The sequence below is a fragment of the Vicia villosa genome, linkage group LG6 (genome assembly GCF_029867415.1).
Source record: "Vicia villosa cultivar HV-30 ecotype Madison, WI linkage group LG6, Vvil1.0, whole genome shotgun sequence".
NCBI classification, from domain to species: Eukaryota; Viridiplantae; Streptophyta; class Magnoliopsida; order Fabales; family Fabaceae; genus Vicia; species Vicia villosa.
This window is the reverse complement of record NC_081185.1, coordinates 141,725,931-141,798,019: the sequence shown is the minus strand read 5'-3', so window position 1 is coordinate 141,798,019 and position 72,089 is coordinate 141,725,931. Positions and strand designations below refer to the sequence as shown.

General features: G+C 32.4%; 6 protein-coding genes across 7 annotated transcripts in view; 2 read left to right on the top strand and 4 right to left on the bottom strand.

Moving 5' to 3' along the window:
- LOC131612583 (uncharacterized) overlaps window positions 1-242 on the top strand; it is a 3,658-nt gene extending 3,416 nt beyond the window's left edge. Inside the window, exon 8 of the mRNA XM_058884350.1 lies at window positions 1-242. This exon is cut by the window's left edge and continues 794 nt beyond it. The gene's annotated coding sequence lies outside the window, so the exon portion shown is untranslated.
- A 10,203-nt stretch (window positions 243-10,445) lies between these two features.
- LOC131612582 (small ribosomal subunit protein uS12y) lies at window positions 10,446-11,790 on the bottom strand. Its single transcript, XM_058884349.1, has 4 exons — window positions 11,662-11,790; window positions 11,050-11,205; window positions 10,824-10,950; window positions 10,446-10,732 (listed from the first exon to the last, which is right to left on the bottom strand). Exons 1-4 carry the CDS (start codon window positions 11,664-11,666, stop codon window positions 10,592-10,594), a joined length of 429 nt encoding a protein of 142 aa, XP_058740332.1. The 5' UTR covers window positions 11,667-11,790; the 3' UTR covers window positions 10,446-10,591.
- A 4,424-nt stretch (window positions 11,791-16,214) lies between these two features.
- LOC131610276 (RNA polymerase I-specific transcription initiation factor rrn3-like) lies at window positions 16,215-22,649 on the bottom strand. Its single transcript, XM_058882177.1, has 15 exons — window positions 22,428-22,649; window positions 22,223-22,306; window positions 21,948-22,019; window positions 21,747-21,842; window positions 21,407-21,646; window positions 21,212-21,322; window positions 21,007-21,123; window positions 18,770-18,895; window positions 18,585-18,653; window positions 18,371-18,477; window positions 17,849-17,932; window positions 17,659-17,749; window positions 17,275-17,394; window positions 16,935-17,119; window positions 16,215-16,826 (listed from the first exon to the last, which is right to left on the bottom strand). The coding sequence occupies exons 1-15, from the start codon at window positions 22,488-22,490 to the stop codon at window positions 16,559-16,561; spliced, it is 1,833 nt and encodes a 610-aa protein (XP_058738160.1). The 5' UTR covers window positions 22,491-22,649; the 3' UTR covers window positions 16,215-16,558.
- A 9,776-nt stretch (window positions 22,650-32,425) lies between these two features.
- On the bottom strand, window positions 32,426-36,262 carry LOC131610275 (interactor of constitutive active ROPs 2, chloroplastic-like). Its single transcript, XM_058882176.1, has 4 exons — window positions 36,006-36,262; window positions 35,425-35,466; window positions 34,754-34,937; window positions 32,426-34,313 (listed from the first exon to the last, which is right to left on the bottom strand). The coding sequence occupies exons 2-4, from the start codon at window positions 35,442-35,444 to the stop codon at window positions 32,697-32,699; spliced, it is 1,821 nt and encodes a 606-aa protein (XP_058738159.1). The 5' UTR covers window positions 35,445-35,466; window positions 36,006-36,262; the 3' UTR covers window positions 32,426-32,696.
- Window positions 36,263-56,335: 20,073 nt separating this feature from the next.
- Window positions 56,336-59,581, top strand: LOC131610274 (uncharacterized). The gene is made up of 6 exons (XM_058882175.1): window positions 56,336-56,889; window positions 57,482-57,670; window positions 57,785-58,024; window positions 58,313-58,530; window positions 58,662-58,916; window positions 59,018-59,581. Exons 1-6 carry the CDS (start codon window positions 56,493-56,495, stop codon window positions 59,261-59,263), a joined length of 1,545 nt encoding a protein of 514 aa, XP_058738158.1. The 5' UTR covers window positions 56,336-56,492; the 3' UTR covers window positions 59,264-59,581.
- A 2,120-nt stretch (window positions 59,582-61,701) lies between these two features.
- On the bottom strand, window positions 61,702-65,153 carry LOC131610273 (protein IQ-DOMAIN 2-like). Of its 2 annotated transcripts, none has more exons than XM_058882173.1 (6): window positions 64,998-65,153; window positions 64,362-64,449; window positions 63,968-64,270; window positions 63,544-63,765; window positions 63,307-63,426; window positions 61,702-62,624 (listed from the first exon to the last, which is right to left on the bottom strand). In XM_058882173.1, exons 2-6 carry the CDS (start codon window positions 64,419-64,421, stop codon window positions 61,926-61,928), a joined length of 1,404 nt encoding a protein of 467 aa, XP_058738156.1. In that variant the 5' UTR covers window positions 64,422-64,449; window positions 64,998-65,153; the 3' UTR covers window positions 61,702-61,925. The 2 variants fall into 2 exon arrangements, with proteins under 2 accessions (XP_058738156.1, XP_058738157.1); XM_058882174.1 differs by having other exon boundaries at window positions 64,362-64,437; window positions 64,998-65,151.
- Window positions 65,154-72,089: the final 6,936 nt, after the last annotated feature.

Below are 72,089 nucleotides of genomic sequence, written 5' to 3'. Positions count from 1 at the left end.
GGGCTAAAAGTGAAACCGTAGAAGTAGTGATCTTGATGTACTGTGTCAGATTACGAAGACCAAGTCTTTAAGTACTTGTTCTACCGTTTATTTCTATTTGACAGCATCTCTTTTTTCAAGGGTTCATTGTCATGAATCCTTTTTTAGACTAAATATTTTGAACGAGAAAGGTGTCTTGTATCTTCTTTCATTTTCTTACCATTTGAGAATTTAAATGCATGATATGGTATTTATTTTCTTTAGCATTTTGTTTAATCTTTGTTATGCAGCTTATTTATCTTTTAATGGAGCCTTGATTTTGGCTTTACATTAAGTGTTCATAGTTTGATCTTGTGTTTGATTGGTACAAATATATGTTGGCTTTTATCACAACTTTTGACATTTATTTTCATGTTTTCCAACAAAAATATCTAAATAATCAACTTTTCTTACTATTTTCCAAAATATTCATGTTTCAAACAAAAAAATTCATGTGTATAGCTTAAGCCAATTGGATTGGTTCTCCCATTTAATACTTTAGAAGGCAAGACTGTCGTGTTGGCGCCTCTAATAAATCACCTCTTTATTCTTTAAAGGGGACGCCAATTCATTTGACATTTTTCTTGTTTGTTTTTTTTAGTTGGTAATAAACAAAAATTGAATCCTTTTTATAAGAGACAATTCATTTTTTAAGTTCATTGAATAATCAATGTATCTAGTCTATAAATAAGTTAAATACATTGATTATTCAATGAACCTAAAAAGTGACTTGTCTCTTATAAAAAGGAACGGAGGTAGTATCATTTTATATAAATAGAGATTGATTAATTAAAATCTTACGACTTTTTATATAACATTTGTTAATCTAATATAAGTTTTACACACGATTGTGCAATATAAGTAAAGCCATTAAAGATATGGACGACGTATCCGTGGAAGAAACGCTCAAACCAATTAAAAAGTGACGTGATAGGAAGATAGGGTAAGTGTGTCTCTCACCCCACCGACCTAAGTCTCTTTCAAATATATCAAAATATAAAAGAAAGTTTATTTTTAGTGTAACCTATTCTTATATCCACTATACATACTAGTTTTTTTCTCACATCCATTATAGTAGTTAAAAACTATGGAAATCATTATATTATATGTATTACATATTCTTAACTATAATTGGTATAATTGGAATAGCAACATAATATTTTAAACATAGAGAGTTACATCTATTTGAAGTAGTTGTTTAAAACAAACAAAAATATTATCAATTATGAAAATAATCGGATGATCCTACGTAAACATAAAAAGTAAAAAATGTTTCGCGTAATTTTCAATAAGAACTTTGCAGTTTATAATATTGGCAAAAAAAATATATCACCTCCCGACTACATTTATTAAAGGAGTCATTAATGGTAGATAATATGATTTAATAATGGAGAGGCCACTATCGAACTAAAAAAATGTTAACCAGCGTTTTTGAGATAGTGATTAAGAGATTAGGAAGATAAGTTATTATAGATTAAAAAGATTTTTTTTTTTTAAAATTATGTATATTTAATTTATTAAAAACATAAATAATTAATTTTAAAAATATATATTATATATATTTAATATATTAAATATAAAATATTTTCTTTATTTATAATTTTTAAGCTCCCGGATTTTGGTTAGCATGACGCATAAAAAAAAAACTCATGACAATAAGGTATAAATTATGCTTGATGGTAAATAGAAGTATGGACTTGTTTGAGGGAAAAAAAAAAAGTAAATGTTAGTGTCCATGTACAATTGTTGAAACTAGAGTCATACCTAAAGCTAATAAATAAGTAACATCTATCTAAACATTACTCAGATTATGTTGTGAAACACTTTTTGAAGACAATATATATATATATATATATATATATATATATATATATATATATATATATATATATATATATATATATATATATATATATATATATATATATATATATATATATATATATATAGTTGTATTTAAGATTTGTTTGTTTTTGTTATGAATTACTATAATATTTAGTTACAATTGAAATTGTCACATTTAGTTGTTCACGACTAAAATTAACTTTTGATCTTAAAATTTGTTTATTGTTATAAAAAATAGACAATAATTGAGAATTTTCTTCTGAAAAGCTCGAATGACCAAGAAGATTGAAAATGAGACAAAGACATTTTTTGTATGTAAATGATGTTTCTAATAATTTTAACTAAAATGATCTTTTCTTCAATGACAAGATTAGCAATCCTAGTAATTCTCAACCTATTATCATTGTATCACCCTTCAAATCGATCCAAATTTCTCAACAACATAATGTCAATTTTCAATTTGATGAGTAGTTTGGCAATATAAAGTTTTGAAACTACTGAAAAATTATGGTGTTAATTGTTAAAAAAACATCATTGTCATTTACTTCTGATCGATCAATAAAATCACTACTCATATATTCATTTTCTTCGGCTTCAACGTAAAAGTAGAACAATTAAAATTTTGGTTATTGTGGTGATAATATTAAAAGCTTATTGAAATTTGTAATTGATATATAATTAGTTGCCTAGAATAAGTTGCATGATATAATCATTTATTATATCCACGGTCTCGAGAGTTGATTCTAAAATAACTCTACTTTGCCGAAAACAAGAATATGTTAAGTTATAAAGTAGATCCGGACAAGTGCTGGTAACAATAGCTTCAAGTGGGTCACTAAAATGTGTCTTATTAACAACCCTTGAGGAATAATAATATCAACATATCCATCATTTGATTCTAACATACTTTCATCACCAATCACCAAAATCCATTCTAAAAATTTTATAATATTTTCTAATGTGGGTGATATTGAGTCATTTGGTAACTGCGTATTTTTTTTTGGTCAGAGTAACGATTTTACAAAAATCTCAAATATATGACATATTTATTGTTGCATGCATAACATCAGATCTAGTTTCTCTTAGTATAATTGATAGAATTTTCCTTAAATCACCACCAAAGATAATTACCTTTCTTTCAAATATTTGATTACAAATAAATTTATCATCACTCATAATACTCTCAATATTTTTCAAGAGCTTCAAATAAAATTTATGTGACATTAATGTGTCATCCCATATGATAATAAACTTGCAATTTCGTTTGAAGCCGCAGTTAAAACAATTTAAGGTGTAATGCGGCTGAATATGTGTTCACATACAAAAATTCCAGTGCCACCGCAACCATATGAAAAATAACCATCTCTTTATTTCTAATAGCTTACATAATTTGTATAGAATTTTTCTTTACCCATCTCCCTATGGGGTCACCCCAGCGAAATCCCCCAATTACCCCTGCTTCAGAGATGCATCTCCGAAGTTAATTTTTTTTTTGAATTTTCATACTTTTCGGAAATGAATCTCCGAAAACACCAAAAAAGTGGTGTTTTCGGAGATGCATTTCCGAAGTCAAAAAAAATTCAAAACCGTGAATATTTCGGAAGTTCATTTCCGAAAATATTCCTGCATATACAATTTTCCCTCCTTCACTATTTCATCATTTTTTCTCCAAAACTTCTCCAAACCCTCTCCAACACTCAATCAATCTCCATCCATTTTTCGTCTCAAAATCAAGTTTCAAACCGTTGATCACGTTAAAGGGAGCATAGAAAGCTACAATTTGAGGTAAACATCTCCCATTTCATCCCCTATTTCACTACATTGATTGATGAATTTTCTGCTGAAACCTGCGATGGTTCGGAAGTTCATTTCCGAAATATATTACCTAACAAATTTCGGAAATGAACTTCCGAAATATGCCCTGGCAGTTAAAAAAAACAGTTTTGGCCAATTTTGCTAATTTTTGCATATGTTAGGTATGGTGCATCCGGACAACATTGTGCAAGACGATGACGCAGTATTTCCGGAAGTTGTCAACGTTAAAAACGATTCGGTTATCGACGATCGAGCTATGATCAATGCGGTTGATGTTCGGCAACAATTTACCAATGATCGGAGCTTCGATAGTCGCGAGCATTTGATTGATTGGGTTCGGAACGAAGCTAGTAAAGTTGGATTTGGAATTGTAATTTTAAGGTCCGACAATGGAAATAGTAGGCGGAAAGCTTTCGTTGTTTTGAATTGCGAACGGGGTGAGAGTTATGCACAATCAAACCGGGTGCTAAAACACGAAGACACGGGATCGAGAAAGTGCGGGTGTCCGTTTAAGTTGCGGGCGACTCGGAGGGTTGATGATTTGTGGCGTCTAACCGTGATTTGTGGAATTCATAATCATGCCTTGGATTCCAAGTTACACGAACATCCAATGGCGAATCGTTTGTCCCGCGAAGAGAAGAATGTGATTTCGGATTTAACGATAGTCAAAGTGGCGCCTCGCAACATACTTGCCGATTTGAAGCGTAAAAAACCGGATAGCGTTTCAAATATCAAGCAAGTTTACAATGAACGACACAATCTCAAAGTTTTGAAAATGGGCCCTCGGTCGGAAACGCAACAACTTTTGAAACTATTAGGCGATAACAAATATGTGTCAAGCTTCCGAACGTCCGAGGACAAAGTTACGGTGCGTGATATTTTTTTGACTCATCCCGAAAGTATCAAATTGTTCAACACATTTCCAACCGTTCTTGTCATGGATTCGACGTACAAGACAAACAAGTATAGGCTTCCTCTTCTAGAGATCGTCGGTGTCACCTCGACGGACAAGACTTATTCGATCGGGTTTGCTTTTTTGGAGTGTGAAAAAGAAGAAAACTCTACATGGGCTTTGGGAATATGCAAGTCTTTGTTGGTTGATCAAAATTTTATGCCTAAAGTCATTGTGACCGACCGGGACAATGCTTTGATGAATGCGGTTGATACCGTCTTCCCGACATCGACCGCGTTACTTTGTCGGTATCACATAACTTGCAACGTGAGAAGTAAGTTGAAACCCGCGGTTGGGACAAAAGATAGGCCGGATGAAAACGGTAAAGTTATCAAAGTCGGTGTTGTGGTTGAGAGGATAATGGCGGCATGGAGGGAAATTTTAGATGCATACTCCGAATCCACCATTCTTGACAAAGTAAGAGAAAAAGTCGTGTGCGCTTGGACAAATCGAGTTAGACATCTTGGTTGCACCACGACTAACCGAGTTGAATCCGCACATGCGGTCTTCAAGAGGTGGTTGGGTGATAGCAAGGGAGATTTGTGTCGGGGATGGGACACCGTGAACCAAATGCTTGAAAATCAACACAATGAAATTCAAACATCGTTCGGTCGGAGCAAGACGGTTATGGAACACCGGTATAAGGGCCAAATTTTATTCTCCCAATTGATTTACAACATATCCCAAACGGGTTTGAATTTTTTGTTTCATGAAGCGAAGCGGTCGGAGACCACGGGGCCGGATAGTTCTTTATGTGGGTGTACCATTAGAAATACATACGGCCTTCCATGTGCTTGTATACTTTCAAAAAAGAAGAAGTTGAATTCACCAGTACGCATGGATGAGGTAGCCGACCATTGGAAGAAACTTCGTTTTGATGATTTTGACCCGCCGAAAGAAAATGACTCCAAAATCACCATCTCTGACGAGTTGGAAGTGATAATGGAGAAGTTTGCTAAAGCGGATGACAACACGAAAAATGCACATAAAAGAACAATTGCGAAAAATTGCATTCCCGGAGACCACCGATTTGAAACTGCCATCTCAACCGGTTAAAACGAAAGGTGCACCGAAAAATCCAAAGTTACACAAGAAGACACATCAACAAAACGATTTGAACATGTTGATGCATCATTCCCAGATTCACCGACACCGAATTCCAAGTGTAGTGGTAACAAAGGAGCCCGTATTTCGAAGCCACCTCGCACACCGCCGATAAAAAAATCACCGATTGTCTACATTGATGAGATGCCACTTTTTATGCACAAATATATCGATAACATCGTTGATGTTGGAGGCGAAGGCAATTGTGGATATCGGGCCGTTGCGGGTTTGCTTGGTAAAGGGGAAAATAATCACACTTTAGTCCGACGGGAACTCATTACGGAGTTGACTTCGTATCGGGACATATACGGCCGACTATATGAAAATCAAGAAAAGTTTGCGAAAATCCATGATGCACTTGTTCCATCACTTACCGGTATCGCTCCGGTTTCGAAGTGGATGTCATTCCCCGAGATGGGTCATCTAATAGCAAGTGCATATGATATGGTGTGTGTCGATTTGACGAGATTTGGACTAAGTGAGACTTTCTTTCCACTTCATAGTCGACCGCCGTTGGACGCGTCGAGCCGCATCATATGCATCGGGTATCAACGATCGCGGCACTTCGTCCAAGTGTTTTTGAAACCGGGGTGTCCTATACCGGCTACTTCTTGTCAATGGACGGCACATCGTTCAAATGAGGCGGAGACTTGGCCGGATCCGTTCGTTTCGAGAATGGCGGAGTTTGAAGAAATGATGAGCCAAGAGCGCGAGCAAAATAGAGAGCGGCCGAACAACGTACCTATTTTGGACTTAGGATCCACCGATTGGTTCGGTGAATTTTAGTTTGTTCCGGATCGTTTTTTGTTTGTAATGACCATTTTTGTATGTATTGTTGTTTACCATGTAAAATCGGACCGATTCAATACATATATAATATAAGTATGTTTTATGTCATCATTGTCTAATTTCTGTCTATTTTGATTCCTTTTGCAATTTATACACAAAACACTAAGCAATCAATAAAATGCAAAATTTATGTCTGTTTCTACATAATTCGGAAATGAACTTCCGAAATATACTAGTCTGCCTCCAATTTTCGGAAGTTCATTTCCGAAACATCCACTGAGTGCAAGATAAGGTTTGTTGGGCCATTATTACTCCAATAAGTCTATAAATACAACACACTCTTCTTCATCCTCTTCACACCTAGAAACACAAATGACACAAACCTACCCCCACCTAGCATTCGTCTACTTCACCACCGGCTACCCGATGTCGTTCCAATTTCGCTTCTCGTGCGACACGCCGTTTGCGGAGTTGATAACGTCGCTCCACACGCTATTGCAATATCCCGAAAATCGAAAGGTTGTCAAGCTCGAGTACCGCTCGCCATCGCTTAACGACGAGGGATGCATTGAATTCACACCTTTTGAGATCAAGAACGACGAAGATTTAGCGGTTTTGTGGACAACGTTCGACCGATTTTCTTCGAAGGGTCTGATCGAGTTGGACGCGAAACTTCAAAGATCGGGGGCCGATGTTATCAAAATGTTGACTCATCCTCACCTACCTGTGTTTAACAATATGTAACTTTAATCTTATGTAATGTGATCGATGTAATCTTCATCCGATTAAATAAAGCGAATCGTTCTTGTTTGTTATTTTTCTTCTGTCCAGACCTTATTTCAGAAGTTCATTTCCGAATTCCTCCAAGGGGGGTGAATTCGGAGATGAACTTCCGAATTCACCAATTTTCTGAAAATTAACCTTATTTCGGAGATGCATCTCCGAAGTCAATATTTTTCATTAAAATATTCAACTTTTCGGAGATTCATTTCCGAAAACACCTTTTTTTCCAATAAAAGTACGTTTTCGGAAATAAATTTCCGAAACAAGGGGTATTTTCGTAAATTTGTCAGAGGTGGCCAAGAAGGATGGGAGGTGGCTAAAGAAATTTTCTTTGTATAACCCTTAATTTGCTCATCTGCATAAATATGAGTACAAATATATAATATATATTTTTTTATCAATAGGAAAAGAAGGAAATAACGGAAAATTAAGCTATTGAAAATTGAATTCTCATAGAGTATGCTAAACAAATATTAACTAAAAGAGAGAGATAAATAGAAAACACTCTCAATTCTTAAACAAGTGAGATTACCAATTTAGCAAGTCAATCAGCACAAACATTTCCTTTGCATAAAGAGTGAACAAGGGCAATTTGTCATTCTTTATGAATAAGATATTGGAATACATCTTATTAAAACCACCAAAATTTTACTTGGTAAAGTGTAAAAGTGTAGCTATTTGGCTAACATTATTCAGGAGAGAGCAGTTGTTCTTTTTGAAGGATTCTTCATTACGTGATTTCCAAATCATCCAATAACAAATTATCCGGGCTACAGACAGAGTTATATCTACCTGATAATAATTGAACTCATAACTTGTCAGAATTGTGAAGATGTTCCTAAACTTGTTTATCCAACATGATAACGTTAACAAGTCTAACTCTCTTGATGCCAATACCCCTTCTAGTAGAGGTTAAGTTATGGTATCCCATTTAACCTAGTGACTAGATTTGCCTCCCCATAAGAATTGTCTTATAGTACAATAATCAATCTTACTATAAATGCCTTATAAAAGCTACAAATTATACATGGTATAAATAGGCATAGAACTAAGCACAAACTTAGCAAGAGTCGCCTTTCCAGGCCTACTAAGAAGTCTATCTTTCCATTCGGCTAAACAAGAATTAATTTTATCAATGATAAAGAAGAAATTTGCATTTGTGACCCTACCATAAATTAATCATACCTTCAAATTTGATTATCTTTATTCGAGATAAAGTCTTAGAGGAAATAAATTTAGATTTATGGACATTAATCTTCATACCAGAGGTTTTGCAAAAAGTTTGAAGTACCTCATTAACTACCCTAGCCTTTATTATTGTATATAGTTATTTTTTTTATTATACCCTCTTTTATTTTTTTCTTTCAAAATAAATTCAATCATACACTCTCTCTTTGAAATATATATTTTGAGCAATCCGATCATATGTCTTTCAATCATATATCAATTTATTGTCAAAAAAATCAAAGACATATTTTTTTAGATACGACGTTGCCTTAAACGCCGGTTAACTTTGTTCTATTTTTTTTGCCATCGCTTTTCAATTTCCATAGTAATAATTGTTGAACCTCTTCATCTGGGAGGGAAAAATCTTAGAATTATGTATGAAAACTATGTCAATTGTTGGAATTTCATAGTGCATTTTAAGTCAACATTAAACTTGTCCAAAATAGATGTTGTTGAAATTAGTAATTGCATGAAAAGAAAACCGAATATATAATTTACATTGCCTATTTGACAAATTTTTTTGTTCATAAAGAATTACATCCAATAAGTATTTTGGTGAATTTTTTTCAAACATATTCAAGCCGATTCATTGAAGCTGAAAACAACATAGTAATAATAAATTTGCACAAGAACAAACCAAAACCTCAACTATATGCCTCTTTAATTGCCTTAATAAACTCAATGTCATCTTGAAGAAAACCCATTGGAAATCATGCTTCTTTGAAACTTGTATGTTTAAATGCTTCTTGATGTCATCATAACTTAAGGATCCTTTCTTCATAGTCAATAATATTCTGAAATAATACAACTCTTCAACGGTTTGAGGCACCCATGAGTTCATCATTTCATGTTGACGTGTGATTCATACTTCATTAACAAATTTGGGTTTTGAAAGACAACATGACCATAGTTTGGTCACAAGAATAGTACTTGAAACTAAAGTTGTCAATATGGGCTACCCGGCCCTAAATGGGTCGGCCCTAGCGAGCTCTGGGCTTTTTAGGGCTGCGCCAAAAAGACCCTATATAATATGAGCTCGAGATTTACTACTCGAGCCTGGCCCTAGATGGGCTTCGGGCTACCCGGCCCTAAATGGGCTTTTTTATTTAAAAAAATTAAAATAAAAACTCTATAATATTTATTATAAATAAAATTAAAAATTATGTTATTTCAAACATAATACATTTTTAAGTACTATATTATCTCTTATAAATACTATAATGTGTTTCTAAATACAATATATGTCTAAATTGTATAAAATAATACTTGAATGTTTATTATAAGAGAAAAACTAATATAATATGATGAAAAAATATTGATTATATTAATGTATAATATTTAAAAGAGAAAGATTGAATGAAATAGAAATAAAATTTAGTGAAGTGAGAAAAATCAATATACTATTTTTGAGTAAGATAATATAAATATTAATATATTTTTTTTTAATTTATAATTATGCAGGCATGATGGGCTACCCACGGCCCATATGGGCTAGCCCATTTTCACAGCTCTACTTGAAACACTTATCATCATTAACAAATTTGGGCTTTGAGAGACAACATGACCATAGTTTGGTCAACAAGAATAGTACTTGAAACACTTATCATCTTTCATGCATGGGGACCCAACTCTTAACCAAATCATACAATTTAAGTTCTATTAAAAGATTGGGAACCTCAATTATCTTGTCTATTGTATTTAGAACACTTGCAATATTTCACACTTGCAACCTTTCAGGCCATTGATGATTGTCACCATTAACTAAAAGTTAATATTTGAATGGTTAATATCACCCAACAGAAATGCAGAACTACGTTCAATTGCTCAAATAGATCAGGCTGCTGTAGCAAGATTCACAAGCACAGCTAAAAAAAGTACTAGGAGAGTGAAAAGAGAGGAAATATAAAATATATTATCATTTGAATCAACTTAAATTCAAAAGGATTACTATTAAGAATACAAAATTGTTGATAGAATTCAATTAGCTTCAAGTTGCAAAATTCATAACAAGTTTCTTTGTAGAAATAAATAAAAAAGAGAGGAGATCCATCCCCAAATTTAAGACCTAGGCTTTTCCTTCTTCTCCTTGAATAGGGCAAGGAGAGAGACACCGGAAACCTTCACAACCTTGAATCTAACTCCAGGAATATCTCCAACAGCATGACCTTTACGTCCAAATCCAGCTATCAAAACTTCATCCTACAACCATCATAAACAAACAATATCATCAATAGATTTCAACCTACAAGAGAATTCGACACGACGAAAACAGCAAATAATGGTCACTAACATTTTCTTCGATGTAATTTAAGCAACCGTCGTTTGGCACAAATGCAGCTATCTTCTTCCCATTTTTGATGAGTTGAACTCTGGCACATTTTCTAATGGCAGAGTTAGGCTGCTTAGCCTCAATACCTCTGTACATAAAGTATCATACAAATTCATATCATCAGATAATGTCCAATTAAAATTATATAAACTTAGATCGTAGAACAAAAATGTTAAACAAATTTTACATCTTTTCAAGAACAATTCCTTTGGCATGGGATGAACCAGCAAAAGGCTTCTTCCATTCATTCCCAAGATGAGACTTTTTGAATTGCTTGTCTGCCCATCTTTGCTTAATACGGAGTTTCCTCAGCTTGCGGGCAGCTCCCATTCCTCTTGTCTTCCTGCAGGAATACAAATCAACAATAAATCTCTATCTCTAAGATTCTTAAGTGGATTTAAAATAAACTGCAATTGTTTTGCTTAAAGGAGTAGCAAAGATCAAATTATACAATGCCCGAAAAGAACTAAATAGTATCATATTCATCTCAAATACAAACTATGGTACACTAATCTTGTAGCTGATAACAATCAAATTGCAATAAAAAATACCGAATAAGTTAAAACATGATTTATATAAAGTGCCCACGCCACAACAAAGATCAATAGGATGCAGCAACAAATTGTATAAGAGCGTCACAAATTAATTACCCTAATCAACAACTTCATGTTTCTGTCCAAAATATACTAACAAGAATTTGAATTTGGAATCAAACATGATAAATGGAAGAACGTAACAACATAAAGTCGAATAAATCTGCATGAAGATAATGATTTTAAAGAATGTAATGTTGAATTACCCCATGGTGATCGAGAATTAGGAACGCTAGGTTGAGATTGGAGAAGCTCGGGGGAGGAGTATGGAGTAGCCGCGGTGTAAATTATAAACCCTAATATTATTGAAGGAGTTTTGGGGTAGAGCAATAACGATTAAGTAAACAAAAGCCGTTTAACTTGGGCTTGGGCTTGGGCTTATTTGAGTTTTACAACAAAGAGGAACCTACTATTTACACCGGTTGGTGGTGTCCAAATAAAAAAACTCAAACACATATAGGAAAGTGGGAAATGGTGATTTTGATTTATTAAATATTAGTTCAAACACATATGTTTTGAGTTAAAAGTGATATTTTTAGGGTTAAATTTATTTTTGGTCCTATAAAATTATCAAATTATGTTTTATGTCCCTATTAAAAAATGACATGTTTTAGTTCTTACAATTATATGCACGTAGTTTTAGTCTCTACCATCTACCATTAAATCAATGTGTGTTTTTGAACGATTATTTTTCATATATATTTAGAACGTTATAAAAAATTCCTCGAAAAAATGATCTCATAGTTTGATTTATAAGTCAAGATTTTTACTACTTTTGAAATTTAAAAGATTCATATTTAATTCATTTTATTTTAAAAAATTCTAAAATTTGATAAATAAACTTTTTATAGTGTTTTAAACATGTGTGGAAAAAAAGTATTCAAAAATTTTAAAGTTTAAGTATAATAAAATAATTTTCAAAATTTTAGAAAATAACATGGACTAAAGCTGCATGTGTACAAAATTTTACATGGACCAAAACATGTCATTTTATTTATAGAAACTAAAAATAAAATTTGAAATATTTATATGGATTAAAAATATATTTAACCTTATTTTTTATGTTTAGAAATGGACTAAATTGTTTTATATTTTGAGTTAAAAGTAAATATATTTTATGATTTGATGTCATGCTAATGTATGTATTTTATGTTTAGAAATAGATTAATATATTTTATGTTTTGAATTGAAAGTAAATATATCGAATGATTTGATATCTTGAAAATGTATGGTATATTATATTATATGGTTTAATGATGACAAACCATGTTTTTGGAATTGTGGTGGGAATCAATGTTTGCTAGAAACTCTCTTTTGGAGCTTCTCTTTTTTACGGTAATGTGCGGTGGTGATGGAAAAAAAAGCTAATCCAACCTTTTGGAGCTTCTCTTTTTCAAGATAAAATATTCTCCAAACGTATGGTGGCGGTGAAAAAAAGCTAATCCAAACACACGTAAAGCAAATTAAAAACCAAATTACTTATTAAGTTAAATAGAGTGTCAATTATAATCTACCGCAAATCGGACTTTTTTCGCTGGAACCCGGCTACAAATGCAAATTATTCTTTCAAATTGTTAAGAGTGACATATGAGGCTGTGAAACAGTGACAAGATTGGATCACGTTAAAGATCAGTCATGGGTTCATGATGAAGAAGAACACAAGAGGCGCAGGAATAGTTGAAGGGATAAAGTTCAACTGAATTGTGTTATAATAATGTGTATTCTTCATTGCTCAATCAGTAGGTTACAAGTGGTATATATACTTACCTACAAGCTAATGATGTGGCACGTATGTACACGTCTATGCTACAATACAAGGAAAATAATACTCTACATCTAAAGTACAAATGTACTCTATACTAACAGTCCCCCTTAAGTTGGACTTTGAAGACTGCAAAGACCCAACTTGACCAGTGTTCTTTGAAGATTCGGGGAATGCAGTGGTTTTGTTAGCATGTCTGCAAGCTGAAATGAGTAGAGATAGGAAACAAGTGGATGAGTTTGGACTGAAGCCTCTCGCGAACTACATAACAGTCCAATTCAATGTGCTTGCTGCGTTCATGGAACGTAGGATTATGTGCCAAATATATTGATGATTTACTATCACAAAAATAGAAGCAGGTTGGGTAAATTCAACATTGAGGTCACGAAACAAATATTGCAGCCACTGAATTTCACATGTAATAGAAGCCAGAGCTCTATACTCAGCTTCAGTAGAGGATCGATAAGCAGTATGTTGTTTCTTTGACTTCCAACATAAGAGAGAAGAGCCTAATATTACACAATAATCAGTAATGGATTTCCTTGTGTCAGGGCATCTGGCCCAATCTGAGTCAGCAAACCCTAAGAGCTTCAAGTTGTTGGATATAGAGAAAAGGATACCAGTGGTAGGAACAGACTTTAAGTATCTTAGAACTCGAATGGCAGCTTGAAAATATGGTTGTCTTGGTTGAGACATAAATTGACTCAAATGTTGAACAACATAGGAGATGTCAGGCCTTGAATTTGTCAAATAAATGAGTCTACCAATTAATCGTCGATATGAGGAAGGATCTTCCAACAGAGTCCCTTCAGTAACAGAAAGTCTACCACCACATAATTCCAATTAAAATAGAAATTAAATTTTAAATAAATTTCAAATTTTCTTTCTCTTAATTGATTGTTCATAACAATATAGAATTATGTTTGTTTCTATGCAAGAATTTTTCGTCCGAAGAATGTTTTTTAGTTTGGGTTGTATTAAACTCTAGACTAGGATGTTGTTAAATATTAATCCATAATCATTATATTCTAAGTTGTTAAGTGAATATTATTAATAGCTTTAACAAATAACTAACTATTGGGGAGCATATCAAGTGAGAGTATTTTATAATGAGAGATGAGAGGAATGAATATCAACCATTGAATTTATCAAGAGAGATAAATTAATAACCACATAAATGCATTAACATTCTCTCTCTTGATAAATCCAATGGTTGATATTCATTTCTCTCATTTCTCATTATAAATTGCTCATATATATATATATATATATATATATATATATATATATATATATATATATATATATATATATATATATATATATATATATATATATATATATATATATATATATATATATATATATATATATATATATATATATATATATATATATATATATATATATATATATATATATTTGATATTTTAAATTAATATTTTTTAAATAAAATATAGAAATAAAATAAAAGTTATAAGATTGGAATTTATACGATGTTAATTTTATTTGTATAATTATTTGTAGAAATATTTTGCTCACTTGAGAATATAAATTATCAATTAAAACTGTTAGATTAAAATAAAATATGATACTAAGATGTAGAGCAAATCTTTAAACCTACTCTTAAAGACAATATAATCTATCTCATATATAATCGAATTGACTCATGAATCAAACGAGTCGTACTATGTATAGTTCAAGTTCAGCTCATTTAGCTAACGAACTTAGTTTTTAGCTCATACTAGTTCAACGATTTAATTTTCGAATCGAGTTTCGAACTATTTTCTAGTTAGTTTGGTTCATTGTCAGCCCTACTCATATCATATACCTTTTCTATTTTAACTTTAGCCAGGGCCAGAGCTACAGCCCAGCGAGCACGGGCATGCGCCCGGACTCAACCCCTCCTTTTATTGTATACTCTCCACTTAATAGTCGATTTTTAGATAACATCAGGGATAAAATTAGTAATTTTTAGAAAAAACTAAGGGCAAAATTAATAAAAACAGGGTGTGAAATTTTTGGACAAAATCAAGGACAACATTTTTAGACAAAATCAAGGGCAAAATTAATAAAAACAGAGTGTAAAATTAGTAAAAACCAAGGTATAAAATTTTTGCCTAGACTCCTTAAAATTTCTTGCTCCGCCACATGAGTCTTACATGACACCTTTGTGTAGCATTGTATGATCCAATAATCGAAGGGGGTAGACAAATGTAACAAATTTAAAACATCGTCGAAAGTTATTGTCATATCACCATTTGAAAGATGGAAGTTACTTGTCTCCCCATGCAATCTATATGTAAATGCTGACAAGAGACCTATATTGATGTTTGGATAGTTCATTTGAGCAAAAAATCTCCGACTATAAGCACATACTACTCTCTGAAATCAATCAATCATGAGCAAATTATTTCAAACTATAGGCATCATGGTTTAACCACTTAAGTTTATCACACAATTGGGAAGAAAAAAAAAAGCATTTATAGGCACCATTTAACAAAGTTTTGTCCTGCATTAACATCATATGTATTTTTTATTCTTTTTTTGGTAATAACATCATATGTATTTCTCAAATAAGTTGAGGACTTTTAACTATGAGAAAAGGACACATTAAAGGTGTATCTTATATTTGTGTGAATTCATATTTGGCAGAAATAGATATTGATTCATTTATCCTGTGCAACACAAACAAAGATAATTAATGTGTCTTATAGTTAGATGAATTCATATTTGGCAGAAATAGAGAAGATATTGATCTACTTATCTTGTGCAACACAGATAATTAATGTGTCTTATAATCAGGTGAATTCATATTTGGCAGAAATAGAGAAGATATTGATTCATTTATCATGTGCAACACAAAGATAATTAATGTTTAAATTTCACTATAAAATCATGTCTGTGAATGGTTGTGATCGTTTAGCCATATAAATCTTTTAACACTAATAATGCACAATAAATTCATTTAATATTAACTCAAACAAAAATATAGTATTAGATTAAAAAATCAACAATTATCCATTGATATTATGATATGAATTTTATAAAGTATACACTTATAAATATATATTTATACGCACACTTTTTTAACTCAAACTGACAATGTACTATATTACAAGATATTAATGTATAGTTGCAAAAGACTAGAGAAAAATAAATGCTAAGCATCAAAATTTCCAATGTATCAATAGAGTGTTCTCAGTTTCAGATTTTAAGACATCATTGTGTTGGTAGGCTGGCCTAAAACATTGCAAAATTGACAGGCTTTAACGACAAGCTTTAACGATTACGTAATACGAATATGCACGCATCACAAAGAAGGCAGACTGGCAGATAAACTAAATTTCGACAACATTCATGTGACCCCGCTCCATCTGTTCCTTAAACCCATATTTGAATGATTTGGGTGTGATGGACATTTTGTTCAAGTCGGGATCAAAATCAAGACCCGCTCCGACACTGTCTACCATATCATCATCAATCATATCATTTGCATTTCTGTCAACAAAATCGTCGTCTGATGCTTCACTTCCAGAATCACTCTCTTCCTCATCGCCATATGTAGTTTTGACTCTTGACCAGCGGACATAATGTGGTCTTAGGTAGCTGGAGATTGTCATCAAAGACAGTTGGAATGGAGAACAAAAAGCAAAGTTAGAAAACAATAATATATTGACAGAAAATGTCCGGGTCAAATCAAGACAAGTTACACACCTTTCACTCTTCTTCAACAAGCATGGATCAAATGGGAAGAACATGTCGAGTCTATCCATCCCACCAAAAGCTATGGAAAGATCAGACTCGAGCAAATCTTCAAAAATAAATAACTCTGCTGACATGAAAAGCCGAGCAGCCTTTGCTTGTTTAAGAAATTCCTCTACTACGCTAGGCAAACACACCTGTCAGAAAAATTTATATCAGGCCCAAGGTTTTGTTTTCAGACAAGCTACACAAGGTTATAAGAGAAGTTACAACATGCACTCTCCATCAAGCAAAATCACTGGTCTCATTATTTATCCATAAAACCATGACAGCTTTCTAAATTGTTCCTTACCTTCAAGGGATTCAGTTTTTGTTTCCAAAGTTGTAACATTGGCATTGTGATAAGCTGCATTCTAAGCCTAGGAATGCCCATCAATGATTTCATGCGAAAGCACAAAATGTACATGATAGCCTGCTCACACCAAAACAAATAAAATTAACAAAATTAACACTCAGGGTCCACCAATAAACACTGGCTTCAAAACAAGAAAAAAGAGTATAAGTTAACGGAAATGTTCACCAGGTCAAATAAAGCTAATAGACAGACAAACCAATTTATTATTTTCATGACAGATTCATTTTATAATCAGCCAAAATAAAATACAAGGTGGCAGGGTGATGGCAGAATCAAAAGCGCAATAAAAACCATCATATCCTAAAAGGTCAATGGACGAACCTGGCACCCAGAATAAAACACTTGATGAGCTTCCGGGTTCATATCTGAATCAGGTAACTTCTTGCAATACGCAAAACACGAATTTACCAAACTGAAAAATCAACAAAAGATTGTCAGATTTATCTTTATCAATTTCTTAATAGAAGTCAATTTTATAATTAAGAGAAGTAGGCACAATGTGTTTCCAAACCTTTTTATGATGTCAACAACCAATGCAGATGAAAGAAACTTTGCACGGGATAAATAGCTAGCAAGATAAGCAACAGCACTCATCCTGAAACATATGAAGACAATTACAAATGTGGCGAGTTATATTTGAATAATATACAATGTTATCTGCATGGCGTGAGATTTTCCATAGTAGTTCAGCTTTGTTAACATCCAAAGGCATTTTAAGAAAAGGACAAGGAGGGCCAACTTAATGGTGGAAATAACTTGTGGCTGCAAAGTTGTCATTTTGACACAGCAGCCACACCTTCCCATATTGCAAAATGATTAAAAATTATTAATGTTGGTCTATCATGCTAGTAGTAACTTCATATAGCAAGGGCAAGTGGTTCATCATAGCTACTGAAATTACAGTGTCAGGTTAACAACTTGATCAAATTAAAGGAATTATATTAAAGCAGTAAAATCAGTTGTGCTAAATTCATGCAGAATGCATTAGTGTGATATTGGCCTTGTAGATAAAATTGAGGCAAACCACTAATACCTAGTAATAGGGGGATTAAGCTGTGATTCAAACATATCTCTGAGAACTACTGCAAATTTCACACCACATTGCTCAGGATCCAATGCACATGCATAGAACATCACAAACTGCAGCATCAAAACAAAGTCAGTGACTATGCATTACATAGAAATAGTACCCACAAGAAATATAGTACATGCATGTTAGATACTGTAAAAAGATAACAAAAGTGTACCTGGGTAAATTTTGACTTATATGTATTCAGCACAGTTCTCTTAAATGACGCCAATAAGATATCAAATACCTAACCAAAGAATTTAATTAACATTTTCAAAATCATTCCATCCATTGTTTGAAGATTAAATAAACATGAAAGCATGATGTTGCACACAAGAGTTGGTAGTATATTGGCAGGAGTACCTCAGTCAATCGGCCACTATTTTGACAGGATTCAAGATGCAAAAAAGTCATCACAATTAGGCTATCTATTTTCTCCACAACCTTGTTGCCTTGCAAATTGTTCCTATTTAATAGCTCTGAAGCACACTGAAAAAATGAAGACCAAAAGACAAGTTATAACATTAATAATAAGAATCACACAATGACCAGCTACACAGGAAAATCTAAAATAGAAAATATCATTTCATTATATAAATAAGGATTAATAATAAGGATTAAGCTTATATAGATATACAGCGTGTATCACAGAAACACACATAATTCGAAAAAATTTGAAATACTAGCCAAAAGATGATGCGCACACTCTGTAGTCAATTAAATGCTATCAACAATCAATTCTTGAAGGGAGTTTTCCTTTTAGGATCATACTCCTCTAGTGTACAGGGTTCATTTTAGACTAATAAACATAGCTTAAGTTTTGTGCTTCTGTCAATTCCAGAATCCAGGTGCTCCTTTTACAAAAGAAAATCCAAATGATTATCTAATACACCAGTTGGAAAAAGATGTGTCATACCTCTCAGTATCACATTGATTAAGAGAGGCTAAGTATCTATTAGCATCACATTGATTAAAAGAGTTTTAGTACCATAACATTTGACAACTCAAGTCCTTGCAATTAAAACATGAGCAGGACATATTAAGAGTGGTCAACTAAGTACTAATCAAGTCCTTGCAATTAGAACACGTGTATAAGCATTTTTATACCTGGACTCAACTGATGAAGTTTTGCCACTTTACAAAGCCGCTCAACCTGAACCACGGCCTGACAAAGCCTAGCCTCAGCTAGGCTTGTTAGCCTGAAATAGGCAAATACCAGAATAAGGCCCTCTGTAATTTAATCGGGCAAAAGATGGCTTGACACTTGACAGCCTTGAAACATATATTCTCTGAAAATAAAACTACCAATATAGCAACCTGTATGGTCTGGCCTATACATTTCAACCAAAGTATGGTCTCATCAGACTTTTATCTTAATAAAGAAATGCTTATATGTTAAGTGAAAAAGAAAAGAGGTGTGACCGAGTGGATCCATCAATAGTGATCTCGGTCATCAAAATGTAAGACAGATCATTGGAATAAAATTGACAGGAAGTCAAAGTTCATTCTCTGCTACAGAAGTATATTAGAGAAACTTATAAGAGAGAACAAAAGTATAATACGTTATATGTGACAAATTATTATGCTATAGCCTTATATCAGCATAGCTGATCAAAGTCAATCATCACATTCCATCCACCGTAGAAGCCAATAGGTATGGGCATCTACTTCAACATACATTACAGTCAGCTGATTCCAATAGCTAAATTTCCTATTCAGAAAATTTTCAAATCTAAATGAACCATATTCCGATTTCCCTACCAAAACTAAAGATTTGCAAGAGATATATGAGATCATGGTCCGCAAATTTGTCCAACCGACAGAAGTTGGTATAGTAATTGCGAATAACAAAGAATCAAGCCTTACCCCACTAAGTGGGGTCAGCTACTTGGATCAATTGACACTATAAAGTTCTATCATATATCATGTTTCTATCCAACTCATGAATCATGTTTCTATCCAACTCCTGAATCTCCAAATCTCCCTTAATATTACCTCCTGCAGATTTTCTAGGTTGACCTCCTCCTCTAGTGATTTGGTTACCCTCCATTTGATCTCCTCTCCCTACTTCAGATATATACAGGTTTTCTCTCTACGTGCCCCACAAACCACCTAAACCGAGAAGTGGCAAATAGCGCGGCTATTAGGAATTGCTAATTAGAGTTAGCAGTTTATACAAGTTAGTCACAAATAGGGATTGATTTGTCTCCCCTTAGGTAAATTTCCCACACTCTCAAATTCATCTTCTTTGGTTGAATTTCCACACTCAGCCATCCATAACCCCACCTTTCCTTCCTTGGGAATTTTTCTTGTCACTCGTCTTCAAATGGATGTTGGAAGATTATGGGACGATAGGGCCATTTTAATGACCTCGAGCATTGACATTTAACACTATCATGAAACTATGCACCAGAGAAGGAACAAGCGTCAAAATAACTTCACAACACACGCAATATGTATAAAAGAAACACAAATCAAAGAAGTTATATATGAAGCCAAGCATAGGAAGGAGTGTAGTTTTGTCATCTTTTTTATCTTGAAAATAACACCTTATCATAAGAGTCCAACATGTACTTTAAATAGATTATATTGGACCATACCATACTGCTGTAATATTTTTCATCATCATCTGCAAGTTCAGCAATATCTTCAAATAACTCCATTTCAAATATGCATTTAGCATCCTCATGCATCTTGCCGTCCCATCCAATTTCCACCTGCATCCAAGACAAATAAATTAAAATTTAATGGCCAAAGGTCCCAGCGTTGTTTTGACTGAAATATTATAGGGCTTATCAAACTTACATCCAACTCTATCAACTTATCCACAAGTGCAGGTAGCATTGTACTACCAACAATTTCTCCAATTGCACCACTCTCAAGCTTTAACATATTTTCAACATACATGACTATCTCCTACAAGCAACATTAGAGTCAAAAAAATTTGAGGGAAAAAATTACTGTTCCAAGAAGTTGCATCAACCCTTTCACTGAACTCACATGCTCTGTCACATCGTAGCGTTTCGGTATATTCTGGACAACTATTGATGTTAACCGCATGGGAGCAAGGGGCACCAGATCAGATATTTGTTTCAGAGCAGCATGAACCCGAGACAGAACCTTATTCTTCCTGTCAACTCCATTTTCATCTTTCAGAAAATCAATGACATGATTAGGAGCAGTAAAATGTCTCACAAGCCTCTCCAAACACCAATCAGTAAACATTCCCTTCGAAGCAGCCTGCAACAAAGATTACAAATCAATCAAACTTTATTAAATTTTCAAATAGCCTTGTCTACAACTGCAAAGATATCGAGTCAATACAGAATAAAATATTCACCAATGATACGATGAAATCCATCAGAGCATCCATGATATCAGCTGCATCATAATTCTTATATGAAGTAGCCAAATTCCACAAGCTCGTTCTCTCAAGCTGAACAAAACATCTTGTCAGATCAACCATATCAAAAAGTTATCTATCTACCAACAACAATCATTGCAAAGTTTCAAGTTTCAAACACTAAATAACACAACTTACAGCAAAAATAAGAGCTCCATGATGGATAGAGTCTATGTAGGACACTGTTCCAGCAAGCGCTTTCAAAATTGCCTGTAATCATATCATACATATAAATAATGTATGGTAGAATTGTATCAAATTTAACTTAGACTTAATAAAGTTTTTATCTAGTGGCTCAAATTCACTCTTTTAAAGATGAAGGACTCGCGCCCCTCTGCACAGTTACCAACTGAGTTGACTTAACGGAACAATTTAAGTTTTTATTAAGTATGAACTTGAATTAAAGAATCTACCACAAGTTGAGCAGCTTCATCAGAATTAAGATTCCTTTTTGGTTGCAAATATCCAACAATCTCTTCATAATTCTCTCTACCACCCTAAATCACAAAAAACAGGGGATAAATAGATTAATAATAAAGCTTAATTTTTTTTTAATGATTGTCACTGGTTATGAAATTGAACAAAAAATTGTGGTTGGAAGTCACTAAAATGGTTTACCGTGACTTCAAGAAGGGCGTCTCTAACGTATAATATTAACTGCCAATCACTTGGTGGAAGCATCGGTACCGTGCTTCCGTAGAAAGAAGAAAGCTCAAAGATGGAACAGTGGCCAAATACGGTGGTGAGAATCGGACACAGGCAATGGTTTTCGATCGGAAACAAGGATTGGCTATGGAGGCGCGAGAGTGGCCGAGCAGAGAGTGTTGTTGTGGAATTAGGGTTCTAGTATTTATTTATAGCTTACCGTGATTAATATTATCTTATTAATTAAAGTTATTAAGTTACTTAATAATATTTGAAATCAAAATTATTTTATTAATCTTAATAACTAAAGTTGTTAAGTCACTTAATAATATTTGGAGTCAAAATTATCTTAACAAATTTATTTAAATAATTAATTTAAATAAAATAAGATCAATCATGGATCACCCAATCTTCCACTATTATCAACTCCCTTTATCTTTTTATTAATTAAAATTGTTAAGTATTTCACTCACTCATTAAAATAACTTAAATTAATTTCGTTAAATTTAATAAACATTTTAGAAAGAGAAATAGGAATATGCACCGACAATGTAAAATATTTTTACACTATCAACCAATCACAATCATGTATCCAATTAAAACACAATTTTAATTTTAAAAAACTAATATGACTGTAATGTTTTTTATTGGATGTATGTGTAAAGTTTGTTTCTACTGTCAGTGCACTACCTTTAAACTCTTTTAGAAATTTATTAAAACTAAGAATAGAAACATTTACACATTTCAACCATTTTTATAATAATTTAATCACATATAGTATGTGTTTTTATTTGATGTGTTTCGTTTTTAACCTGATTGCATATAAATATAATTAATGCTGTAACACAATTGTGCGTGGAAATGTTAAAATGTTGCTGTTTTTAATTTTAATAGCCCTATACCCTTTCATCAAATTTAACAATATATATTTTGGGTTTCATTGATAAAGGACTTACAAGATCAATTGATGTATACAAAATTTAATTATTATTCTAAAATTTATTCTTACACCATCAATTGGTTAGATAATATTTTTTTTAAATAATTCTAAATTTATAATTTATCACTTAATTTTTAATTCTTGGTTATTATTTGTTTTACTTCTATTTCAATTTCATAACTCTACTTTTTTTTTCAGTATTAGTTTGACATTATTTATAAGTTTTTTATTTTATTTATTTATTTTATATAGTTTTTATTTTAATTAATTAAATAATATTATAAAATATCAAACACAACTCATTTATATTTTAAATTACATAATTAGTATAAAACTATTCATATCAATATATTTTAAATTATTATAATTATCAATAGTATTTAAATAATACATAACCGTGCATCGCACGGGTGTACGTCTAGTTATTTATTTATTTTTTGTTAAGTTTAGTTTAAACAATGATCAATTAAATTAGCTCAACTGATATTTGTAGGAAGAAACATCACATGCAGTAGTGCTGCAGATCATTAACTTTCTTTGACTTTTAATTATAGTTGATTTTGGATTTTTTATTTATTAGTTTTTTACTTATCTAACTCAGTAAAAAAGGAAATCATCGTCATGAAATGAAAATCCTGAATAATGAAAAAGAAATCACCTGTGTGTAAAATAAAACCTATAGTAATGAGAAAGTCAATCATGATAACTACAAAAACAAATGGAAATCACTTAGTTAGAGAACATAAAAACAAATTGATATATTTTATAATATCGTGACTTTAATAGTATTATACATATTTTAATTTATTTATTTCTTGCATATTTATGTAATTTTGTTGTATAGGATTGACTTATTGGAGACTACAAAATATGTTGTATTTTTTTTTGTTATGTAATATGTTGCATATTAGATGAGGAGATTTATGCATATGCTGAGATGCAATGAAAACCGTGTTTAAGCTGCAACTATGTGCAATTAAGGTATCATTTTAAGAAAATGTTGTCAATATTGAGCATCGACATAACACTTATTTTTATTCGAGATTGCATAGTTTCAAGACAATGTATACAACACATTGTGAAGGAGTTGGAAAGAGTTAAAAGAGTCGATGCTAACAAAGTTGCATGTGGATGCTTCATTAAAACAACACATAGGTTATCTTATGCATGGGAACTAGCAAATTATGTTCCATTGGAACTCATTCATGTGTTTTAGAAATTACACATTTGAGACTATGAAGTGATTAAAGAACAGAGTGGGACACAATTGGACTTAGACGATGAATATGAAGAGTTGAAAAAGTCCTTCAGCACCTTATATATTGTTACCTAGAGGACGATGAAGGAAAATGTGCATGAACGTATGTACAACTTTTACGTGTCTGACATCAGTGAAGTACAAGCCAGAAAATAAGAGTAAAATGGAGGAAAAAAGAGATGTGCATCAAGATCCTTCACATTAGGAGTGTATTTATGCCTCTTAGGAAAGTCAAATGTCCAAGATATGATATAGTAAAGTTTTATCAAGTCAATCGTCTAGCAAGTCTTCAAGATACTTTTAGTTGTTTTAGCTTTGTATTTACTTGCATAACTATATCGAATATATTATAAATGTGGGGGCTCGTGGAAATTGTGTTTTTCGTGCTATTAGAGATTTACTTGGATAAGGTGAAAAGTCATGGTCTTTGGTTCGGACTCAGATAGATGTGAACTTTTTCAAAACAATCATTTGTGATTCAATGTGTTCTATAACACGTTGTCAGAAGTTAGGAGTAAAAAAATGCAAATAAGCTTCCTTGTTAGCCTTAAACTCCTCAAATATCACCATTCCCCTTGTGTAACACCCAAGTATATCTCTGCAACCATTGTTACAATCTTATGTAAATCAGATTTTCCTTATTAGAACTTGATTACAAATGCAAATTCTTCTTTCAAATTTGCTTAATTGATCATGCATAATATACATCACTATTTTCCCACAAATAATGATATTTTCCCACAAATAATGATATTTTCCAAAACATCTAACCTTAGAAAAAGTCTAACTTACAAAGCTTTCTTGTGGAAAATAACACATCATAAAATTGTGAACATATATGAAAGGTATCATAATGATATGGTCAGAGAATATTTTTTTTCCAAAATGTGTGACTATCCTGAAACGATTATGCATGTCTTAAGAGATAGTGAAAAGGAGAAAATATTTTGAAATGATCTTATCCCAAAACGATTATGCATTTCTAGTGTGATATGCAAATGTACAAATACCATAAACTCTTGTTGTCTGCGTCTGACCTGCTGTCATCTTTTTCACCAATGTAGTGAGTTCATCAAGTCTACTCTCCAAATTTTTGTTGGTGGCAGCTTGTATCTCAATGACTCCTTTTCTTAACACCATTGAGTTGCTTTTTCTTGTGAATTGCTGAAAGTTAATAAACATGTTTTGAATCAAACTTCTGGCATCTGCAAGAGTTTTATCAACAAGTGCTCCTCCATGAACGGCATCCACGATGTTTCGATCCATGGGCAACAACCCCTAAAAGTAGTGGATGAGAAGTTGTTCAAAAATATGATGATGAGGACAACTTGAAACAACTTCTTGAATGTTTCTCAGTATTCATGCAATGATTCTCCATCAATTTATCTGATACCACATATTTCTTTTCTATTGAAGGCGGCTCTAGATGCAAGAAAGAAATTCTCAAGGAACATCTTTTTTAAATTGAAGTTTGCAACAGAACTCGGTTGGATGTAGTACAACCAATCTTTGGTTGCATCTTGAAGCGAGAATGAAAAGTCCCTTAGTCTTAAGCTTTTAAAGGTAAAACATACGGACCCTTATAGGTCATCGCATATTGAATTGAAATTTGTAAATTTTGATCCAGGAACATAAAAATTCAAATTTTTTTATTGGATAAATCACTTCAAAGTTACTATTTTTTAGTTTTTGTTGGTGGGTTTGACATGAATTTTTTTTCTAATTTATTTTTTGTGTGTTTGTGAAATGATTTTTTCCTATAGCTCAATATCTCTGTGCAAGTCCCGATTGATTATGGTTTGCAATCGAGGCTATACAATCAATTTCAAAGCAATTGGATGAACCAACACAATTCATCAAATTCTCTTTAGATTGCACCTTGTGATCTAACTAGATCAATTGTGCTTGTGTTTTTTTCTCTTTCATTGCATTAACTTTTAGTGATTAAGTTTGCATTGCAGTGTTGTTTTTGGTTAAGAAATAAATTTCGGTTGCATGTTAAATTTTTATATCTAATCTATAATATAAGAAAATTAGATGTTCTAGATTTTACTAAAATACCCTTTACTCTTTATTTGCCACATAATTGATTTAAGGTCAAATGTTATCCATTTTAATTTTTTTTCCAATCAAATATTACAGTTTATTTGTTTCTAAGCACTCATTCATTCACTTTGATTAAATGATACTACATTTTTTGTATGGTTATTGCTACACCAACTAAATGACTTGGATAGCAAAAAAAAATTAATTCAAAATTTTTTCTGTAAACCACGTAACTTTTCTCCCAAAATATGTGATATCTTGTCCAATATATTTGTTTGTTCAAGTTGCAGATTTGCTAAAAAACTACTATTTGTTTTTCTTATTTTGATCCAAACTACACTCAAATTAATATGGTTGTCCATCATAACACTCTTTCAATTACAACTCCTCTCTACATAATAAATGAGGATTTCGTTATTGACCCCCCTATAGGGGTGACCCCCAGCGAAATTCTCAAGTTGCCCCGCCCCTGCTTCGGAGATGCATCTCCGAAGTATTTTTTTTTCTAAATTTTTTCAGACTTCGGAAGTGCACTTCTGAAAACACCAAATGAAGGGTGTTTTTCGGAAATGCACTTCCGAAAACACCTTTTCCACATTTTAGGGGTTTTCGGAAGTGCACTTCCGAATTAGGCAGAAATTGTGTTTTTTTTAATGTTTTTCTTAACAGTCCCGTATTTTTAATTAAACGAAAAATGCCGAATAAAATAAATGACATATCAACAGAAAATACTAATAATAAATAAAATCCAAATAATATATACAAGTCGAATAAAATAGTAATAGTGTGTGAAATATAAGCCGAATACAAGAAAAATAATCTGAAACCCCTACTGTGTATGCTTAACCCTCTCTCCCTGGGACCTCCTCTGCCTCCTGTATGTCGCCGCACGACCCGCATCACCGACCATCCTCTCCATCACGCCAACTGCCTTTAGACCGCCCTGATCAATGATACCTCGCTCCAATGCGTCCCGCCCAAGCATCTCTATCCGCTGGCATATCGGCAGGAGATCAATGGCATGGTCATCCTCGGCCTGCTGGTTCTCCAGGATCTCCTTGTATGTTGGCCTAGGAGCGCCGGGAGCGTCGGCTGTCATCAGAGGATGTGACACCCGATAGAACCATGTGACGTACCCCTTTACACAATGCCAGTCTTGGGTGACTTGCATGCGACGATACTCCTCCGAGACCACATGACGCTCCCAGTCCGCAAATATGGCAGTGAGCTCCACTCGGGTAGCTGTGTCGGGAGCAGCCTCAAACGGTGACCTCGGTATCATCTGCACATGTCCAAACTGCCGCATGCATCGCTCAAGGAAATACCTCACCATGGTGTTGGTCCCGCATGCCAACCAGACATAATATAACGTGATGCGGTCAAAGGCGACAACAGATAATCGCTCAATGTGAAGAACCGAATATGAGGCCCATTTGTCATTCGGCACTCAAAATCAGCCATATATGGGGGTTCATACCCAGATAGATCGCCATCCAGTCGATCGCATCGACCCTCCAGATCCGGGAATGGTTCAGCAGCATCCCCCTAATCGGCAAGTGGAGAAGACACTGCACATCGTGCAAGGTGATCGTCATCTCCCCAATCGGTAAGTGGAAAGAAAACGTCTCCCTATGCCACCGCTCCACAAAGGCCCCCTGCATGTCGTGGTTGATGGTGGTATACCCGGTCATGCACAACCTACCAAGCCCGGAAGCAGTCACCGTATCATTAAACCACTGCGCCTTTGGTTTAAAGAGACCAAAAATCTTCCGCGCGTGGTTCACCATTTTTAAAGTTGGCCTTTCCTGTTACAACAAAAACAAAAAATATTGTTAATTAGATCGTTAAGAAAATATGGAATAAAAAGCTAAATAAATAAAGGTTAAATAATAAAGTCGGATAAATTATAAAAAATACCTCTCCATCCCAGACACGTCGAGCGACGTGCTCGTGGTAGGAAATCAGCACAGACGTGTAACTAGGCCCTCCCGGGTAGCCCTCCTCCTCCTCCCCGTGTGGAGGATCAGCATCAGGTATCTCCTCCTCCGCCTCCTGGTATGTCACCACCTCCTCCCTCCTGACGGGAAGAAGATACCCGAGCCAGCCGACTCCTCGATCGAGACGAGGAACCAGGCTCATCTGTCTGTACGGGTGCTCGTACTCCACCCCGTCCCTACATCGATGCAAGTTACGCCGCACGCTCGCGTCTAGCCGACGCTGTCTGTGTCTCTCTCCTCTGTCTAATACGTGTTGGGTTGCCTGCCATATTCCTGAAACAATTGAAATCCATAAGAATGCAAAACAATTAAAAAAGACACTTCTGGACACTTTTCGGAAGTTCATTTCCGAAACTGGTCAGGGAGGTGTTTTCGGAAATGAACTTCCGAAACACCCCTGCGAACACCATTTCTGCAGGTTTCATGGCAACCCCAAAACACACTTCAAAATCAGTTTTTGTGCTTCTAAACAACCCTAAAGACTACTAACAACCTACCCCTATATCATTTTTCTAATTTCTAACAACCCTAACATGCATTTCAATCATGGATCTAAAGCTTTAGAAACTTACAAATTGAAGGTGATTGAGATGCTTTTGAATGTAGTAGAACAAGTAGATGAAGCCTTTGATGTAGCCTTGGAAGTTGGTTTGCAGAAAAATATTAGAGAGGTTGAGTTTGAAATTGGTTTAGGGTTATTAATTTGGGGGGGAGGGGCTGTTTTGTTTAAACTGCAAAACGCGCATATTTCGGAAATGCACTTCCAAAATGGTGTTTTCGGAAATTCATTTTCGAAATAAGAAAATATTTGGAAAAAAAGGTGTTTTCGGAGATGCATCTCCGAAAACAGCATTTTTTTGCACTTCAGAAATGCATTTCCGAAGTATAGAAGCGTTTAAGGGTTTTCACCAGGGGTCACCAAGAATATAGGGAGGTGGATAAAGAAATTCTCTAATAAATTTTGAATCAAGGAACTAGTGCAAAGAACACAAAAAGACATTACTTTTATACTATTGTAATTATTATCTATCAACTCTCTTTTTCATGTCACTTCAACTCTCCTTCTCTTACTCTCTTCAGTCATACATTTTTTTATTAAAAAAATGAATTTCATTTTAATAAAAAAGAAAGTAAATTCAATTTTTGTAAACTTTTTAGATATCGCTAAAAAGAAATAAAAATTCTTCTTATTCGTGTTTATTTTAGATTTTTTCTGTAATCTATTCAAAGAATGTCAATTCCAAAAGTTTTATTCCCTTTCTATTGCAGGAAGAGTTGTTCTTATTCAATCGGTCATTCAATCAATGCTTACTCATACTATGCAGGTTTACTCTTGGCCTTTAAAGCTGTTACATTCTATTGAGAAGGCGTCTCGCAATTTCATATGGAGTGGCAACATTTTGCAGAAAAAAGTAGTGACTGTAGCGTGGAAATTTGTTTGTCAGCCCAAAATTAACGCCGGTTTAAACCTTTGATTGCTTGTTTGTCTCAATCAAGCCTATAATCTGAAATCTTGCTGGGACTTCATGTCATCTTCTGAAGCGTGGGCTCGTATTCTCCGCAAGGTCTATAGACGTTATGGTATATCTAGGCACCGCATTCAATCCTCTTTATGGAGAGGGATTAAAGAGGAATATCCTATTGTGTTGGGAAATTCTGCTTGGTCGTTGGGCAATGGTAGAAAAATTAAGTTCTGGTTAGAATCGTGGTCGGATGCTCCGTTTAGTACTGATTGCGATGTTGCCTCTTTTTCAATTTTGGGCATTAACTCCGATGCTACTGTTGCAGAATTTTTTTCTGTTTATGGCAGCACTATTCCTACGGCTTGGTTGGATCATTTTCCTTTCTTAGAAGCAAAGATTTTGGGGACGAATAATTTGGAGGAGCAGTTTGAAGATAGTTTATGTTGGAGAAGCGCTATTAATGGCTTTTTGTCCCTTAAAGAAGCCTATTGTTTCAAGTTAAAACCGCTTCCACCTCCTTCGTGGGCGGCTGCCACATGGAACTCTCACATTCCTCCGTCGAAGTCTCTCCTTCTCTGGCGTGTGCACCATGACAAACTTCCCACGAATGATCAGCTGAGTCGGTGAGGTTTCCTCGTTACTTCTATGTGTTCGCTTTGTAAGTTACATGTTGAATGTACTGAACATCTTTTCTTCTCTTGTCCTTGGGCTTCTTGTATTTGAAGATGGTAGTCGAATAGTTTAATTCTGCAGGTCTGAGTTTCTTTTTCCAATTTTTGGAACCTTTTTCTCAAAGCGACCTCTCCTCAAGGAGCTTTTGCGGTGAAAGTCGCTTGTATCATGGGTTTTAATGCCATTTGGAGTGCCCGTAATGCGGTCCGGTTTTCTAACAAATCTCCTTGCTTGAATAATATTAAGGCCTCTATTGTTGCACAGGTTAAGTTATGTTGTGAAAAATCGGGGTATTACTTTTGACATAATTTGTTTGATTTTGAGATCCTTAAAGCTTTTCATATCAAGATTAATCATCCTAAAGCCCCTTTAATCAAAGAAATTTTTTGGAATCCTCCTCTTTTGAATTGGATGAAATGCAATGTGGATGGATCTTTTATTCTTACTTCTCATTCCTCGGGTTGTGGTGGCATTTTCCGGAATTGTGGGGAGATTTTTCTTTGGCTTTTGCTAAACCGCTTTGTTGGAAATTTTCGCTTTAGGCCGAGTTTTGTGGTGTATTGTGTGGTATTGAATTGGCTAAAGATAGAGGTTGGGTTAACCTTTGGGTGGAGTCCGACTCTTCTGTGGTGGTTAATGCATTTTCTACGGGAAACTTCAAGCATGTCCCTTGACAGCTCAGAAACAGATGGCTCAACTGTTCAAAATTTGTTTTAGAATCTAATTTCATTATTTCTCACATATGTAGGGAAGGTAATAGTTGTGCGGATTTTTTTGCTAATTTAGGCCGCATAGCTAATTCCTTCACTGTTTTTGACTCTTTATTCGTTGATATTAGGAGTGACTTTGTAAAAAATAACCTTGGTTTGCCTCTTTACATATTTAGATACTTTTGAGTGGATTTTGGCCTAGTCCCCATCTTTTTGTGTATCAATCTTTTTTTTGGAATATATTGCCTTTTATCAAAAAAAAAATTAAAAGAAAATTTTTAATTGAATTATAAAAGAAAACTTTAAATCAATTTATCAAAACAAATAAAAAAATTATTTTAAAAAATGGACAATTGAATAAATTAATTGTGTAAAAACAAACAATATAAGCATAGACAAAAAAATTCATTAATAGAAAAATTCAAAGATATGAACGAAATTTAGATAATGAAAAAACTAAAATAGTAATTTTTTAAACAAAAATATGAAGTGGAACTAAAATAGTAATTTTTTAAACAAAAATATGAAGTGGAACTTTGGTAGAGTTATTTTAATTGAAATTAAAATTAATTTAATTATATTTAAGATAAATTATATATATATATATATATATATATATATATATATATATATATATATATATATATATATATATATATATATATATATATATATATATATATATATATATATATATATATATATATATATATATATATATATATATATATATATATATATATATATATATATATATATATAAATCCAAACACGCATTAAGTGTATCGAAAATGAATCCAAATCACGCATTAAGTGTTGTTTGCACTGCATTGTCTTTTAAGAGGTGGCAACTTGCAAACTCAAACCTCTATTATAGGACTCAGATTATAATTGAAATAATATTGGCATTGATTTTAGAAGTCCATCAATAATCTTGACATCAACATAGAACTTCCTTGTTAAAGCAAATACAGTAAGTCCTATAATAGTTGAACAGATTGACAACAACATTAGCATTAATACATTGCTCCACTTCATTGTCAGGAGGAACTAAATGGTCATAACTCAAAGTTGGTACCAGCTAATAATCCCTAACAAAAATAACAATATCCAATAAGAATAAAGAGCACAACAACACAGCATACAGGTTAACAGCTTAATGATGATTCTTCCTCCATAACACTCCAATCTTCTTCAGCATGTTTGTATTTTTCTTTTTTGGGGACTCATCATCTGTGTCTTCTAAATAAGGTGAATTCATTGTCTTGCTAGAAATTGAATTGAAGCTACTGTCAAGTGAGCCGTTTTTACCTACACGTTTGCCATTGTTTCCGGTAGTGGAAAGTATGGACGCAGCTGCTTCAGCAGCCTTTCTCCACTGATCAGACTGAACTTTCAATCTCCTTAATTCAGCTTCTAACTCAGAATTTGCAGCCTGAGAAGCATCTAACTGTTCGGTTACGCGGACCACTCTTCTGTTACTTTTATCTGCTTCTTCCATTACATAGCTAAGTTTCGTCAAAGCCTCTTGCTCTGCAGCCCTCGCTGTTTCAACCGACACAACAGCCTCATTGGTGACTCTATTCTTCTCCAACTCCTTTATCTCCATCTTAAGCATACTGTTTTCTTCGGTTACGTTTTTCAACTCGGTCTCTCTATCTAATAACTTTTCCTTCCACTCCACAATATCAGTATCCAATTTTTTGAGCTCTTCTGCAAGTTTAAATTCCCTATCAGCCAATTTGTTTTCATCAAGTCCCTTGTTCTCTGCTGGCATAATCAGCAATTGGGATTCCTTTTCCTTCAAACTTGTGTTTAGCTCTTCAATATCAGCTCTGGCTTTCCTCAATTCCTCGTATAATTCAGCCTCTCTCTGACCGGATTCTGACTTTGTACGCTCAAGTTGTTCGTAAGCACTTCTAATCTGCAATGTGCTCTGGATATACTCCTCTTGGTATCTTATCTCCGCAACCTCCAATGCAGACTTCAATTGCCCTACTTCAGATTTAGCAGAGATAAGCTCGCCTTTCAGCTTGTTTATCTCCTCATTTTCATGATAAAGTCCCTTTTCATTGGTTGAATCAGTCTCAAGTTTCCTCACAAGTTCCTCCAAGGATTTTGCTTGAGTTCTTGATTGCTCTAACTCCAGAGTCAGAGACTTGTGAGCTTCTGCTGCTTTTACACCATCCAATCGAAGTGTTTCCACCGTCTTATTTACTGTTTCCAATTGCATTTGCATTTTACCAATTACTTCTAAGGCTCGAGATTCGGAATCTTTGCAATCACTTGCCTCATTTTTTAGTTTTTCCATAATAGAGATAGCTTCACTAAGATCCATCTTCAAGTCCTGAATCTCAGCATGATCCGACTTTGCATTGTTATTTTGAGTAGATTCGGACTCGCATGCTCTTTCTAGTTGACTTTTCAGTTTCTGTATTTCATTAATGGCAGACGCCAGAGCAGATGAATCCATTGAGTGCTGCTTCTGGACAGCCTCAAGTTCAGATTGCCATGCTCGATCTCGATCCTGAGATATTTTACTCAGTTCTTGAAGCCGTGCTTCATCGGAAGCAGAAAGTTCCGAAAACTGTTGATGGGATTCCTCCAGCTCCTTTGACAAGGATAGTATCTGCTTCTTTGCTTCTTCAATCTCCTCTTCAGCTTTTCTCTTCCATGACTCCGATGTGCTAAGTTGATCCTTAGCACTCTTCAGATCTTCTTGAAGCTTAGCAATCTGAGATTCCAATTCCTGAACCTTGCTAGGTCGCTTCTTCTAAAGCCAGTTAAAAAACACATTACATCAAACAAATGCATCAAACAATGTGCATATAGATAAAGATAGTAGATGAAGAACTTGAAAACATTGCATCAAACAATTACTCATTTTATATAGAAAATTTCTGTTCCTTGTACTTGTGTAAGTTCAATGCAACATTAATTATTTTCATTTTGTCAATAATAACTTGACTATTTATTGCAGAGAGAGAAATAGGTGGAATGAGATAAGAAATAGTTCACGGTATTATAAGAAAAAGACAAATAATTTCATCAAAAGTGACCAAAATTATGTGTAAATAATTTTAAAACAACAAAGAAAAACAGAGGGAGTAGTAGTATCTATCATCAAGGAATTTTCATTAGCAAAAGTAACTCCTCAAGTCAAATTGAATTAAAGCAGATGATTCAGATCTAGCAGTGAGCTATTCCAAATACCTCAGATATTGGACTGTGTGATAACCTGCGTTCATTTACTTTCGGACTCATGTCTATTGCCTTCTTTCTTATGGGGTTTGGAGAGGAGGAGGCTGAGTTAGAGCCAGAGTTTGGTGTCTTCAACTGGCGAGCAGTTCTAGGGGTTGCAGGAGATTTCCTTTGCGACATTTCTGAAGCACTGGCTCTGTCAACCGAAAACAAATTAGCATAAACAAAACAAATGCAGAGAAAATGTGAATCATAGTCATCTTCAGATAGCAAACATAAGTGGTCCAGTGAGGATTATCAACACTATTTTCAAACACCACCATACATTTACATGATACAAGCAGTTATCAACACATTTTTCGATCTTCAAGTAAATGAACCAAAAACACGGGACCACACAAGCTTACTTGATCTTGGAATGAAATATAGAGGAACGAGTTCATTAAAAGAAATCAAATCTACACTGAACAACATATAAAATCCATCGGCAAGCTTGCTTTAACAAACATACAGAATACCATAGATTCAGAATTTACTAATCAAATAAATTTGCCTACAACCGGTAAGAAATACATTGAAATGTGATACAAAAAGATACTCATTCATCCTTACTTCAGTCATAACACGCCACAAAATAACCGGCATGCAGAAAAACTGCTAAAATCAAAATACAACAATCTTACCTTGCTTTTGGTGTCTGCATAATTTAATATCACCTTCTATTCCTGCAACAAGAATCTAAAATTCAGCAAGAAGTAAAAAGAAAAATGAATTTCATATACTCTTTATATAGTACTAGAAAAAGAAAAAGCAATTGTTAGTAGCTAATGACTCCACATTCAACAAAAAAAAAAAAAGTGCAACAGACAAAAAATGTATATAATCCCTTCAAAGAAACTCCAAGTAAACAAACTCCACTACCACCAACTTCATTTTCCATTTCCCTTCAAGTTTCATTTTGAACTTCCTTTTCCATTTTCAACTCACAGAATTCTAGATCTAGAACCAATATTCCAAAAACAAAACAACGTAACCGAAGAAAAAAAAATACAGAGATTCTAGTCAAACACCATTAAATGCAAGCTACCGTGAGAAACAAGACCAGCATTAACTAACTAACAAACCAACCAACCATAGCAATAAATAGCCACTCAAAGTACGAACCAACTACAAAACCTTCAATAATGCAAGAAAATTCAAAATCAAAAAATTTGTTAGCGTAAGACACGTGATAATGAAGAGATAAGAGTGAGAGTAGAGTTACCGGAAAAGTTGAAGTGGAAATGGAGAATGTGAAGAGAGTGAAACCCTAGAGGTTCTTCTTCTTCTTGCTTGCTCGGTTATCGAGTTACTCTTTCAGTGTGTCAGAGTGGAGAGTAGAGGAAAAAATAGTAGTTTGGAAAACAGTTATCGTAATCTACACGCTCTTGGTTTTGTTCACGCGCTTCTTCACGCTCCGGTTTTTATGGGGCCTGCAAGTACAGAAAATTTGTTTTGTTGTGGTTTGCGAGGGAGACTTGAAACTTCAAGCTTTGTCTATCGAATCGTGGGATTCGGATAAGTAACTTTTTTGTTAGGCTTTTTTTTGCTTTTAACAAATCAATATAAGATTAATTAATAGTAAAGGCTATATATTGCAAAAAAGAGTATTATGAATAGTTAGAAAAGTGAGAGAAGTGATTTCTATGCAATCTCTTTTAATATTTAGGCAGAATATTTATTTCCCGTAAATATATCTTTGGGTTCATTTTGATTCCTTAAGTTTAAAAAATTCTAAAGTGATGCTTTAATTGTTCAAAAAGATTCACGTTTGTCTTTTCTGTTCAAGTTAGTCAAAGTCAATGGTTTTAACCAGGTAGCATACACGTGTTATATTTGTTTAATTAAATTGCCACATGAATTATTGATTGTTGTCCAGCTGGGATATAACTTTAAAACTTAATTGGGATTTAAAATTAGTAACACAGAATTAGGAAAAGGGAATACAAAGAAACCCTAGCGCAGCGCAGCAACCATTGTAGAACGAAGAGAAGCTGAAGTTTTTCTGGGAACGAAGCGAAGCTGAAGTTTTTCTGGGAATGAAGACGAAGTCAAGTTGAAACGAAGACAACATTACTTTTCAAGTAAGTGATACGTCTACGTTCATGAAATTTTTGTAGTTTGGTATTTAGGGTTTAATGAAATTCGTTTGTTTGAAATACACTTCATATTCTTCGATTCTATTTAGGGTTTAGTTTGAAATGGATGTATTTTTAAAAATTACTCCATCATAGTGGTGCGCTCGTTGATGAGAAACTCAATGTGTATGAAGGGGGTGAGGTTACCAAATTGAGAGTAGACGGTGATAAGTGGAGCTTCTTTGAGTTGTTAGGTGCTATTAACGAATTAGGTTATGAGGCCATAGACAAGCTAGATATATTATAGGGATCCTACGGATGGTATGAATTTGTTGGTTGATGACAAAGGTGCCTTAGATATTGTTGATCTCTACAGGGTTCACCTTAGCATTGATGTCTTTATTCAACACATATTGTCGAAGCCTGATTTTGCTGAGGTACCCGTTGATAAGATACCCCTTGATGAAATATCACTTAATGAGATGGTGGATGAGACTGAAGTTGTGCTTGAGGAGATGCTGAATGAAACTAAATTACCAGGTGTTGATGTTAATGGACATGGGGTAAATAATGCAGGGCTTAGTGATATAGGGGATAAGGATGCAGTAGATATTGATGATAATGGACAAAGGGTTGGTGAGGTTGCTGAAGCTGATAGTTCTGATGATAAAAGCTTCAGTTATGATAGTGCAATGGAGGTAGTATTTGATGATGACTCTAATGAGTATGAAACTGAGTTAGATGGGCAAGATGGTAACCTACTTGAAGATGGTAATGAAGGAGTGAAAAGCAAAAAAGGTAGTGATAATGAAAGTGGGGATCTTGAAAGTGAGTGTGATAATGATGATAGCAATAGAGTTAGGAGAAAGAAGTTTCCAATTTTCAAGGAATAAAAGGACATATCCAATTACAAATGGGAGGTGGTAACATATTTTACCACAAAGGATGATTTCAAGGAAGCAATTACATCTTATACAGTCCAATCTGGCAGAGACTTAAAGTACACTAAGAATGACAAGATAAAGGTGAGGGTTAGGTGTAAAGAAGGATGTCAATGGGAAACATATTATGCTAATTTGCCTAATAAGGATTTTCGACAGACATTTCATAGGCCTTGATGGATGTTTCTTGAAAGGACTTTGTGGAGGTCAAATCCTTGCAGCCATATGTAGAGATCCCAATGATCAAATGTTACCAATAACACTTGTAGTGGTGGAAAGTGAAAACAAAGATAATTGGACATGGAAGGGAAGAGTGTCTCACATACACATTTATCAGTAATGAGCAAAAGGTATATAATATACGACTTTTACCCTTTTATTTCATATACACTTTGCTTATGTCTTTCACTCTCTAGTCTTACAAACTGAATGTCCTAAGGGTTATTGCCTGCAATAGAGGAACTTCTGCCTAGAGTTGAACAAAGATTTTGTGTCATACATCTATACAACAACTTTAGGAAAAGTTATCTTGGAAAAAAGCTAACAGAAATTATATGAAAAGCTGTCAAGTTAACTTACTACCGTGCTTGGGAAATGGAGATGAAAGTAATGAAGGATATCAATGTAGAAGCATACAAGCACATGATGGGCATCCCTCATAGATTTTGGAGTAAATCATACTTCAAGACACATAAAAATGTGATGTTGTTCTAAATAATATGCTAGAAGCATTTAATAGTGTCATCCTGGATTCTAGGGCCAAGCCATTGATAACCATGGTGGAGGAAATCAGGACATACATGATGGAGAGATGGGCTACAAACAGGCTGAGGTTTGAAAAGTTAGCAGATAAAAAGGTGCTACCAAACATTAGAAGGAAGATTGAGAAAACAAACTCGTACGCAAACTTGTGGGTGGTCAAGTAAATACATATTGATGATTTTACACATTACTGATTATTGTATGTGTTGGTGATTATTTTGCACATTTCTGATTATTGTATGTATTGGTGATTTTAGGATGTCTGATGACCATATCTTTGAGGTGGGGCATCTTGAAAACTCTACAGAAAAATTCAGAGTCAACTTGAAGGATAGAGTTTGTTCATGCAGAATATGAGAGCTGACAAGCCTACCCTGTGGGTATTCACTTTCAACCATGAAGAGTGGGAACCATAAGCTTGATGACTACATACCTGAATATTATATGAAATCAAGATATGTTGAAGTCTACAAACCTGTCATTTTTCCTCTTAATGGCTCTAATCTTTGGGTAAGAATAGAGTATCCTGATGTTCTGCCCCCAAAATATAGGTAAATGCCTGGAAGGCCCAAAAAGAGAAGGAATTTAGAGCAAGGTGAGATTGATGGCTCTGATAGAAAAATGAGAAGGACTGGATTTATTGTTTCATGCAGCAGGTGTAAAAAACCAGGTCACAACAAGCTTACTTGCAAGGTTCTAACAACTAGTCAAGCATCTCAACCAGTGCCTACTCAATCATCTCAACAAGTGCGTACTCAATCATCTCAACCAGTGCATACTCAATCATCTCAACCAGTGGCTACCCAAGCTTCCCAATCAGTGCCTACTCAAGCATCAAAGCAAGTGACCCCAAAATCCAAGAAGGTGACTAAAGAATCAAAGAAGTTGCCAATCAGAAGGCTAACTACCCCTTTCATACCACTTGTTCCAACAACCAGATTAAATGCAGCCAGAAGTACTGTTGGGCCAACAACAAGAAGGACAACTCCTAACAAGAGATCCACCCCAAGCTATAAATTTTAGTTATATTTTAGTACTATTAAATTGTGTTATCTTATGTGTTTCTTTTATGTAAGACTTCAAAGACCTATGTTTTAAACCTGTGTTATATTAAGCAACTATGTTAATTATACATTTTTGAACCTTATGTAAGATCTTTTTGGACAAGTAATGTTAGTATTAAGCAACTGTGTTATGTAAGGTCTTTTTTGAACAAGTAATGTTGGTATTAAGCAACTGTGTTAATTATGCATTTTGAACCTTAATCAACTGTGTTAATTCTGCATTTTTGAACCTTAAGCAACATTGTCATGTCTGAATTTTGAACATGTGACATAAATTGAAACTCATTATTGAAACACTTAAATCAACCTTTAATTGAAATGGAAACTGATACATGTATAACAAACTTTTTCAACACAAATTCAATTTGTAGCATCTGACCTAAACTATGTTACAACAGTTAGGTTCATGATCTTAAAACATCCTAAAAACAACAACAACTTTACAACATCCAAAACACAACAACAACTAAAAGAAGACAAAACAATCTCTTCCAATTTTTTTCAAATTTCATAATCTTCTTCAATTGATTTTGTAATTCTCTAATCTTCTTCTTTAAACACTCCACCTCCATTTTTGCAGCGTCAATTTTGTGCTCAAGTTTCTCCAACCTACTCTTTTGATTCCTCATAAACTGATCTTTTTCATCCTTAGCATCATCATAGAACCATTAAAAGTAGCCACATTCAGGTTGTGTTGCACCATGTGTTATTCAAAATAAATTCCTAATCAGAACAAAAACAACCCTGAAATGAGATTAAATTTGTTTTACCTTATAATTACGACTAGAGGTGTTCGCGGTGCAGTTTGAACGGTTTTGACGAAAAAAATCATCTGAACCGCAAGAGAAAAAATCATGCGGTTTAGTTTGGTTCGGTTGGCTTTTAGAAAAAAACCAAACCAATGCGGGTTGGTTTGGTTGGGTTGGTTCGGTTTTTTAAAAATATTTTATCGAGCCATACATACACATATAGATGACAACATACCTTTGTATTTAGACATTCATACACTATCAAATAACAACAAAACTCGTCATATTTTGACAACAACTTTCCATTTAATATGTAAAAATTAAATTAGACAAAAGTGGAATAACAAATATAAAATAATAGCATAAAACAATATAAAAATTATTATAATGAAACAAAAAAATAGAAGAGACGAGAGCTTGGTGAAGATGGAAGAGAAAAAAAAGGAGTTGAGAGATTAGAGAAGAAGATGTGCGATAAAAATGAAATTGAAATAGGGAACATTTGCATAAAAATGAGAATGTTAAAAAGAACGAATATAAGAGAGTATAGATTAGAGAAGAAGAAAGAAGATGTATGCGGCAAAGAAGGCGCAATAATGCTATTAGAGATTTGAAAAGATCATGACTGAAATCATATGTGTAAGGATGAGAAAATTGTTCGTAATCATAAAGTTAAGGTATAATAAGTTTAAGTTTGGGTTGGATGTAAGTTAAGTAATAGTTAGGTTGCAACATAATGCGGTTTGATTCAGTTTACAAAATACAAATCGCAAACTGAACCGAACCATGCGGTTTTGTTAAAAGATGACCCAAACAAATCCGAACCAAATGCATTTTTTTGCGATTTTGGTTTGGTTTGGCATGCGGTTTTCTATTGGGTTGGTTTGGTTTTGATCACCCCTAATTACGACAACCCCATAATTGTCACCCATAGTTCGTGACAGTTGAAGCTCTTCGAATGGGAGCCATGACTCCCACTACAAGAAATTGGTTCCCTAGCGTCATATATTTGTGACGTGTTATTCACGTGGGAAGAAAAAGCCTGTTCTGACGTGAGTATCACGTCGGAATATTATTTTAATCAATAATATTACCAAATACGCATTCCCATGGGGGATCAGAAAAAAATAATTTTTTAAAAAACTTGTGAAATGAAGTACACGTCGCAAGAAATAAAACAAAATTTATAAACTTTGAAATCTGTAAAGTCAAATGGGGGGAAATAAAAATTTTGAACTTTTCAGTTGTGACGTGGTATTCACGTCGGAACAATTTAATGCTGACACTGACCTGACCTGCGCAGGCTTTGGCAGGTGAAGACAGATTCAAAATTCAAAATTTTGTTACCGTTGAAATTAGCGACGTGGGTGCCCAGTCACTATATTAGCGACGTGAATACCATTACGCTGCCAACTGGACCGTTGGCAGCTTGCGACGTGTCATCCACTTCACTTCGTTCCGTCTGGTCAATCACGTCGCAACTTTTTTCATAAATGCAGATCTGCACGCTTCCCCTTCTCCTCATTTCTTCCTCTCTTCCTCTCTTCCTCATTTCTTCCTCTCTTCTCTTCTCTGTATAAACAAGTCCATTGCTATTCTCTCATTCTCTTCCTCTTTTCATTAATTTCATTCTCACACCATTGTTGAAGGTAAGTTATTTAGTTTATTTATATTTTATATTTTGTTTATTTATAATTTGTATTGATTAAAATTCTAACTTATTTTATTTTTTTTTATTCAAGATTTTGAAGATTGGAGGAGATAAATTTTTTAAGAGTTGAACTTGAAGATTGGAGGAGATTAGAAGATTGAGGTATTTTTATAAATTTAAATATAATATTTTGAAGTATAGTTTTGTGTTATATTTGTGTTAATAGGTAAATATTATATTTTTAGTGTAATGTTTTGATATATTAATTAGATTATTGAATATTGTTAGGTTATGTAGTATGTAATATTTGTGATTAATTGTATGTTTTTTCTGGAATTTTTGTGACATATTAATGTAGTATGTAATATTTGTGATAATATATAAATTGTATGTGTTTTTATAAAAATTTTGTGATATAAATTGTAGGTTATGTAGTAATTTATGGTAAATAGAAATATTTATGTTTTTTAATAAAACATATTATGTTTTTTATTAAAATAGATTTTGGTTAATAGAGATAATTTGTTTAGTTCATGGTAATATATATATATATATATATATATATATATATATATATATATATATATATATATATATATATATATATATATATATATATATATATATATATATATATATATATATATATATATATATATATATATATATATATATATATATATATATATATATTTTTAATCCAAATATAATTTAGTAAAAAAGAATATAATTTAGTAAATTGAAATTATATAATTTAAAATATATAATATTTAGATATGTTATATTTTTTGTAAATAGATATAATATTATTAAACAAAAATTATATATGTTATATTTTTTGTAAATAGATATAATATTATTAAACATAATTTATATATGTTATATTTTTTGTAAATAGATATAATATTATTAAACATAATTTATATATGTAATTTTTATATATTATTAAAAATGATTTATAAATGTAAGTTATGATATCTAATTAAACATAATCTATATATGTAAATAGATACAATTTTTTTATGTATTTTTGTAAATAGATACAATTTTTTTATATATTTTTGTAAATAGATACAATTTTTATATATTATTGTAAATAGATACAAATTTTTTTTTAAGTTTAAATATATTATTTAATCAAAAATAGAGGTTTAATATGTATTGGAAAATATAATATATTTTAAAATGGTAAAAATAAATTTTAATATGTATATAGTATGTTATTATTATGTTAAAAAATCGTAAAAAATAATATTATTGGTAAAAAGAATATAATATTATATTAATATATATTGGGAAATAGAATATTTTTTAAAATGGTAAAAATAAAATTTATTATAAATATGTATATGTTAAAAAGGTAAAAAGAAAATTTAATATGTATATATAGTATGTTATTATGTTAAAAAATGGTAAAAAAATATAATATTATATATATATATATATATATATATATATATATATATATATATATATATATATATATATATATATATATATATATATATGTTAAAAGAATAAACTTTATATATATATATATATATATATATATATATAAGAAAATTTAATATGTATATATAGTATGTTATTATGTTAAAAAATGGTAAAAAAATATAATATTATATATATATATATATATATATATATATATATATATATATATATATATATATATATATATATATATAAAGCTTTATATATATATATATATATATATATATATATATATATATATATATAAAGTTTATTCTTTTAACATATAATATATATATATATATATATATATATATATATATATATATATATATATATATATATATATATATATGTTATAGATTTTGTATATGTTAATATGTGAGAATATTCTTGTTATAGGTTTAAGATTATGCGAGAATATTCTTGTTATAGGTTATAGATTATGTGAGAATAAAGTATATATATATATATGAGAATATGTTAGATAAAAAAGTTATATATATATATATATATATATATATATATATATATATATATATATATATATATATATATATATATATATATATATATATATATATATATATATATATATATATATATATATATATAGTTTACATAAATGTTATGGATTAATTAGTGTAATGATTGTACAAATATGCAATATGGAATATTATCTGTACTATCGTAGTTGGATGTACGATAGATTGGAACCAGGAAGACGTGCACTTAAACCAAATTTCGTAGAAGGAGTTGATGGGTTTATCAAGTGGGCATTTGTTCAGGAATGTTGTCGAAGTGAAGGGGGAGTTAGGTGTCCTTGTCTTAAATGTGAATGTAGGCGTATAATTAGTGATCCAGAGGAAGTAACCCGTCATTTGCATAGAAGGGGTTTTATTAAAGATTATTGGGTGTGGACGTCGAACGGTGAAAATTTGCCGATGAACGTGCCAGAGACTAGTAATACTCATGCTTCAAGCAGTAGACCGACTATGGAATATGAGGAAAACTTTAATATGATCGGTGAGATGGTTGAGGATGCTTTTGGCGTGAACGTGGCCTATGATCAACCTGAAGATTTTGATGGAGAAGAGTTGCCAAATGAGGAAGCGCAGAGATTTTATCAGTTGTTGAATGAGATGAATATACCGTTGTTTGAGGGGTCATCAGATTCAAAATTATCGATGTGTGTGAGATTATTGGCTGCTAAGGCAAATTGGAATGTTCCAGATCAGTGTTTGGAATTCTTCGCAAAAATGATGTTGGACTCAACTCCTATGAAAGACAACTTACCTACAACATTTAAAGATGCAAAGAAGTCGGTGTCGAAGTTAGGTTTAAATGTAAGAAAAATTGATTGTTGCACTAATGGTTGCATGTTGTTTTATGACAATGAGTTTGGTACTAATGATGGATTGTTGGAGGAATGTAAGTTTTGTGAGAGTCCAAGATATCAAATTCAAAGTAAAGCTGTTAACCATAAGCAAACACGTGTCGCAGTGAAGTCCATGTTTTATCTTCCGATCATACCAAGGTTAAAAAGAATGTTTGCTTCAATGCATAGTGCAAGTCAGATGACATGGCATCATACAAACAAAACAAGTCCAGGGACTATGCGACATCCATCTGATGGCGAGGCTTGGAAGCACTTTGATCGAATACATCCTGATTTTGCCGCTGAACCTAGAAATGTCAGGCTTGGTTTATGCTCTGATGGATTTACTCCATATGTCCAAGGGTCGGGAACCGCATATTCTTGTTGGCCAGTTATTGTAACCCCTTACAACCTCCCTCCTGAGATGTGCATGACAAAACCGTACATGTTTCTGACATGTATCATTCCAGGACCGTCGAGTCCAAAAGTTAGAATTGATGTGTACTTACAATCTCTAATTGATGATTTGAAAAGGTTGTGGATTAGAGTATGCACCTATGATATATCTCGTAAACAAAACTTTACTTTGCGAGCAACCTTGATGTGGAGGATTAATGACTTTCTAGCATATGGCATGTTGTCTGGTTGGGGTACACATGGAAAAATGGGTTGTCTGCATTGCATGGGAAGCTCTACGGCGTTTACGTTAGAGAAAGGGGGAAGAGCTCGTGGTTTGATTGTCATCGCCGATTCCTACCAATAAATCATACCTATAGAAGAAATAAGACAGATTTCAAAAAAGACGAAGTGGTAAAAGATCTCCCTCCGCCTCGTCTGTCACCGGGTGCAGTATGGGAACAAGTTTGTCACCACCCAAAATTCACAGATACGGGTAAAGCATGTAGAATTCCAGGATACGGGGTCGAGCACAATTGGACAAAAAGAAGTATATTTTGGGACCTCCCGTATTGGAAAGATAATTTGTTACGCCATAATCTGGATGTTAGGCATATTGAGAAGAATTTTTTTGATAATATATTTAACACAATGATAGATGTTAAAGACAAAACAAAGGATAATGAGAAGGCGAGACATGACATAAAAAAATGGTGTAATCGAAAAGAGTTGGAGTTGAAGCCTCAACCGAATGGAAAATTATTAAAACCCAAGGCTTGTTACACTCTGACTTCACAAGAAGCTAAAGCAGTTTGTAGATGGTTAAAAGAATTGAGAATGCCCGATGGATATTCTTCAAACTTAGCAAGGTGTGCCGACGATAACACTGGGAAGTTGCATGGCATGAAAAGTCATGATTGCCACATATTTATGGAACAATTGCTGCCAATCGCGTTTGGTTCTCTACCAAAACATGTGCTTAATCCACTGACTGAAATTAGTCAATTTTTTAGAGATATTTGTGCCTCAACTTTAAGAGTGGATGATATCATTAAGTTGGACCAAAATATTCCAATCATTCTCTGTAAGTTGGAACAAATATTTCCTCCTGGATTTTTTGACTCCATGGAACATCTACCTGTGCATCTTGCATACGAAGCTTATCTTGGAGGACTTGTTCATTATAGGTGGATGTATCCATTTGAAAGGTTTATGGGTGATTCTAAGAGATCCGTGAAAAATAAAGCTAGAGTTGAAGGATCCATATGTTCACATTACTTGCATCGGGAGACATCACATTTTTGCAGTCACTATTTCAACAACTTGATGTTAACCCCAAGAATCATAAGGAATCCCGTAAATGTTTACGAAAGAAGCCAATTCACCTTATCACCCAAGATCCATTTATTTTTTTAAAAAAGAAATATGCAAAATAAGTGTTTTTTTAAAGAAAAAAATAATGAAATACTTGTGTGATAGTTTTCATCAAAAAGCATAATTTTTTATCTATATCTCAAAAAATTAAATGAACTCAAGCTTTATTGTTGTAAAACCCATAATATCACATAACAACACATATATTTTTCTTGTTATTAGGATTTATAACTTTTTTTTATCTAAGCCACTTATTTCAACCATTGTATAACTAAATGGAATGCTAAGTACGTTATTTCTAAAAATAATATCCAAATTATAACCACAAACATTGTGTGAATCAAAGCGACACTAGATTTCTATGAGTTTATTTAATTTTTTCAACTCTTTGGTTTCAAAATCCCGGCGCGTGTCATCATCAGAGAGAAGCATTATTGGTTTTCCCTCGGTTTTTGGTGTTTTGGGAAGCTTATTGATTTGCTTATAAAGATGTTATCGGTTTATTTTGACTTTGTCTCACTTATCTATAATGTTGTGGCTACAAATTAGTGTGGATTCATCAGTTGCTATAATGTTGTTGTGTTTGAATCATATTTTGGAAGGTTGTAAGTGTGTTTTATTGCATTCTCGAAGTATAATCGGAAGTCGTAGGTGCAAGGTATTGGTTTGTAGCATTAGAATTGGTGATTGGTTATGTGTTTTCCAGGAAATTTTCTCGATTTTGGAGGTTTTTTTTATTGTAAGCCCGTACCTTATATAATAAGAAAAGAAAGCAACATATTTTTGTATTTTGAATAAGGTTAGCAAAGTTAGTTGATAAAACATACATAATCAAAGATGCAAAAAGAAACACAAAGGTGTTTGGTGATCTCCCGCAAGAGACAAACCAAAGAGTTAAAGGTTAGGAGGATGTCATGCTTGTGATCTTAGGTTAGATGCAGATGATATGATAATAAATTATTGATGAAATCTTATAGGTAAATATTAGGGTATGACAACATGATATCAACACTTACACGTGGAAATCCCTAAAATATCACAACAACAAAACTTAAATTAAAAATAAATCATTAGTGATATAAGAAATACTCATGCACTAAATTCATTAATCGTCATCTCAAAAGAAATTCATATAAGAACTTATAAAAATTCGGGGGTTTAATGGGAACCCCCGATATCCTAAACGCTAGAATACAAAGATTATAAAATAATCCCCCCTTACTTTGATAGTGCGTAATTTTTCGCAAAGCTCCTAACAATGGTGAAATTCCCCACTAACACAATCTTTAATGTGATCTCTTAGGTGGATTAAAGTTTTCTTTTGGATTTTTGGAGAAGAAGGGTCTTGTAGAATAGGAGAATATTTGGAGGCTAGGATTTTCTTTTTCCCGGATAAATATGTGTTTTTATTTTTAATCATCTCTTTTCTCAATTTCTATCATTTATCTCTTCCCATTATCTCTAAAATTTCTAATTTACAACTAAATTCCTAATTACTAATAATAATAAAATAACAATAACCATAATAATAATGAAAATAATAAAATCATAAAAAATATAATAAATTGAAATAATAATTATAATAATATATTAATTATTTGTGGGCGGATACAATCACGCCCACGATGGATCATATAGTGGCCACAATGATTCCATCAATAATTGCTTGTTTTTTTTCTTCAAATTTTCTTCTAAGTTCCAATGTTCTTCTTTTTCTTTCTCTTCTTCTATTCTTCTCATTTTTATTCAATTTAACTCATATTTGCTCAAAAATAACTTGATTACATTTGAAATGCTCGTAAAAATTATGCAATGATAAAGTGTCATCAGTTATCTGATGAATAAACAAATGACTATCGAAATACTTCTAAACAAGTTATCTGGGAAAGATTATAACATGAGATAACTTGTTCATAAGTATTATGAAGCATACATACATAACATGCTGGAAAACTTGATGGCAAGTTATTCGGTGAAGAGAAATAATGTATCAGAATACCTTGAGCAAAGTTATCTGGTACAAAATGCTAGGGGTAAAAGATTTATTAATTTCGGAAAATTCAATTATGATGATAAAAATTGAATAGTAAAATTATTTGAAAAGTAAAAAATATAGAATTGAAATATTTTAAAAAATGTAAGGGTGGAGAATTTTTTTAACAATGTAGGGATGGAGAATAATAGTAGAAGTATGAGGAAAATAACCTAAAAATGATAATTTTTTTTAGATTACTTTATCCATCTTATAGGATGAGGTTGAACACATGGAAAATCTCAAATTTCCCTTCCCATATTTTTGAGATCCATCTTCGGACGCACCCAATACACACACAAAAATGTTGCAAGTGAGTCACACTCTGTTTATGAGTGCGTTTGAAGACGCAACTCCAAACTTTAAAGGCACCATATGGTGAACTAGCACGGTGTACAAACAACAAAGTAGCCCATTTTCTTGGGAATTTCTTTTCCCACCCTTATGGCGTGGCTCACACATTTGAAAACCCGAAATTGCCCTACGATATTTTCGGAGATGCATATTCGGACGCACCTTAAATCGCCTCATCCTTTGTAAATTGAACAACCACCCTTTTTTTCTTCCAAAAATGGTTTGGCGAAGCATCTATGGAAAAACTCTAAGTGCATTTTAAGCTATTTAAACAACATTATTTCAGATTATTCAACTCCAAAAACTTTCCAACATGCATCTTGGGCAGAAAAATCATTGAATTTGAAAATAAGTGTTAATCCAGAGATGCATCTCTAAATTAAATTTTGGAAAAATTAGGGACGGTTGCCCAATTGTGCTTATTTTGTGGGAAAATGGTATGTTTAGATATATATCTCAAAAAATTGAGGATATTTTTTACTTTTCGCCAAAAATTAGGGAGAACTTATACAGGTGGAAAAAGAAATTCTCTTTTTCTTTTGACAATTTCTTTGTATACCTTTATACAATGGGGCATACATTTGAAAACACCAAAATACCCCTGGGTTTATTCAGAAATACATCTCTGAACGCACCAAATCCTATTTTTTGCTAAAATTTAGTTCGGAGATACATCTCCGAATTAACCTAAAAAAATCGGAGATGTATCTCTGAATTTTTCTCATTCATATATTACCAACATATTAAGTTTATTTTGTTATTTGAAACATGAATGTTTTGAACAGACTACAATTGTTCCGCAATACTAGTATATGGTTTTAGTACAAGTTATCGTTGAGTTGTGGTCATGGCAGTGTGATAGCACTTTGGCATAGGAGAATTTAAACAAGCTATTGTTTTTTGCGATATGCTATTGACAATTCTATTTAGACATGTTTGGGCCATTGGGGTCTCTTTTTCTGTCTATGTTGCATTTTTTTATTCGATGTAATTACTTCATAATACAACATATGGAACTTTATAATATGGATTTATGTCAAATTGCATTGAATATGGTACAAGATACATTTTAGGTCGAACAAAATGACACTGAGGGTGAGGAAGTGGCTTGCCAGCATTATATGAAAAGGATAAAGAAATGTCATTCACAAACTGTTTCTCACTTTCTGTTTTCCCTTTCTTTTTTATTTAGTTATATTCTTCCTTGTGTTTATGCATGAGTCAACTACTAAAACTAGTGCTTCTAGCAAAAGACCTTTGCGGGCAAAAATTTGAATGTACTTGAGAAGGAAGGAATCAAAAGTCTCTCCCATAATAAAGAATAACACGCCTGCACATATGAATGAGCTAGTACTGTACTATTTTTTCAGGTGTATTTTCGGAGATACATCTCTGAATTAACCTAAAAAAGTCAGAGATGTATCTCCGAACTAAATTTTGGCAAAAATGGGATTTGGTGCATCCGGAGATGTATATCCGAAAATATGAGGCATTTTTGACATTTCACTAGGGTCCTAGGAGAAGGTATAAGGGTGCAATGAGAAATTAATTTTTTTACCATATACCCCTACCCCAACAATTTAGTAAATATTCCAAACTTACCCTTTTTAATTTTACTCCATATTATAACTTTTACTATTCATCTGAAATTGACAAGTGTGCACCCTCCACTCATGCAAACCGAATAACTTCCAACGAAGATATCCAAACAGATGGTGAGCTCACTTCTAAATAGCGATCTCCAAATAACAACTCATATCATACCATTTATTGATGACATTATTTATGTAAAAGATGATGGAAATTATGGGTTTATAGTCATTTCATAATTACATGGATATGGCAAGGTTGGATGGTCAATTATTTTTCGTGACTTGAATAATGAAATTAGAGGTCTTATAAGAAGTCTCTATGAGTTGTTACTTAGAAATCTCTATTTAGAAGTGAGAGAATCCTTGATGATATAATCTTTAGGTCCTCAGCCACCATAGAAATAGACGATGTTACCAGATTTAGGTTATGTAATAGCAAATCGATAGAACACGGTTCTCGTCTCTTTGGGTTATCCTAGTTTGGCTTTCTTTCCTATGACGACTTCACATTCGTCTAATGTGTCCATTTACTCCATTGGATTTGTAAACGAAAATCATTGGGTTCAGATAGTTAAATATTTAAATATGTTAAGTTAATTACTTATTTTTCATTCATGTCTTACTTATCTTTCTTTTGATATTAATTTTCCAAACATGTAAACATTAATGACGGATTTCCATTTCCAACAATCACATTGGATTGGAAAAAATTTGCACAAAAAATGCAACTTATTTGATGGTAGGATTTGTCGGACGATTTCAACATCGACAACACCTTACACATGTAGTGTCGCAGTATGTTAGATTATAATTGTAACGGGGTTGTCATATTTTGGATTATATTGACATTTGACTTCATGTTATATTTTGGATTCTATTGCATTAGTCTTAAAATAATAAAGAAGCATCAAAAAACATAAGTCTTAAAATAATATATAAGTCTCAAAATAATACACAAGTCTCAAAATAATAAAGAAGTAAAGAAGGTCATGTGTCAGATTCCTCGTCATAAGTTACTGGTCCATCCCTAGGTACTGGTCTGCCCTGAACTACACATAGTAATTGAATATCTCAGCAAACTCATCGTCCTCTTTGTCTGCCTCATGATTGTTTAAATAATGATGAAGCTCATGTGAAATAAATGACAACCTCTAATCTGACGGTCCTTCGTCATAGGCAGGAATCAGAACTTCTCTCAGTGTATCATAAGGTGATGCTACCAAACGAGGATGTGAAACCATATACTACAAATCCAAGTAACCATCATCCACATCAAATGGGGTGTTGGCGAAAACTACCTCACGGATCACATCCAACACGCTCGGAACATATCCAGCTCACTCAACATCCATATTAAGTGTCTCAGCATTAGGAGATGGATGCAGTATGTACTGTCTATATCCAAACTGGCGCATACATCTGTCAGGTAAATATAGCAAAAATGTCCCATACCATTTCAAATCACTCCTGTACAGACATATATAATCAAATGGACGGTGCTGTCTATGATCTTCAAAAGGTCGCCAAATGACATCAGCATGTGTCAATGCACCTAACACATGCCTAATCTCATCAACCTTTTGAGCTCATTGCTTGTAAACCCATTTCATCTCCCTTAGAAGTAGACTACCAATATCAACAATCCCAAACAATCCTCTCTTGCCAACAATTGGAAAATACTCATGAATCCAATACTCTTACACAACATAAATATTATCAATTAAAAAATTATAAATAAATAAAGATAAGTCAAAATAAAACTAAAATAAAACATTGGTTAATTGTAAAAGAGAGGCGTATCCGCCAAGCTGCTTACACGTACAGAAGGAAGCATCTCCTAAATATCTATAAAGTGTGACAAGTGCAACTGTCACTAAAAAATCTAACACATTCATCCAAGTTCCTAAATAGAGGTAAATACTTTGCCTCTATAAGAATAAAAGTCTTGTCGGCAATAATGATGCAACCTAACACCAACATCATATAAGCTCTAGCGGCACAACCAATTCTACTAACAGCTCGCTGACACACAAATATCACCTCAAACCAATCCAAATTATAATAAGAACCCCTACAAGTACTGATCTATTCGGCCGCCTCCTCCAAGGGTACACCCGACATATCAATAACAAGACTAATAACATTAGTATTAGTGAAACCTTCTGCAGGGTCACATAACTCACCCCTACACGATATATGAAGAAGACAAGAAACATCATCCAATGCAATTGTCATCTCGCCAAATGTCATATGAAAGGACGATGTTTCTGGATGCCATTTCTCTACAAAGGCCGATACCAAATTTTGATTTATCCTTGACAATCTGGTTATCTAGAGAGCGGATATACCAGAGTTAGTCAACCAAGTCTCTATTGTAACACCCTGGATTTCCGCTTACCCCGCAGGGCTTCCGGCCTACCAAGCGTGGTAGCAGGAATTGCTATGAATACGCACTTAACCCCTAGGTATGTGGTTCGATTCCTGCGGGAGGCAAAAACAATATTTCCTGGGCAGCCGGTAAGCGGACCTAGGGGGATTATTGATTAAGCTGGTGACACGCTTGGTAGGCCGAAAGCCCTGCGGGGTAAGTGGAAATCCAGGGTGTTACATCTATCACCGACGAAAGACTGTGTGGAACCCATCCAATCAATTTGCAATTATGTGCAACAACCTTTAATTTTTTCTTCGGACGTCGCTCCTAAAAACAATTTATAATATAAATGTTATAAAATACAAGTATTTATAACTAAAAATTATTCAACATAAAATAACAGAGATTATGCTACCTCGCCGAAAAATAAATTATGAGCAACATGACCCTGGTAGCTCACTAGAAGAGACGTATTGAACGACCTTTCCGGGAACATTGGTTGTTACAAACCAGTCCCAAGTGCATATACTTCCATCCACCGCCTATCGAGGTTGTCGTCCTTCACCCATTCGTCGAATAATATCGTAGTTCTGGTCCCCTCTTCTGCGCGCCACTAAAAATAAAAAACAATGAATAACAAAACATGAACCGAATAACATATGATTAAGTTATCCGATTTTAGTTTATGCAAATCGGAGAACCTTATGCTAAGTTATCTGGTTGGTAGACTTGTTGGCATGCAAATCGAATAACTTACTTGTAAGTTATTCAATGTGTTGAATGATGAACCAATATACTTCTGTATGTGTTCTCCGATTTGAGCTCTCTTAATTCAGAAAAGTAGTGGTTATGGTCTTTTGTTCTCTCGGTGTAGGAAAATGAAAAAAAAAAGTGAAATTTTTTTATGGTTTGAATATTTATATAAGAGTATTTTGGTCCAAACTCATATTCTGTAGGGTAGGAAAATAATTGATGAGGTATAGGATAAAATTTTATAGAAATTTTCCTTTTCTTTTTCAAGAAAAACCCATGGCTAAACAGTCCAAAGAGAAATAGGGGTGTGCAAAAAAACCGGTTATCCTTAACCAAATTGATATCCAAATTATTCCACTTTTTAAAACCCAATCCAAATGCTAAAATATAAAATCGGGTAACCATTTTGTTATCCAAATATAAACCGGTACCCATAATAATAATTTGGTTTAGTTATTGGATACCCATATTTCATTATATATTAAATTTATATGTTTTTTTTTTTATAGTTCACCATATACATATATTAAAGTTAAATTTCTCTAATAACATATTAATAAGTTATAATATAATTTTAATTTTACTGTATAAAATTTCTATACTTGTTTACACATGTTCTGTGATTAACTTTTCTAAATCAAAATGAACAACTTTGTGTTTAAAAAAAAAAATGAACAACTTTAATTTCAAAAAAACTAAATTTTGTAACATAAAAAAAATCATGGCGCTACTGTTAAGTGTAAGTGCGTAACGTGATTTACCAACAATGACTTATTGAAATTGATAGGAAATTAGAAAATACATAAGAATTATATAGAAACTATATAGAAACAGAGTCTAAAAGGATGGTTTGAAAATTATTTTTCATTTCAGCTATGACTATATAGTCTAAAAGGATGGTTTGAAAATTATTTTTCATTTCAGCTATGATTGCCTTAGCCATTTAATCATGAAATTTTTTCATGTTTCATGTTTCATAGCTTCTGATTACATTTCAGACACTACTTCTTTATAATTAAATGTTTACTCACTTTTTATAAATAAATACATTTTGTCATTTGTATTAATACATTCTTTAAAAAAAATTTATATTAAAATTTACGTGCACATGTTATTTTTTATTAATTTAAACATACTTATTTAATTATTCTATAGAGAGATGTTTTTTTTTTTATGTTGAAAATAAAATTTCATTTTACATTTTTTTTAAATAATAAAATAATTAAACTGGTTTTAAAAATTGAATTTTTTATTTAACTTTTTTTAAAACTGTTTTTTTTTTTTTAAATAAAAAATTGGTTTTGAGAGACACCGGTTTTTTTTTAAAACTGGTTTTTACGAGAAACCGGTTTAGAACTGAACCGATCCACATGTAAACCGGTTTTTAAAAAATAAACCAGTTTTAAAGAAATGGTTTTAAGATCCAAACCAAACCATATATATGGTTTAATTTGGTTTGGTTATTGATCCATGCACACCCCTAAAGAGAAACCCAACTCGTTTTAGGCCCAAAGGCCTCCCTTTCAAGGACTTAGAAAGTCAGGGGAAGCCCACATGATTTCAGCAAAAATAACAAACTTGGTGTGAGATATTAAAAAAAGAAAAAAGAAAAAGAACAAGTACTAGTATATTATTGTCCCTCGCAACGCAAGGCACATGCAATGCAGCCTCACCTCTGACAGTGCAATCGACAATTGCACGCGAACAATTCCACACTCAACTGCCCAACCAGACACGCGCCGACCAAATCGTGCGCCAACCCCTTGCGTTGTCACGGCATGTTCTCTCTAACGTGGCCATATCCGCACTACTCTCACTCACTACTAGTTAGTACTACTACTAGTTTCGCAACTTTTTCCCTAGAATATTACTAGAACTACACTTTCATTGATATTGATATACTAATACTACTATTTTTCTATACGTATAATCAGTCAATATATGCTAACATAGTATCATTTTGTATTGCGAAGATCTATAGATAAATGCATATGGATTAGACTTTTACACTAATAAAATATCAATACATTCACTATTTAGTAGATATAAAACTTAGTACTAGTATCATCCTTTGTCAAATATTGAACAAAATATTAAGAGTTAAAAGGAATATATATACTATTAATGTAAGGATAATTGATGAAAATATATATTATTTTAGTAATTAAATATAAATAAATTATATTTTTATAAATAATAATATCCAACTTTTTTTAAATTAAAAACTAATTAATTCATTAAGGAAATTGTATATATTTTTAAATATATAGATGTCAGTTTTCAGATTTTTATAAAAATATAAGAAAAATATATAGTTAAAATTTTTATATCTTAAAGATTATTTATAAATATAGATGAAAAAATAATAATCATAAATCGCGATTCTTAAAATATCAACCCCTTGGATCTTCACTATAATCGAGATTATTGACTGTGATGACTCAGTAATCGGTGCTTAGTTGGAAACCATTCCACACATTTTCATTGTAACCGTGTTACTAACTACAGTCTCTTCACTACCCCAGAGTTGCTTTTTGTTTCTTCTTTTTTATTTTTTCTTTAAAATAACTTTTTCCAATGAATCAACCTCTTTGATTTCTTCTATTTAAAAACTTAGCTTCACCATTACGCAAAAATACAAAAAAAGAAAATAAAAAAAGAGATACTATCATTTGTGTTAATTTCAATTTATTTTCTCCAGCACATGCTGTGTGTAATGATATTCACTTTCACACACAAGAGTAATGGCGGAACCGAGAGGAACAACCACATGGTGGACCGACGAGTTGGCGAGTTTGATGGAGCATCCGTTACCGGAACAAGCCCCTTCCACGGCGTCGTTTGGGGTGAGAAAACCGGAACAAGAAGTAGTAACTGAATCTGAAGAGAGTTTGAAGGAGCACGCGGTTGGGTTTTTGATGGCTTGGTGTGAGATACTTATGGAGTTTGGTAGAGGCTGTAGAGACATTATTCTGCAACAGAATTTCTTGAACGAGGATTCTTATGTTGTCAAGAAGTTGACTGGACCTTGTTCTAAGGTTTCTAAGAGATTGAGGTTTTTGAATGATTTTTTGCCCGAAGATCGTGATCCTGTTCACGCTTGGTCTATTGTCTTTACCGTTTTTCTTCTTGCTTTCGCAGGTTTCTTTATTTCATTCATCTTGCTGTAGTTTTAGTTTACTTTCCTAATTCGACAGTTGCAATAAATTTCAATTTCAATTCCATAACCTAGTTTTGGTGCTGAGTGATTGGTGACTAGGCTTAGTTGCTATTTTTGTGAATTTTGTATTTGCTGTTGACTAGGTCAAATGATATATTGATTTGTAGGAAGATGTAATTGACAAAAACACAGGATTGGTTCAATGTTGTTATTGTTATGTTCCAAGTTCATGTCTTGTTTGTGAACCTTGTTGTTACTGGCGATTAATTAATTGATTATTAACTTATTAGTAAGTGTTTTAGAGTTTAGTGTTTGTATGTGTTTATAAATAGATTATTATTACAATATAAATAAATGCTCATAATTGTATTGCTTATATCTTTGATGCGATTATTCATTTCCTACATGTTGATTTTCTATTTCTGTATAAACTTGGTCAAGTTTGATGTATGTTCTATGAATTTTGGGGGAAAAAGATACTATTTAATTGCTTATAGATGATTTTTGCTATGGTTATGTAATCTGGGTCTGGCTTAAGGTTTGCTGATTTTTTTGTTGATAAATTGTTTGCAGCTATAAGTATAGATTCTAATCATGAAACCTTACCCAAAGCGGTGATGGTGCGAATGCATCCTCCTATTGCTAGCCGCATATTGCTTCCGGATGGTAGGTACCTTGCTTATCATGATCAAGGTGTTTCAGCTGGGAGAGCTAGATTTTCACTGGTTGCTCCACATTCTTTTCTTTCATCTCGGCTGGCAGGTAGAATTACACGATTATCCCTTATAAGGATTCAAAAACTTATGCGCTACGAAAATTGAGTTATTAATATCTTCTCACTTTTTCTACTGCCTTTTTTAATCTCGTTAACGGTAGGTATTCCTGGGGTTAAAGCATCATTGCTTGAAGAGTATGGCGTTCGCTTGGTCACTTATGATCTTCCTGGTTTTGGGGAGAGTGATCCCCATCCCAATCGGAATTTCAATTCATCGGCTATGGATATGTTGCATCTAGTCAATGCTGTCAATGTAACTGATAAGTTCTGGGTGCTGTGCCATTCAAGTGGATGTGTTCATACCTGGGCTTCGCTCAGATATATTCCCGAGAGAATTGCAGGTTGTTACCTTTTTTCAAAATTTTACTGTCTTGATACCTTTGAAGGATTCATTTTAAGCTCTGTATATGAAAATGACTTATAAGTTATAGTAACAAATTTGTATGTGAGGATTTTTTTGAAATGTTTAAAATCTTAAATGATAATAAAGTTTTTTTGGCGATATGTGGCTCTATCTCGATTCATGTAAGCTAATGTGAAGAAAATGTCAATTGCGGTTATACCAATGTAATAATTTCTAGTTGTTTGTGTATCGCCGTTGATGATTTGTATATTACATGAAATTACAGGTGCTGCAATGTTAGCCCCTATGGTTAATCCATATGAGTCACACATGACTAAAGATGAGATGAAAAGAACTTGGGAAAAGTGGCTTCCAGGGAGAAAATATATGTATTCCTTGGCTTATAGATTTCCAAAGCTTCTCTCTTTTTTCTATCGGAAAAGTTTCTTGCCGGAAAAGCATGAGCGGATTGACAAGCAATTTTCACTTTCACTAGGAAAGAAGGTGAGCTGCGACAACCTTGAAATTGAATTATGTTGAAAGGGATACAACGTGTGCAAATGTTTTCTTTATTGCCAATAGCCAATTATAGCTGTTATGATCTGTTGACAATCTAATTCATATATGTTGTTCAGGATGAAATTCTCGTCGACGAACCTGCATTCCAAGAGTTTTGGCAGAGGGATCTAGAGGAGTCAGTTCGCCAGGGAAACATGAAACCATTTATAGAGGAAGCTGTGCTGCAGGTATCTAAATGGGATTTTGACATCGAAGAACTTCGTGTGCATAAGAAGTGTCGAACAGGAAGCTTACTTCTTTGGTTGAAATCCATGTACGGTCAGACAGAATGTGAACTTGCAGGATATCTCGGCCGTATACACATATGGCAGGTTTGAACATGTTGTTTGAGTATTTTCAACTTATTTTTTTGAACTGGAGTTCAACTCTGCAATTTAGGAATCTTAAATTTCCCTTTTGAATTCTCAACCAGGGATTGGATGATAGGGTGGTCCCGCCATCAATGATGGAATACATAGAAAGGGTGTTACCAGAAGCTGTAACTCACAAGCTTCCTAATGAGGGTCACTTCTCCTATTACTTTTTCTGTGATGAATGCCATAAGAAGATATTCTCCACTCTTTTTGGAACTCCTCAAGGTCCGCTTGAACGACAAGAGGAAACTGCATTTGAGACAAACATGGAAGATGCTTTGCAAGTATCTGATTCTGATTTCTGATATGGAATGATGTGGAACTGATGGTATACACAAGTTCGTTTTGGATGTAAATAACACAGGCGGCTCCTATAGGCAACAGTAAAGCTTCAAAGGATAGAGTTTTCAGTATTCAGAAGGAATCTTAAGTTTTGAACCACAAAAGCTTTTGGAGATATAGGTAAAAGTGTGCCACCTACATTGTATTTACTAACCTTCCACTGTCCCAAATCAAACTGTATCTTAACCGCATTATCGGATTTAGAATGTTCATCCGATTGACCGTTAACTCAGCTGCAAAACCATGCCTGTTACTTAGTACTACCACTTATCTTCCCCTCATCTCTTTTTATCATTTTATCATCTTTTTGGTTTGGATTTTGCATTTGGGGGGTTTGATTGATGGTTTGTTCAAAATAGGGTTTGTTGCTTCAAGTATCACCTCTACATAACTGAAAGGGTTTTGGGAAATGTTAGCTTTAACGATATATTAATCATAATTACAGATTAAGCATATCATAATTCCAACTTTTTCTTCAACTGGAATCCTTATACTTTAAAAAAGTAGTGGATAGACTACAGAAAAAGGTATTGGGCAATTTTTCATTTCAAACTTAGGAATGAAGTTTGCTTAAACGTCACGCTATGCCATAAAAAGAGACTCAATGGATAACCAAATACGAATCCATATAAAGACTAAAGTAAAAATCAACATTAGTGGTTTTTCCATTTTTTTTTGTCTTCCACCTACTATCTTGACAAACATTGGTGGTTTGGACAACCATTGTAACAATTTGTTTAGTGGTTAATATTAAATCTGCGTGTTGTTGAACACTTAAAAGTAATAATTAACTACATTCAAATTTATGAATAACAAAGTTACATCAGCTATTAGTGATTTTTGACCTCTAAACTGTATTAATCACTTAAATGTTTGTCTTAAAAATTGTTAAACTTTAGTTGTTGAAATAACCTAATTTCTCCTTCATAGCATGGCAGTTACCATCTTATTCAATCTTGTTACATTGTTACACTATTTTAATTATTTTGAAATTTTGTAAACCAAATATTTTTCATTATTAAAAAAGTTGCTTATAATAATTTTTAATTATAAGTGGAGCATTTTATTAGTCGAGATAATTTAAGTACAAAAACTGTAAATTGTAAATTTTCATAGATGCAACAAACAGGATGTGCAAACTTTTTAAGCTGCCAGTAACTTGTCCTACTTTAATAGGTCGGATTAAAAACATGAACAACAAATAGGATATGACATAGACCTGATTGTTTTATCTTACTTTTTAAAAATAAAAATTTATTTTGATATTCAGTAATATAAATATTCATTATTAATTAAAATTATATAATTTTTTAAAAGATATATTTCAAAAATAATAAAATTATTTAAAATAACGAAAATTATGTTTTTTAAAAAAAAAAACTATATTTAAAAAAGTTATAGTAAAAAGATGTAATATCTAAAATAATATTTTATAATAAGCTATTTAAATCACATTTTTATTTGAATTTAAGAAAAAACTATTTTTTTTTTCAGAATTTTTTTTATAAAATATAAAAAAATGTGAAAAAAAACTGAAATGCTTACAATAATATAATTTTTTTCCTTCTAGCTCAATTATCAACATGTACCAACTATATTACTAACCTTGTTAATAGCCAACTATCAATATGAACTAACTAGTACTAGCCTTGTTAATAACTGTCAATCTTACTATTCATTTATATAACTAGTATTACTATTAATATATTATGACAAATTTTATATATGCATTTTGAAATAGTAAATTCTATTGTTTAAAGCTATACGTTATGAGTTTCAATTTAATTTATAATTTAAAATTTCAGCTCATGTGAAATTGATGAATAAAAACATGCTTTTTATTAAAGTATTGTCTCATTTTTATTGAACATGTATTACATCATAATCATAATCAGATTCAAATCTAAATAATTAGCTTGACTTAACTTTAGGGCCGGATTCGGCCTGCTCCATGTTTAGTTCTATTATTGTTTATTAATTATGTATTATATTATTTGTATCTAACAATCTGACAACGGATTCAATTATTATTCAACATATTCTATGCTTCTAAGATAACTGAAAATTCAAGTTAGCTTGACAAAAATGGACCATATAAATAGTGATAAAGAGAGATCATGCATAGTACTAATATTGTGAGCTGGAAGACCCCACTTCAACCAACAATAAATAGATAAAATAATGTGTTGTTAGCATTGATCATTTTCTCTCTCTCAAGCCCTACCAAATGCTGAGAAAAACAACAGGACCAGAATCAATTAGGAGACAAAAAATCAAATTTGTACTTATATTACATTAAGAATCAGGAGCTTTAAATTTCAGTTTATGGTGAACAAAAAACAAAGAAAAGTGATCTTTAAGAAAGGACTCTAAAAGCTGACTCATTTTCTGTCACAAGATAGAGAATGTAAACAAAAATACAAATAGATGAATATATGGTAAGTAAAACAATTTTCACCCCAAATCAAAAGCCTACATGAAATGTTAGGATACACATAAAAATAGGACAAATAAATAAATTTAAAGAACACTCAATGTAAATGAACTTTTGTTTTTATTTTCTTCACTGATATCTTCAATCCTACCTTTAATGATTTCAATCCTTTCACTCTGATTGTTATGTAATCAACTGACCACACCATTGTCCACAGTGACCTCTGCATTTATGGCGGTTTCTACCTTCGGCGGACCTGAATGGCGCCTTGGCCTGGCGGGCGAAGCCGGGAAAGAAAGACGCTTCTTTGCAGTCCCGAAGGACCCTTTCTCTTGTTTGCCGTTTTCTTTAGCTAATGGACTCTGACTTTGTGTCCTAGACCTAGCTTTCGCAGATTGAGTTGGTATCATATAACTTGGAACTGATGGAGAGCTAGCAAGACTCTCGTCATCCCTAACTGACGACCCAGCAATTGAGTGCCTACGAAATCGATCTGACTGTACACTGGCCATGCTTTTGGAGTCTTCTTCCATAACCCAGCTTCCCTTTGGACTTGCCTTCTTCAGTTTCCTTGCAACTGATGCAGAAGCTGGCTTAGGAGTTGTTGAATTTGATTGAAAGCTAGGCGAGCCTGGGTGTTGGCTGGCTGCTGGAGAATGTATTTCGGAATTCAGCTGGAAACGGGCAAATGATTTGCTGATTTCTCCACCTGTAATGCCACGGCTCGAACTTTTAACAGATGAATGGTCATTCAGTTCTTTATCCATAAGGCCACGGCTCTCCCAAGGTCGAGCAGCCATCCATCGTTCAAGCCAGCTCCAGCCCCACGTAGGATTGGTTGGATCCACAAACATTGGATTCATAGGTCGAGATGAGTTCTTCCCGTTTTGCTGTCATAGTATTACACTTGCAGTTGTAAATCAAATCATAGGCAGGTATTTCTATTCATTCAAAAATAAAGTTACATTACACGCGTTCGGTTAGTGAGAATATTTTCTATTTCCATTTCATGTTTCTAAATATAGTTACAAAAATTCATTATTTTCATTTATTGCTTCTAAATATTTGTATAGGAAAGAGTATTTTTCCCCTTGTTTTCATTCTTTTCTATATAGAACTTCATCAATAGGAAACCAAATAAGAAAAAAGTGTAAATTTTGTAATTATTAGTAAAAAGGAGAAGTTTTAAAAATATTCTCAAACTAAATAGGTGATGAGTTTTAGGTAAAAAGATAAACAACTTCAAGTAATAAGGAAACAACAAATAAATAGATGATTTGACTCATAAAGCAAACTTTCACTATAAATGATAGACATCTTAACTGTTGATGTCAAAAATCGACAATAGACATTTTAACATATCTATAATTTGGTATGCAATATCAATAGCTGATTTTTTTCATCAATGGTTGACGTGTCTTACATTATTCTCGAACGTGAATTACTCAATTTAGCATACATGCAAGTTTGGATTCTCAGTTTTTAATTCTTGAAATGATCTGATACTTCGTTTCGTTTAAACTTTTTCATCTATTTCCACACATATGTAAGTTCACAAGAGTATTAGAAAACCTGATGAGTGAATGCATAAGCCATTGCTCTTTCCCTTCTCATAGTAGCCTCGTACTTGCTCATTAACTTGGCTTCAATTTGTTCTTTTGATTGTAGGCTATCATCCCATTCCTCTCCAATCTATCATCAAGATTTGAAACAAGTTAAAATCGTTACAAACACAGTCAAATACGCGCTGGCACAATATCAAGAGATTATCCTTTCAAAAAAATAAAATTAAGGAAAAGAAACACAGACCCGCATGGTCTCGAGCTCTCTTGCATGCTTCTGTAAGAGCTGTCTCTGCAAAGCCTGATTCTCCTCTAACATTCTGACCCTCCTGGAACGAATTTGAGATTGCAGACGAGCTAACGTCTGCATTGAACGGAGGGTACTCATAGCTTGGCGTTTTACAATTGGCCCTTCCATCAGTGTTTTCAATCTGACCAACCCTCTTAAAGCCCGCAACGCTCTTCGTGCCTAAATGATTTAAAAAGAAAGTTTAGTTTGAAAAATGTATTTCAAATAATTAATTTCTTTTGCAGGAATTATTTATTGCCTCTGATAGCCTCTTAACTCTTTCATATGTAGAACACATTTAATGAGAACATAAACACAAAAAAAACTCATTGAACTTTGCACAGAACAAACATGAAAATGACAAAAAGATTACAACGCATACCAAGTATCCACGAAAAGCTGTTTGAATCTTGATTGCCGCCACTTCATCCTTTGGTTTACCAGCAAAACGAGCAACTACAGAAGCTTGAGTCCTAACAACTGGTGCCGGAACAGAAGGACCGGGTTCCTCAGTAACCACAGCAGTTGTAATTTCAGCAACATGATGGTGATTGTTTTGGTTTTCATTATGAGTTAATCTAACATCTTCTGGTGGAGGAAGAGGCGGTGTCGTATCTTCTACGGAAGGGTCTGAAGTCTGCAATTTTTGCTTCCCGAACCATTTCTTCTTTGATTTACTCGATTTCTACAACAACAACAACAAAAAATTGTAAAATTTTAAGAAAAATCACAGAAAAATTGAGCTAAATTTTATATAATTTTTCATTTTTTCTTACCTTTGAGTCAGGGCTGAGAGCTTTCTTCACAGTAGAAAACCAATTTCCCTTTTTCCCCATTCTCTTCTTGGCATTCCTTAATTTGTTCCTTTATTTCATAAAAAGAAAGAAAAAAGTTGAAGATCTGAAATCTCACTATCCAATTCTTCTAAAAAAAAATTAAAAAAAATGAAATTATCTTATATATTCAAAAGAAAAAAAATCTGTGTGGAAACAGGAAATAGCAACATCCAAAAGAATAATTTTTGTGGCAGAAATGAACAATAATGAGAAAATAGAGTAAAACAAATATACAGAGTTTTAAGCTAACAAGTAATAAGCCATTGAAATTCCTAATCCTTCCCTAGTTTCATCTCAAAAAAGTATTAATTAATTAATTATATATAAATAAATACCCTATAAACTTAAAAAATAAATCACATTTGGAAAATTCTCTCTTATTAAAACTGAATCCAAAATCCAAATGCAGAAAATAATGAATTCATCTCCCCTTTCACATTTTCACACACAAAAATGCAGATTCAACCGGTTAAACTACAAGATTTTCACAAAAAAGTGGGAAAATTCAAATAATAGCAACAAATTATACAGAAAATAGAAAACCGAGGGTTCAATCCAATCGAATAGGAACAATACCTGAAGTGAAAGATCTGAAGGAAAAGAGTTGAATTGAATGAACCAAACAGCGCCTTTCTATAGGGGAAAAATTCAGATCTTGCCAAATGAGAAAGAGAAGAGAGTTTGTTTTTGTTTGAATAATAAGAGCAGCTGTTTCTGCTAATATTGTGATATTACCACTTGAGTGGGTCCCACTGGACCCCACTGGTTGTTTTACTTGTTCAAAGTTATACAAATCACTAGATTAACGGTGTCCCTAATTATGATTATGTGGTGTTGAATGTTCATGTTTGATTTGATCTTGTAGTGGAGATCAATTTGTTTCTAATATTAGAAACTACTACTCCATCAGATATATAGAGTCTAATTTTTTTATTAATCAGATATCATCGGCAAATCAACGGTTGAGATTAATCTCTTGAACTGTGTGAGAGAATTATAATAAATATTAAAAATAATTTTAAAAAACTAATATAATAAAAATCTTAAAGATTGAATTTTTAATCTAGAATTTTTTATTAAATAAATTGTAATATATTAAAATTAAAAATTTCAGGTGAATATATTTTTATAATATAACTAGTAAGATACCCGTGCTATCGCACGAGTCCCGTCTGAATTCATATTACACGTCGTGCAGTCTTATTTGTCAAGTTTGAATTTATTTTTCAGTTGATTAACATTCACATAGTTACAAATATAGACTAATAACATACATCGACTTTTAAATTTATAAATAAAAAAAACTCTTAGATTAATATATTTGACCAAAAGAGTATTAAGTCTTTAATGTTAATTAGATTTTGTTAAAAATATTTTACAATTTAATAAAAAATGAATTATATACTGAATTATTATAAAACAATAGAAAAAAATATTTAAAAGATGGACATTAAAATGAACAGTTTACAGTTGATATCTATAGATACGGTCACATCTACCCGTGGATCTATGCCTGCAAAGTCTTTCATTGCGATGAACAATCTACATCTATTAAATTGAGAAACAAATTGAAAAATAAAAATAACTCTTAGACTAATATACTTGAACAATTTATATCTGTTAAATTGAGAAATAAAAAGAACTCTTAATTTAATATACGACCAAGAGAGTATTAAGTCTTTATTATTAAATTATACTACGTGAATGTTAATATACTTGACCAAGAGAGTATACTTGACCAAAAACTCTTAAATTAATATAGTTGACCGAGACAGTATTAAGTCTTTATAAGTATTGAATAAGAAACAATTAATAGAAGAAAATTATGGAGTTAGGAAAAATGTAATTTAAGTGTCATAATTTAAAAGTATTAAAAACCATTAATTATATATAAGGAAAAAAAATTTGAAATAGTATATTATAAAAATAGCAATGAAAACTCTTTAAAAAAGACATTTAGAAAACCGATGCATTAGAAACCAATATGAAATTTGCAGTAGTAAGAAATTCGTGCTATCGTACGGTTCCAGTCTCGATTCACATTATATGTTTCTCACTCTCATTTGCCAAATTTGTAATTTTTTCCGATTTATAATAATTGAATAATAAATTGAACTTTTTCCATTTATAAAAATATTTGTAACTTATTTCCGTTTTAAAAAAAATGTATTGAAGCTTATTTTCGTATATAAAAATATTTAAATCAATATGTAAATTTTTCCTCGTTTATAAGCGCCTTTAACCTGTATGACAATTTATAAAACAAATTTTAATTTATTCATGTTAAAAACAATTGTTTTAATACTTCAATTTTTCTCCTATATAAAGATATTTGTAACTTTTTTTTTATAAAAATAATTGTAACTTATCCCGTTTATAAAGTTATTATAGTTTTTTTTCTTCGTTTATGAGCACCTTGAACCCGTGTAACTTATTCTCATTTATAGAAATAGTTGAATTAATTTTGTTTTTAAAATTAGTTATAACTTGTTCCCGTTTATAAAAACAATCGAAACTTATTTAAATTATAAAAATAATTGTATCATTAAGTTTTTACCTTTTATCATTAATTTTTTATGATTACCATTTAACATTAAATTTTCATGACTACCATTTAACATTTTTTTATCATGATTACCATTATAAAGTTAATTTGAAAAATTCTGATAATATTTTGTTATTTTATAAGTTTAAAAAAGTTACAAAATCTCAATTGACTTTATTTTTGTTTTATTAATCTTTTTATAAAAATCTAAATAATTTAAAATCAATAGCATTCAAAATCATATCGTTTTTTCTTAAAATAATTTTTAAATGCTATTTAAAATTATATGAATCTTATATAGTTTATTTTCATTAATTAAATTTAATTGAATTTTAATGGATCAATTAATCTTTTGAAAATAATATAATTGAATTAATTGATCAATTATAAAGTTACCATACTTATAATGGATTCTTTCAAAAGTATTTTATTAATAAGTATTAAAAATAAAGTATTTTAAAAAAATATTAGTAAAAATCGGGTGATTTTTATTAATATTCCATAAAAAATTATGATTTTAATATTTTTTTAGTAACAAAATATTATTTAAACTATAATAATACTTACTTGAAATTTTAAACAAATCACAATTTCGTTAATAGTTTTTTAATAAATTTGTTTAAAAATGATAGAAAATTTTATCAATTTCAATTGTTCACTTTATATATTTAATTTCAAGTTAATCATTACTCATTTTCGTATATTTAATTTCAAGTTAATCATTACTCACTTTATATATTTAAAAAATCATTTTATCATTTTGGAATAAATCATAAATTATAATTTATATGATTTTTAAGATATTTCTAATCATTTTATCAACTAATCAAAAATCATAATTTATATGAGAAATAATATTTCAATTTTTAAAAAAATATATCAATAGTATTCAAAATCATATAGACTTCTTAAAACACTTTTTTAATGCTATTTAAAATTATATCAATATTATATAGTTTATTTTCATTAATTAAATTTTAATGGATCAATGAATCTTTTAAAAAGAATCAATATGATAATAATAATTAATGGTAAGTTTTAAGGTATCATTTAATGGTAAGATTTTAATTACTAAAGAACAAATATAAATATTAAATATAATGGTTATGAAAGTGGGCATATTACACGTGATATTTTTCTATTTATTTATTTATTTTAGAGATATTTTTTCATTAATTGCAAAAATTCAAATTTTAAGCTTAAATTTTTCATATTCCAAGGGAATGTGCATTTTAAACCTTAGTCATATATACATTCTCTTTGGTATGTATTTACAACACACACTGTTTTATCATATTCTACCTAGTTCACACTAAATTCATATATACACCAGAAAACAAATTTTAAAAAAAATAGATAGGGAGACTCCAATTATCATTAAGCATCATCTTGTTTTTCAATATATTTGTTGAAATCAACTGCATCAAAGCAACTTCAATATAATTTATTGTGACAAATGGTAGATCTTCAATAACAGTAACATGATTTTCACTATTATTTGGTCTTCAAACAATTGATCTACAAATTGAATAATCCTAAAAACCAGAAACAACAAATGAGAGGAAAATAGATAATGGAAGAAGTAATTGTGAAAAAAAATCCATTAACCAAAAACGATTGGAAGAGAAGATAGGGAAATAGAGATAAAGAGAATAAAAATGGAGAATAAAAAAGAGACTTGAACATGGAGCCATTATTTAGGGATGAATAGGCGAGAGCTATACCTGATTTGAAAGGAGAAGAGTAATAGATTTCAGAATCCCGTAAAACATATTCCAAAAAAACCATACATCAACAAAATCTCAAAATCAATTTGAAACTGAATAGAGATAAAGAGGAAAAAATTGGAGAAAAAAATCCATTAGCCAAAAATGAATTAATTTGAAGTTGAATCAGTCTCAACCCTCTCATTTCTTGTTGTTCGGATTCTTTCAACTGTCTTCCCATCTCCGATTTGCATCATAGATTTTGAAAAAAAATCCATTAACCAAAATTGATGGGAAGAAAAGATATGAAAATAGAGATATAGAAAGAAAAAAAATGGAGAATAAAAAAGAGAGATTTGGAAGGAGAAGAGATGTGGATTTGATTTTGTAGTTCTTGATTCCAATTACCGTCGTTTCTATCACAAAGAGTACAATTAACTTACCAACTAAAACATTGGACTCGAACCTTCCATAGGTTAAGGTAGTAAACAGGAATGTCAGGAAGCATGTCAGGAATGTCTATTTTTTTTTCTTAACAGAAGTTGATCTACAGAAAACCAATCCAATTTGTAAGAATGATTCGTAGACTTAAAAGAGAAACAAAAGTTGATCCATAGAAATCTAATTAAGTTGATTCAGTAGATATATAACATAAGAAACCGTATAAAAATCTGTAAGGCCAAGAGTAAATGTATTTTTCGGTAGTGGAGGATTTTGTGTTTTCAAAAACGTTAAATATCGATCCAAATTATGAAATAATTATGTGTATTCAACATTAGCATTTAATAAGAGCTATTAGAGTTTTGTAATTTGTGTAAATAAATAAATAAAATAAAAAATAAATATAAAATAACAACAAAAATTAAGAGAGCGACACATCAGCAACAATAAATGCCAAATCAATATGGTTGAGTTATTTTGCTAAAAGTCATTTGTACCCATGGAATTAGAAAAGTTTTAGTACTTTTAGCAGAGGGCTTTAAATGGTATTTCCAGGTACTTTTGCTTTTATATATTAATAATAGATAATAGATGAAAAAATTGTTTTGTTTAAATATATTAATTATAGACTGACCCATTTTAAGAAAAGTCATGTAATTCAGTTTTTTTTAATAATTTAATTTATTCTTTTACTTTTTTTATAAATTTAATTATTGATCAGTTAGTTACTTGATATTCTTTTGGTCAAGTCTTACCTTTTTGTTATCGATTAGTCTAAGCTATTTAATTAAAAGACAATGTGATTTGTTCCAATTTAATTAATATGAAGTTACATGAATTAAATATATTTCAACTTTTTATTTTATTTTATGACATGTTCAATAGATTGTTTCTTGTATAAATAATATTTTTTTAAGAAGTAAATAATATATTTTCGAAACAGAAAAAGTATTAAATATTTCCTAAAGATTTTTTTATAATACTACATTATAGTCAAATTAAGCTATAGCCTACAGTAAAAGCATTATGAAGAAAAGACAATAAAGCAAACACATTTACGGAAAATACAAACACGTGTTTTTTAGGTTTTTTAAGAAATTAAAAGTCAGTTTTTGAATAAGAATTTTGTATTAATTACTTTGACAAGTATTTGACTTCTATTTTCAAAAGAAAATTCTTTTAATAAATTTATTACCAATATTCTATTTATCAGCATAACATTAAGTAATAAATGTTATATGTTGATTTGATTTTTTATTAAAACCCTAGCTCAATGGATTGTGAAATTTGTATGGACAACCATGCTCTAAAAACAGACTATTAGGTCGTCATATTTTTTAAATATAAAAACTTATATATTATTTTGAATTTAAGGGTAAAAAAGGGGAGTATGGATACGGCATCTTGTTCCCTACCCACACTTAGAAAAAATCTTATTTAAACATATATTTAGATTATTTTGGAATGAAAAATTGATATCCGCAAGGAAAACTATGTCTCTTATGACAACTACGATACGTCTTGATATCTAATAATAACATGAATATGTAAGATTATTACTTCAACACTTAAGTTATTAAATAGCAGAGAAGTGAAAACGCGAGTAAGAGTAGAATCATACCTATAAATATTGTGTGGTGTAATTTATATATGGAAGATAATTAGAACTGTTTTGTATTCTCCGCGTGAGATGCAGGAAACCGTTTTGATCAAATCTAACGGTGGGTGATTTTTAGCGGAAGAGGTTAAATGCTGAACCCCAACATATATACACTTGATCCTTAACTACTTTATGGAGGTTTCTTTTGGATCAAACTCTCTTGTGATTGGGCTTTCCGCCTTTTTGGGCATTTGGCAGGATTGAAACAGTTGTCCATAAGACTTTGTTATTGCATAATAATGTGAAGGTTTGAGATTACTTAGCCGACTTCGTTCGTAGTCTTGGTCTTTCTGGAAAACTCATGATTCGTCGAAGTGAAAAAGATTAGTGAGTGAAAGCAAGTTGTCTCGAGAATATGCGCATTAAATGTCTTGCAATATCCTTTTTACACGTGGCCCTAGGTCTCTAGAGTAGGGCGCAATATTGTCGTTTAGGGTACTCAAGTGTCATTGCAATATCCAGGTAGATATTTCCGTTGATGTCATGTGCTGAACTCCCTTTCATTTTTGAGTCATAGATCCGCCTCCCTTGTTTCGCTAAATAAAGGTGGCTTCTCCCCCACTAGTTACGTTTTTGCTTTTTATTGAAACGTTCTCTTCTTAGTCAATTCCTCCGACCTCAACATTGTGTTAGCTTTATCTTGCCATTATCCCAAGGTACCGTTTATACCCGTCTTTGATTATTGTTGTTGTTGCCATTCTTTATTTTAGACATCACCAACCTAGGAAATCTTCTTGCAAAATTTATGGATGTATCTAGTGGAGACGAGATAAGTGAGGCCTCGATACGCACTAGAGACAAGATAATTAACCCAAAGGTATTGAAAGTTGCTCTTATGGCAATGGTACCTCCCCATGTGAACTTCGTAGCTCTTAGTAATAACTTCGACTCTAGGGAGTTTTGTTGATTGTGGCAGCGATCCTATGGGTCCTTAGAGTAGTTAGAATGCAGGGGCCTATAGAGGAAGGTAAAGGAGATAACTTGGCTAATCGTGACACTATGGAAGTTGGTCGTGGCTTCTCCTTCCTTGAATTGTCTATGATGGATCTAAAGTTTTTTAAGGAGTACCAGGGTGATCCAAGGGCTCGCCCTTATATCAAAGCCTTTAGGTCCCTGAATGGTCGATAACTGGGTGGCGAGGAAGTTAAGCAACACCTTGAAACTCAAGCTCGCTCTAGAAATCACAATCATGTTTTTCTTTTTGTTGATAGTGATGAGGAGATGGTTTGGAAGGAACAACAAGGCCTTGAACTTCCTGCAGATGCCAACTAGTACCATTATATGGATATAGAGGTGGCGAGGTGACGAATTCTTTA

What these genes read in the sequence shown, in the direction of transcription:
- LOC131612582 (XM_058884349.1), bottom strand. An exon ending in GGAATTGTTCTTGAAAAGAT is followed by an intron (nt 10,951 to 11,049) that starts GTAAAATTTGTT and finishes CTTTATGTACAG; the next exon opens with AGGTATTGAGGCTAAGCAGC. An exon ending in TAAATTACATCGAAGAAAAT is followed by an intron (nt 10,733 to 10,823) that starts GTTAGTGACCAT and finishes TGATGGTTGTAG; the next exon opens with GATGAAGTTTTGATAGCTGG.
- LOC131610276 (XM_058882177.1), bottom strand. Translation starts at nt 22,490, where the DNA reads ATGCTTCCACCAAGTGATTGGCAGTTAATATTATACGTTAGAGACGCC. An exon ending in ATAAGTTGATAGAGTTGGAT is followed by an intron (nt 21,124 to 21,211) that starts GTAAGTTTGATA and finishes TCTTGGATGCAG; the next exon opens with GTGGAAATTGGATGGGACGG. An exon ending in TGTTTTATTCTGGGTGCCAG is followed by an intron (nt 17,395 to 17,658) that starts GTTCGTCCATTG and finishes TGGTGTGAGCAG; the next exon opens with GCTATCATGTACATTTTGTG.
- LOC131610275 (XM_058882176.1), bottom strand. Translation starts at nt 35,444, where the DNA reads ATGCAGACACCAAAAGCAAG. An exon ending in ATGCAGACACCAAAAGCAAG is followed by an intron (nt 34,938 to 35,424) that starts GTAAGATTGTTG and finishes TTCGGTTGACAG; the next exon opens with AGCCAGTGCTTCAGAAATGT. An exon ending in CACACAGTCCAATATCTGAG is followed by an intron (nt 34,314 to 34,753) that starts GTATTTGGAATA and finishes AACTGGCTTTAG; the next exon opens with AAGAAGCGACCTAGCAAGGT.
- LOC131610274 (XM_058882175.1), top strand. Translation starts at nt 56,493, where the DNA reads ATGGCGGAACCGAGAGGAACAACCACATGGTGGACCGACGAGTTGGCG. An exon ending in CACTTTCACTAGGAAAGAAG is followed by an intron (nt 58,531 to 58,661) that starts GTGAGCTGCGAC and finishes TATGTTGTTCAG; the next exon opens with GATGAAATTCTCGTCGACGA. An exon ending in GCCGTATACACATATGGCAG is followed by an intron (nt 58,917 to 59,017) that starts GTTTGAACATGT and finishes ATTCTCAACCAG; the next exon opens with GGATTGGATGATAGGGTGGT.
- LOC131610273 (XM_058882173.1), bottom strand. Translation starts at nt 64,421, where the DNA reads ATGGGGAAAAAGGGAAATTGGTTTTCTACTGTGAAGAAAGCTCTCAGC. An exon ending in CTCTCAGCCCTGACTCAAAG is followed by an intron (nt 64,271 to 64,361) that starts GTAAGAAAAAAT and finishes TTGTTGTTGTAG; the next exon opens with AAATCGAGTAAATCAAAGAA. An exon ending in CAGCTTTTCGTGGATACTTG is followed by an intron (nt 63,766 to 63,967) that starts GTATGCGTTGTA and finishes TAAATCATTTAG; the next exon opens with GCACGAAGAGCGTTGCGGGC.